Raw genomic sequence first — 70,588 nt, 5'->3', positions numbered from 1 at the left:
AGACCCTTTAATGTTCTGACTGTAAGAAAAGATTTTAAAACAGAAAGGATCTGCTAATACACCAGCAAATTCACATCGGGGAGAGGCCTGCTTTGAGAATATATTCACTGTTATCCCACCTTCTCACATATCATCTTGTTCAGTCTTATAAGAGGCCATTTAAATGTCCTGACTGTGAGAAGACCTTTAGAAACAAAAAAGATCGGCTGAAACAACAATGCACTCACTCCAAGGAACGACCATGCTCCCTCCATGTTGCAAAAAGATTCACAGTCATTGACCTGCTGACACACCAGCAGGTTCACACTGGGTAGAGAACATAAGAAATAGGAGGAGTAGGCTATTCAGCCCTGCTCTCCCATTCAATATGACTATGGCTGTTCTGATTGTGGCCCTAACTCCACTTTCTCCCATCCATCCCCCATAAGCCTTGACTACCTTCTAGATCAAAAATCTGTCTAACTCAGCCCTGAATATATTCAATGACCCAACCTCCACTGCTTTCAGGGGTACAGAATTCCAAACACTGATGACCTTCTAAGAAAATAAATTCTTCCTCATCTCCATCTTAAATAGGAGACCCCTTATTCTGAGACTGTTCTCCCTAGTTCTACATTCCCCCACGAGGGGAAACATCCTCTCAGCATCTACCCCGTCAAGCCCCCTCAGAATCTTACATATTTCAATAAGATCACTGCTCATTCTTCTAAACTCCAATGAGTATAGGCTCAACCATTTCTCATAGGACAACCCCGTCATCCCAGGAATCAACCTAGTGGACCTTCTCTGAACTGCCTCTAATGTGAGTATATCCCTCCTTAAATGAGACTAAAATTGTACACAGTACTCTAAGTGTGGTGTCACCAATGTCCTGTACAGCTGTAGCAAGGCTTCCTTACTTTTATATTCCATCCCCCTTGCATTAAAATGCAACAATTACCTTCCTAATTATTGCCGTACCTGTATGCTAACTTTTGTGATTCATATATGAGGATACCCAGATCCCTCTGTATTGCATCATTCTCAATTTAAATATCTAGCTTTTCTATTCTTTGTACCAAAGTGGATAACCTCACATTTTCCCACATTATACTTCATCTGCCAAAGCTTTGCCCATTCACAACCTATCTATATTACAGGGACACACTCCCTGGTTCCCAGCAGTTACTCTTCTTCAGTAATTTTCTCATCACCCCTGAACTACGCTGCCGACTGTTAATTCTGTTATTTCTTATAGTTTCTCAATTATAGGTATAAACATTGCACATTAAAATCTAATCTATTCTATTGCTCCCTCTGGTTTAAGTTTATATTGTGGTTAATAACAGACAAACCCTGTCCTTTCCCCTGATCGAATTAGAGTTTCCCACCAGCCGATCCTGTTGAATGAAATGTCTCATCAGTGTTTCTGTGGCAACCTGTCTGCAGTGAGGCGCCTGTTTGAGTTACTAACTCGGATTAAACTTCTCTTTCCCATAATACACATTGTATAAGACATTTGATGTCAATGTATTTTAAATATGTTACGTTAAACCCCTAAAAACTACAAGGGGTTCAGAGACACAAACTTTTAAAAGTGGGTGGACATGTTGATAAAATGGTTAAAAAGCACATGGGATCCTAGGTTTTATAATTTGAGTGTACAGTGCAAAAGGACAACAGTCATGTAAACCTGTACAAATCATTGATTAGGCTGCAGTTAAAATATTGAGTCAAGTTTTGGGATCTTGCAGTAGGAAGGATGTCAAGGCCATGGAGAGGGTGCGCAAGAGATTCATTGAGATGATACCAGGGAAGAGAGGCTTTATTATCAGGAGAGATTAGAGAAACTGAGGCTCTTTTCATTAGAACAAAGGGTCATTGAGATCTGAGGGAGGGGTTCAAAATTTAGTCAAGTAAATGAAGAAAACCTATTTCCACCGGTCAGAGTCACTAACTAGAGAGCATCAAATTCAAATCATTACCAAAAGACTCAGACCCAGGGATGAAATATCGAGCAGACTGTACAAAAATGTTCAGGACACTCACTGTCCCTCCAGATCTGTGATTGAGGAAAAACTGATGGGTTTCTCTTATCTTTGAGTGCAATGTTATTCTCATTGAGGTGATGGAGGTCAGGGCTGGAGAATGGGACATTCTGAGCACTGAGTGTCTGCTTGAAGCATTCTCCAGGACAGGTACAGCATGGGTTAGATACAGAGTAAAGCTCCCTCCATACTGTCCCATCAAACACTCCCAGGGCAGGTACAGCATAGCTTAGATACACCCTCTTCCGCGGTTACGTTCGCGCCCGGATGTCCCTGGAGAAGGAGCATGTGGTGTCCGCCGGTACGCTTGAGGCCTTCCGCGACCGGTGGGCACCGCAGGGACTGGAGTGCATTGTCAACGCCGAGAGTCGCATTTTAATTTGAGTTTTTTGTTTATTTATCTGGTTTTAATAAAGTTATTTTAAAAATATAAGTGTGTATATAAAGGGGGCCTGAGGAATAAAGGCCCCCTCGACATATAAAATATATATAATGGGGGCCTGAGGAATAAAGGCCCCCTCGACATATAAAATGTATATAAAGGGGGCCTGAGGAATAAAGGCCCCCTTGACATAAAATATATAAAAGGCGTCTGGGGTATAAAGACCACCTTAAAAAGGGAAAAAATGGCTTAGATACAGAGTAAAGCTCCCTCTACACTGTCCCATCAAACACTCCCAGGACAGGTACAGCACTGGGATTGGCTCCTTTGTGATTGGGAATACTGAGTGCTGAGTGCATCAACGAGGTGCAGCTGACAGTGCTGCAGTCAGTTGCTGGAGGTGCTGCTGGAGAAGGAGTGCTGAGGAGGGAACTGCAAAAACTTTTCAACAACTTTTGCTGCAGAGGAGGAAAGACTTTGAAAAAGGCTGTATTTCGAGGTGGGTGTCGAGCACCAAGCTTTCATTTCATTTGGACTGTTGTGGGAGGTGAAAGAGGCCAGAAGAACAAGGGGTGGGGGCTATACAATTCTGTAGGGAGCTGTGCAGTTGCATTAAAGTTGCAGGGAAGCTCCCTCCCCACCCCAATTGCCCAGCCTGAGTCAGCTGAAGCTGCCTGGCTAATAGAGACATCAGGATCGAACGAGAGCCTGGGCAGCTTTCGGCTGACCCAGGTGAAGACCCCTCCCACAACCAGAAGACCGGAAGACCAGAAGTGTTTACAGTGCTCTGAGTACCACCCTTTAAGGGGAAAAAAAAGCAAAGTCATCGCTTGCAGCCTGTCTTTCCCATTTCCTGTGTACCCTCAGCCTCTCCCCAAACCTCCTAGTTGGTTTCTTTGTTTGTTTGTTTGCTTACCTGCAATTTGGGGGTGGGTTTGGCTCTTGAGCCATGGCAAGCCCATCATCACCGGTGGCGGGGCCTTCTCATACCTACGCAGCTGCAGCTTCTGTGGCTGCCCACGTGGCCCCGTCACCCTTTAAATTATTGACATGCAGCCATGGGGTGAAGAGCTATCCCCACCCCAACATGTCTATTGAGGCCTGCGTTAAGGCAATGGCCGTGGTTGTCGGCCCCTCGGCCATTGTTGCGGCCTCAAAGATGTATGGGAAGGCTGTGTTCTTTTTGAAGACCGAGCGGGCGGTGTCCCTGGCCCTGAGTAAAGGGCTCACTGTGGGGGGGACCTTCCTGCCAGTGGACCCTCTGGGGGCCACTGCGCATCGGATAATGTTGTCCAACGTCCCACCCTTCATTCCCAGTGAGCTCCTCCTCCCCCACCTGCACCATCTGGGGGAGGTGAGGTCGGGGATCACCCCAGTCCGGCTTGGTCTTCGGGAGCACAGCCTCCAACATGTCTACTCCTTCCGCCGCCAGTTATTTATGCAGCTGGCGCGGGAGGAGGACACGGAGGGCCAATTTAATGTGGAGTTCCAGGGGACGGCCTACCGCGTCTTTTGGACCTCGGACGGGGCGCGGTGCCACGTCTGCAAGGGGGTGGGGCATGTTCGGAAGAACTGCCCCAACCTCCCGGCCGCCAGCTCCACCTCGGTGGCCCAGAGTGGTTCCACAGCACCTCCTCCCACTCCCCCCGCACATCCAACAGACACCGCTCAGTCGGTTCCGGAGGCTGTGGTTTTCACAGCCTCTGGCGGGGAGGGGAGCGTCCGTCCGAGCGGAAGGAAGACGCGGGGAAAAAAGAAACATCGTGAGGCGCGTCCCCTGGACACTTTGACTCAACCCGAGCCTGAGCTCAGCCCAAAGCCCATTCCCATGGAATCCACCTGTCCCAGGGCTGGGCTCAGGCCCAGGGTGACTAAAAAAGGAAAAAAGGGTGCGGAGGCGGAGGCCTCTGATGACATGGAGGTCTCTGAGTCTCCGCGCCCAAGTGCGAAAAAGAGGAGAAGGCACCCCTCCACAGAAATAACACAGGGCCCTGAGGTGCAGGGCCCATCTGTTGGAGGGGAGCTGCCTCCTGTTTCTGGTCCTCAGGTGCCCCCTACCGCCACCACCAAGGCTGCAAAGTCCGGGCAGGTGCTCCCTATTCCTCAGGATGGAGGGGAGGGGATGGCCCCGGTACGTGAGGCCCCTCCTGAAGGAGTAAGTGGGGCCCTGCTTGTGGTGGGGGAGCCTGGGGAAACCGTCCATTCCGCCACTGCTACTGGGTCGGGTGCCCTGAATGAAGGGGAGGGCGAGGCCCCAGAGGGTCGGGCCTCCCAGCCGGAGTCCACCACCAACCAGGAGACACCCGACCCAGTTATAACTGAGAATGCTGCCCCATCTGCTGGGCCTGTGGGTGCTGGCGGAGCGGGAGATGGCCTCCTCTCGCCGCCTCCAGTCTCGGCTGCGGCTGGTTTCCCGGAGTCCGGAACTTCTGTCTCCCCTGGACCGCTCATTGGCCTGGGGATGGAGGTGGAGGGGGGTCCTGAACCGCTGGTGCCGACAGGCTCCAGTTTCACAATAGAACCCAGAGAGGACTCCTCCGCCATCGATCCTGGGGGTGGGATCGTGACGGAGGCGGGACCAGCTGGCGCGGCCGGGACGTCCGCCCCACAGTGTGTGGTGGATGTGTTGGCCGCTGGCGGTGACGACCCGGAGGAGGATGGGGATTCGGTGCGGGGCACGGAGGATGATCTTGATTCCATCGCCAGTGAGGTGGTGGAGTCCCTCGTGCCTCCCACCGAATCTCCTCTCATCCCCACGGCGGAACTCCGGGATTTCCTCGCGGCTTGCAGGGGTTGCCGCAATAAAGTTCAGCTGGCCCTCGACCGTTGGTCGAATCTGGCGCTGATCATCCAGTCCGTCCGTGCCGCCCTTAAGATAGCGGGCAAGCGCGCGGACGTGAAACTGGTTGAGAGGCGCCGTTTTAATGTGTTCCTCAATGGGTTGCTGGGGGAGTGGAGGGCCAGGTGCACTTCCACTCCCTCCTCACAGTGAGCTGTTGGTGACGGGTTTTAAGTACCTTTGACATGAAGATAACCATAGCCAGCCTCAACATCAACGGCAGCAGAGGGGCTCACCGCAGATTTCACAATCTCTCAGTCCTTAGGGAAGGGAGATACGCGGTGAGCTTTCTGCAGGAAACCCACACCGTTCCGGGAGACGAAGCCACCTGGCTCCTGGAGTGGCAGGGTGGGGTCTACATGAGTCACCTCACCCCTATTTCTAGTGGGGTGGCTATCTTGTTGGCCCCGACTTTTCAGCCGGAGATCTTGGGGGTCAAGGAGCTAGTGCCGGGCCGCTTGCTCCACCTCGCCGTTCGCCTGGGTAGCGTGCCGCTCCACTTTGTGAATGTGTACGCGCCCAGGCCCGGCGCTTTGCAAGCGCGCTTCTTTGAAGAAGTGTCCGCTCTCTTGAGCTCCATCGATAGCGGCGAGTGCATCATCCTCGGGGGGGATTTTAACTGCACCCTCGAGGTGGGGGATCGCTCCGGTCCCCAGCGCGGCCAAGCGTCGGTGGAGAAGTTGAGGGGACTGATCAGCTCCCTTAACTTGGTGGACGTCTGGCGGAATCTCCATCCCGACTCCAGCGCCTTCACGTGGAGGTCTGGAGGAGGGGGGTCGCGAATCGACCGCCTCTACATTTCGCAGGCGTACGTCTCCCGCGTTTCGGCGGCCTCCATGCGGCTGGTGCCGTGCTCGGACCACCGCCTGGTGTGGGCGGAGTTCACTCCGCTCCGCACGCGGGCGGGGTCCGCGTACTGGCACTTTAACAACCGGCTGCTGGAGGACGTGCGATTTCGGGACTCGTTCTGTCGATTCTGGGCCGACTGGAGAAGGAAGCAGGGGGGCTTCCCCTCCTTGAGGCTATGGTGGGATGTGGGCAAGACTCACATCCGCGTCTTCTGTCAGGAGTACGCGAAGGGGTCGACCAAAAGGCGGGAAGCCGAGATCGGGCGCCTTGAGAGGGAGGTGCTCGACTTGGAATCCCGCCTCGGTCATGCCGTCGCGGACCCGGCCCTGTGGCAGGCGTACAAAGAGAAGAAGGGCGCGCTGAGGAACCTGCAGCTCATAGGGTCCCGAGGCGCGTACGTGAGGTCGCGGATCCAGATCCTGCAAGATTTGGACCGTGCCTCACCCTTCTTCTACTCGCTGGAAAAATGGCGGGGGGTCCGTAAGCAGCTCGTTGAGCTGCTGGCCGACGACGGATCCTCCATCACGGATCCGGAGGGAATGGGCCTCCTGGTCCGGACGTATTACAGTGCGTTGTTCTCTCCGGATCCGTCCAGTGAGGATGCGCGCAGAGTTTTGTGGGAGGACCTGCCGCAGGTCAGCCCGGAGGGCGCTGAAGGATTGGAGGCTCCGCTCACGTTGGCGGAGCTGACTGGCGCCCTCCACCAGCTCTCGAGGGGCAAATCCCCAGGGCTGGATGGGTTGACCGTGGAGTTCCTCAGGGCGTTCTGGGATGTCCTGGGGGACGATTACGCGGGGGTCCTGGGGGAAAGCCTGGCGACCGGGGAGATGCCCCTCTCGTGGCGCAGGGCGGTCATCGTCCTGCTGCCGAAGAGGGGCGATCTCCGCCTGCTTAAAAACTGGCGTCCGGTCTCCCTCCTCAGCACGGATTATAAGATCTTTGCCCGGGCTATGTCTACCCGCCTGGGCTCCGTGCTGGCCCACATGATCCACCCCGACCAGTCCTACACAGTCCCGGGCCGGTCCATCCAGGACAACATCCACCTGGTCCGGGACCTGATCCATCTTTCCCAGAGGACTGGTCAGTCGGTCGCCTTTCTCTCCCTCGATCAGGAGAAGGCGTTCGACAGGGTGGATCACGATTACCTTTTCGGGACTCTGCGCGCTTTCGGACTCGGGCCGCATTTCGTGGCCCGGGTCCGACTTTTATACGCCGCCGCAGAGTGTCTAATCAAGGTTAACGGGTCCTTGACGGCGCCCCTTCGATTTGGGAGAGGAGTGCGTCAGGGGTGCCCCATGTCCGGCCAATTGTATACCATCTGCGTGGAGCCCTTCCTGTGCCTGCTTCGCAGGAGGTTGACGGGATTGGCTCTGCGCGAGCCGGCCATGCGGGTCGTCCTCTCGGCTTACGCCGACGACGTGCTCCTCGCAATCACAGATCCCGTTGACTTGCGGAGGATGCGCGACTGCCAGCAGACCTTTTCTGCCGCGTCCTCCGCGAGGATCAATTGGGAGAAATGTTCCGGACTCCTGGTTGGTCAGTGGCGGGTGGACTCCCTGCCGGAGGAGATGACACCTTTTGCGTGGAGCACCACGCACCTCCTCTATCTGGGAGTCCACCTTAGCCCCGCTGAGGAAGCCTGGCCGGCAAACTGGCAGGAGTTGGAGGCGAAAGTCACCGCTCGGCTGGGGCGCTGGACAGGACTGCTCCGAGTGCTTTCCTACAGGGGCCGAGCGTTGGTCATAAACCAACTGGTGGCCTCCATGCTGTGGTACCGGTTGGTCACTTTGGCCCCGCCCCCTGTATTTGCCACCAAGATCCAGAAGAAACTCGTCGATTTCTTCTGGGGCAAGAGGAAACACTGGGTCTCTGCCGCGGTCCTGAGTCTCCCGATCGAGGAGGGCGGTCAGTCGCTGGTGTGCGTCCGCACCCAGGCTGCGACTCTCCGCCTTCGGACCCTGCAGAGATACCTGTACGTCGAGCGTCCTCCCAGATGGTGTGCGCTGGCGACGTATTTTTTCCGCCAGTGTCACTGCCTTCAAGACGACACGCAGCTCCCGGTGGAGTCCGTTAGCCGCGCCTCTCTGAGGGAGTTGCCTGTCTTTTACCGGGATCTTTTCCGAGTCTGGAACATGGTCGCCTCCAGTCAGGGCGCTCCCCCGCCGGCGGAGGAGAGCGCCTCGGCTGTCCGGGCGGCCGACTCCGGGGACGGTCCGGCGGGCGGAGGAGTAGCCGAAACCCCCGGGGCGCCCCTCACTGCGGGTGGCGAGGGGGCTCGGGAGTGCGGAGCGCACCCGGCCGAGTTGACCCCCGCTCGGCCGGAACTGCTCATCGGACCCAGGCCCCGAATCCCTCCTCGGGAGCCGGTCCCGCACAACCCGAGCCGCCTCTCGGAAATGCCCTCCGTGCCATTCCAATCGGCGCGGAGGGGTTTCCTGTACGGGCTGTTCCTGCACACTCTCCACTTCCTCGCCCTCGTCAGCCGGCCGGACACGCTCTGGCGGTCCGCGTTGCCATCTGGCGGCGAGGGGAAACCCCGATGGAGGTCTCTCTACGCGGGAGTCTTCCCCCTTTACATCGGGGACCTGGGGTGGAGGGTGCTGCACAGAGCAGTCCCGTGCAATAGGCTTTTAAGTAGGTTCACGGACTCCCAGGCCAGCTGTACTTTCTGCGGCCTGGACGAGTCCGTGTTCCACGTTTATACGGAGTGTGCGAGGTTGCAGCCCCTATTTGAGTATCTGAAGGGGCTGCTCCTCAAATTCTGGCTGCACTTCAGTCCCACGCTCCTGATCTTTGGGCACCCGGTGCGGAGGGGCTCGGGCCGGGAGGAGGATCTCCTCGTCGGTCTGCTCCTGGGCCTGGCCAAGGTGGCAATTCACAGGTCCAGGTTGCGGGCCGTCGGGGGGTCCGTCCTCCCCGATTGCCTGCCCCTCTTCCGCGGTTACGTTCGCGCCCGGGTGTCCCTGGAAAAGGAGCATGCGGTATCCGCCGGTACGCTTGAGGCCTTCCGCGACCGGTGGGCACCGCAGGGACTGGAGTGCATCGTCGACGCCGAGAATGGCATTTTAATTTGAGTTTTTTTGTTTATTTATCTGTTTTAATAAAGTTATTTTAAAACTGTAAATATGTACATAAAGGGGGCCTGAGGGATAAAGGCCCCCTCGATGTGAAAAATATAAAAGGGGCCTGGGGTATAAAGGCCACCTTAAAGAAAAGAAAAGGATGGGGGTTGGATACAAAAAAAAAAAAACGGGGTTAGATACAGAGTAAAGCTCTCTCTACACAGAAGAAAGAAAAAAAGGGTTAGATGCAGAGTAAAGCTCCCTCTATACAGTCCCATCAAACACTCCTCGGGTAGGTACAACTTGTACAGGTATATAAAAAGGAAGGGAGTAGCTAAAATAAAAAAAAAATAAAAAAAACGGAGTTAGATACAGAGTAAAGCTCCCTCTACACTGTCCCAATCAAAAAAAAAAATGGGTTAGATACAGAGTAAAGCTCCCTCCATACTGTCCCATCAAACACTCCCAGGGCAGGTACAGCATAGCTTAGATACACCCTCTTCCGCGGTTACGTTCGCGCCCGGATGTCCCTGGAGAAGGAGCATGTGGTGTCCGCCGGTACGCTTGAGGCCTTCCACGACCGGTGGGCACCGCAAGGACTGGAGTGCATCGTCGACGCCGAGAATGGCATTTCAATTTGAGTTTTTTGTTTATTTATCTGATTTTAATAAAGTTATTTTAAACAATGTATATAAAGGGGGCCTGAGGAATAAAGGCCCCCTTGACATAAAATATATAAAAGGCGTCTGGGGTATAAAGACCACCTTAAAAAGGGAAAAAATGGCTTAGATACAGAGTAAAGCTCCCTCTATACTGTCCCATCAAACACTCCCAGGACAGGTACAGCATTGGGGTTGACTGCTGATTGTAGCAACGAGCCTCAGCTGAGAGTGCTGGTGGCAGTTGGAGGTTGCTGAGGTGGAGAGAGGAGCTACACTGAGCAGAGAGAAAGTTTCAACAACAATCACCATTAAAGAGAAGAGAGAGACTTTTTGTTGGAAACAAGGCTTTGTCTGGAGGTGGGTGCTGAACACCAGTAATTTGCTTTGCTTTGGACTGTTGGGGGAGGAACAAGTGGCCAGAACAACAAGGGGTGGCGCTGCTAATTCAGCAGGAATCTGTGCTGCTGCTACAAGCACACAGGGAAGCTCCCTCCCCACCCCAATTGCTCAGCCTGGGTCAGCTGAAGCTGCCCGGCTAAAGAGACGGAAGGGGATAGATGGTGCCTGGACCCAGGTGAAGCCGCCTCCCCCAACCAGAAGACTGGAAGACCAAGCGTGCTGGCAAAGACTGTTTTAAGTGTGCTGTGTGCACCACTTCCAGAAAGCAAGTCATCCCTTACAGCCATTCTTTCCCTCTCCTCTATACCGTCAGCCTCTCCCCTAACCTTTTGTTTGTTGGTTTGTTTTTTTATAGATATTCAATCTCTTCTGTGAATCTTTTGTTATTCGGTTTGCAAGCCTACAATTTGGGGTGGGTTTAGCTCTTAGACCCATGGCAAGCCCTTCATCACCGGTGGCGGGGCCCTCTACTACCTATGCAGCTGCAGCCTCTGTGGCTGCCCACGCGGCCCCGTCATCCTTTAAATTGATAACATCCAGCAGTGGGGTGAAGAGCTAACCCCACCCCAACATGTCTATTGAGGCCTGTGCAAAGGCAATGGCCAAGGTTGTTGGCCCCTCGGCCATTGTGGCAGCCTCAAAGATGTACGGGAAGGCTGTGTTCTTTCTGAAGACCGAGCAGGCGGTGTCCCTGGCCCTGAGTAAAGGGATCACTGTGGGGGGGGACCTTCCTGCCGGTGGACCCTCTGGGGGCCACTGCGCAGCAGATAATGCTATCAAACGTCCCGCCCTTTATTCCCAGTGCATCTGCACCATCTGGGGGACCCCAATCCCGCTCGGTGTTCGGGAGCACAGCCTCCGACATGCCTACTCCTTCCGCCGCCAGCTATTTGTGCAGCTGACGCGGGAGGAGGTCTTGGAGGGCCACTTAACCGTGGCGTTCCAGGGGAAAGCCTACTGCGTCTTCTGGACCTCGGATGGGATGCGGTGCCATGTCTGCAAGGGGGTGGGGCATGTTTGTAAGAACTGCCCCAACCTCCCAGCCGTCAACTCCACCTCGGCGGCCCAGTGCACCTCCTCCCACTCCCCCCACACATCCTACAGACACCGCTCAGTCGGTTCCGGAGGCTGTGGTTTTCAAGGCCTCCAGCGGGGAGGGGAGTGCCCATCTGAGTGGAAAGAAGGCGCGGAGGAAAACACCGAGAGGCGCGTCCCCTGGACACTATGACACAACCCGAGCCTGAGCTCAGCCCAAGGCCCAATCTTGAGGAACCCACTTGCCCCAGGGCTGGGCTCAGGCCCAGGGTGACTAAAAAAAGAGGGTGCGGAGGCTGAGGCCTCTGATGGCATGGAGGTCTCTGAGCCTCCGCGCCCAACTGGGAAAAAGAGAAGTCACCCCTCCACGGAGGTAACACAGGGCCCTGAGGTGCAGGGCTCATCTGTTGGAGGGGAGCTATCTCCTGATTCAGGTCCCCATGTTTCCCCTACCACCACCATCATCAAGGCTGGAAAGTCTGGGCAGGAGCTCCCTGCCCCTCGGGATGGAGGGGAGGGGGAAGCCCCTGTACATGAGGCCCCTCCTGAAGGAGTAAGTGGAGCCCTGCTTGTGGTGGGAGAGCCTGGAGACGACTCCCATTCTGCCACTGGGTCAGGTGCCCGGAGTGGGAGTGGGAGGCCCCAAAGGGTCGGCGCTCCCAGCCAAAATCCACCACCAACCAGGAGACACCTGACCCAGTTATAATTGAAAATTTTGCCCCAATTGCTGGGTCTGTAGGTGCTGGCGGGATGGCCTCCTCTCTCCGCCTCTGGTCCCAGCTCCGGCTGGATTTCCGGAGTCGGGCATTTCCATCTCCCCTGGACCGCTCATTGGTCTGGGGACGGAGGTGGAGGGTTCCTGAGCTGCTGGCGCTCATAGGCTCCACTTCCATTCTAGAACCCAGAGAGGACTCCTCCGCCATCAATCCTGGGGGAGGGATCGTGACGGAGGCGGGACCAGCTGGCGCGGTCGGGACGTCCGCCCCACAGTGAGTGGTGGGTGTGTTGGCCGCTGGCAGTGACAACCCGGAGGAGGATGGGGACTTGGTGTGGGGCATGGAGGACGATCTTGATTCCATCGCCAGTGAGGTGGTGGAGTCCCTCGTGCCTCCCACCCCCACGGCGGAACTCTGGGATTTCCTCGCGACTTGCAGGGGTTGCCGCAATAAAGTTCAGCTAGCCCTCGGCTGTTGGTCGAATATGGCGCTGATCATCCAGTCTGTCCGTGCTGCCCTCAAAAAAGCGGGGAAGGGCGCGAGCGTGAGGCTGGTTGAGAGGCGCTGATTTAATGCGTTCTTCAATGGGTTGCTGGGGGAGTGGAAGGCCAGGTGCACATCCGCATCCTCGTTACAGTGAGGTGGCCCGGGTCCGACTTTATATGCCACCGCAGGGTGTCCAGTCAAAGTTAACAGGTCCTTGACAGTGCCCCTTCGCTTTGGGAGAGGAGTGCGTCAGGGATGCCCCACGTCCAGCCAAGTGTATACCAACTGCGTGGAGCCGATCCTGTGCCTGCTTCGCAAGAGGTTGGCGGGATTGGCTCTGCGCAAGCCAGCCATGCGGGTCGCCCTCTCGGCTTATGCCGATGACGTGCTCCTCGTGGTCACAGATCCCGTTGACTTGGAGAATGCACGACTGCCAGCAAACCTTTTCTGCTGCGTCCTCCGCGAGGATCAATTGGGAGAAATGTTCCAGTCTCCTGGTGGGTCCATGGCGGGTGGACTCCCTGCCGGAGGAGTTGACGCCTTTTGCGTGCAGCACCACGCACCTCCTCTATCTGGGAGTCCACCTTAGCCCCGCTGAGGAAGCCTTGCCGGCAAACTGGCAGGAGTTGGAGGCGAAGGTCACCACTCAGTTGGAGTGCTGGACAGGACTACTCTGAGTGCTTTCCTACAGGGGCAGAGCACTGGTCATAAACCAACTGGTGGCCTCGATGCTGTGATATCGGTTGGTCACTTTGGCCCCGCCCTCTGCATTAGCCACCAAGATCCAGAAGAAACTAGTCAATTTCTTCTGGGGCAAGAGGAAACACTGGGTCTCTTCCGCGGTCCTGAGTCTCCCGATCGAGGAGGGCGGCCAGTCGCTGGTGTGTGTCCGCACCCAGGCTGCGACTCTCCGCCTTCGGACCCTGCAGAGATACCTGTACGTTGAGCGTCCTGCCAGATGGCGTGCGCTGGCGTCGTATTTTTTCCGCCAGTGTCACTGCCTTCAAGACGACACGCAGCTCCCGGCAGAGACCGTTAACCGCACCTTTCTGAGGGAGTTGCCTGTCTTTTAACGGGATCTATTCTGCGTCTGGAACATGGTCTCCTCCAGTCAGGGCGCTTCCCCGCCGGCGGAGGAGAGCGCCTTGACTGTCCAGGCGGCAGGCTCCGGGGACGGACCGACGGGCGGAGGAGTTGCCGAAGCCGCTGGGACGCCCCTCACTGCAGGTGATGAGAGGGCTCAGGAGCGCAGGGCTCTCCCAGGTGAGCTGACCCCCACTCGGCCAGAACTGCTCACCAGACCCAGGCCCCGAAACCTTCCTCGGGAGCCGGTCCCGCACAACCTGAGCCGCCTCTCGGAAATGCTCTCCGTGCCATTCCAATCGGCGTGGAGGGGTTTCTTGTACAGGTTGCTCCTGCACACTCTTCACTTCCTCACCCTCATCAGCCAGCCAGACACGCCCTGGCGTTCCGTCTTGCCATCTGGCAGCGAGGGGAAACCCCGATGGAGGTCTCTCTGTGCAGGAGTCCTTCCCCTTTACATCGGGGACCTGGGGTGGCGGGCGTTGCACAGGGCAGTCCTGTGCAATGGACTTTTAAGCAGATTCACGGACTCCCAGGCCGCCTGTAATTTCTGCGGCCTGGACGAGTCCGTGTTCCATGTATATATGGAGAGTGAGAGGTTGCAGCCCCTCTTGAGTATTTGAAGGGGCTGCTCAAGTTTTGGCTGCACTTCAGTCCCACGCTCCTGATCTGTGGGCACCCGGTGCGGAGGAGTGTGGGCTGGGAGGAGGATCTCCTCGTTGGTCTGCTCCTGGGCCTGGCCAAGGTGGCAATTCACAGGTCCAGGCTGCGGGCCGTCGGGTGGGTCCGACCTCCCTGATTGCCTGCCCCTCTTCCGCGGGTGCATTCGCGCCCGGGTGTCCCTGGAGAAGGAGCATGCCGTGTCTGCTGGTACGCTTGAGGCCTTCCGCGACCGTTGGGCACCGCAGGGACTGGAGTGCATCGTCGACGCTGAGAATGGCATTTTAATTTGAGTTTTTTGTTTATTTATCTGTTTTTAATAGTTATTTTTTTTTAAATGTATATAAAGGGGGCCTGAGGAATAAAGGCCCCCTCGACATATAATATATAAAAGGGGCCTGGGCTATAAAGGCCACCTTTTTAAAAAAAAAACGGGGTTAGATACAGAGTAAAGCTCCCTCTACACTGACCCCATGAAAAAAAAATCAAAACACCAGAAAGAAACAAAAAAACGGGGTTAGATATAGAGTAAAGCTCACTCTGCACTGTCCCTATCAACAACTCTCAGGGCAGGTACAGCTCTGATTGGCTAGGGAGTTTGGACCATTTCCTGTGCACAGTTGGAGGAAGCAGCCGCAACTGCAGAGGAGATTGGAGGGGAAGGGGAGGGGAGAAAAAAAAAGAAAAAAAAATCGGGTTAGATACAGAGTTAAGTTCCCTCTACACCGTCTCACCAAATCCTCCCAGGGCAGGTGCAGCATGGCTTAGATAGAGTTAAGTTCCCTCTACACTTCATTGGCTATAACATGTTGAGACATCCTGGTGTATTTTTGTAGTGCCTTTCGTGACAGGTCTTTCTTTAACAGAGGAGGAAAGGCCCAAAAATGGAACAGTCGACAGCAGGATTTCAATTAGTCTCTGCTTATCCTGGAGAGAAACAAATACTCTATACACTGTGTATTGGAAAAAAAGATGATTTATTTAACATTGATCCAGAATATTAACCCCTATAACTGGGCTGGAGTTTATTAACATCAGCAGTAACAAACTTAGTCAGAATGAACATGGTTCAGTCCTGGATTCAATTAACAGCAGCAATAACAGCAGAATCCAATCTTGCAGTCACTTGTGAACTCGCTGGTGTCTCAGCAGGTTTGATGAATTATTGAACCTGCTCCCACACACAGAGCAGGTGAACGGCCTCTCCCCGGTGTGAACTCGCTGGTGTTGCATCAAGTAGTTTCTGCTTTTAAAGCTCTTCTCACAGTCAGAACATTTAAAAGGTCTGTTATTAGAGTGAACTTGTTGGTGTGACAGCAGGTGAGATAACTGAGTGAATCCCTTCCCACACACTGAGCAGGAGAATGGCCTCTCCCCAGTGTGAATGCGTTGGTGTTTCAGCAGATCACTTCTGCTTTTGAAGCTCTTTTCACAATCAGAACATTTAAAAGGTCTGTTATTAGAGTGAACTTGCTGGTGTGTCAGCAGAGCAGATGATTGGGTGAATCCCTTTCCACACACGGAGCAGGTGAACGGCCTCTCCCCCGTGTGAACTCGCTGGTGTCTCAGCAGGTTAGATGGATTAATGAATCCTTTCCCACAGTCAGAGCAGGTAAACGGCCTCTCCCCAGTGTGAGTGCGCTGGTGTGTCAGAAGGTGAGATGACTGAGTGAATCCCTTCCCACACAAAGAACAGGTGAATGGCCTCTCCCCAGTGTGAGCTCGTTGGTGTTTCAGCAGATCTGTTGTGCTTTTAAAGCTCTTCTCACAGTCAGAACATTTAAATGGTCTCTTGTCACTGTGAACAAGTCGGTGTGCCACCAGAGCAGATGACTGAGCGAATCTCTTTCCACACACGGAGCAGGTGAACGGCCTCTCCCCAGTATGAACCCGCTGGTGTGTCAGAAGATTTCCTGATTGAGTGAATCCCTTTCCGCACACAGAGCAAGTGAACGGCCGCTCCCCAGTGTGAAGGCATTGGTGCGCCAGCAGAGAGGATAACTGAGTGAATCCTTTCCCACACATGGAGCAGGTAAATGGCCTCTCCCCAGTGTGAACTCGCTGGTGTGTCAATAGATCCTTTTTTCTTTTAAATTTTTTCTCACAGTCAGAACACTTAAAAGGTCTCTGTTTGGAGTGAACAAGTTGGTGTCCCAGTAAGTCGGAAGACTGAGTGAATCCTTTTCCACACAAAGAGGTGAATGGCCTTTCCCCGGTGTGACTGCATCGATGCGTTTCCAGCTGGGATGGAGAACAGAATCCCTTCCCATAGTCCCCACATTTCCACGGTTTCTCCATGGTACAGGTGTCCTTGTCTCTCCAGGTTGGATGCTCACTTGAAGCCTTGTCCGTAGACAGAACTTGTGTACAGCTTCTCTTTGTTGTGAATGGTGTGATGTTTTTTCAGTCAGTGCACTGGAACATTCTCACTTGGGTGTGTGCGCCTTGGTGCTTTTCCAGTCGCAATGATGTTTGAAATCTGTCCCCACACACAGAACAGACAAATATTTGATATTCAGGTCTTGATGTATGAAGTGACTCTGTCAAATCCTGATGTGATGATTGGTTTGAATTTCCTGTCTGCAAATCCTCTCCTTCCAATACCCTGTTAAAAAGGTTTACAAAAGCCATTGCTGTACGTACAGGATAGAAATGCATAAGAAACAAACATTTCTCTTGGTTTGATTTTGCAGTGTGTTAATCCTCCCCTTCTAAGCCCCCGTAAAAGGAGTTTACAAAAGCCATCATTGTCAGTCCAGAATAGAAATTCACAACATTCTTTCCTCCTGCTTCCTGGCCCAGGTGCACATTGCCCTCTGTAAAGATAGTTTGTCACCAAGAGATGTCCCACAGCTGCTGCCACTCTCGGTGCAACCATGGGGCCGATAGCTTGTTATTCAGGCTTTGAGACTTACACCGATTTGTAAATCGGATAATGTTCCCCGATTTACATTGGGGCCTGGGCTGTACTCTGTGTGAAGCCTGCATTGCCCAAGGGTTTATTAACCTGCTCCCTCCAGCCTCCTCCTTCCTGTTCCATTCCATTTCTGCTCGCACCCCTTCACTGTCTCTCAGTCGTACAATATGGTTCCATTGTCTTCACCTCCCACCCCACCAGTCTCCATATTCAACACATCATCCTCCAAATAGTGCAAATGTTACTATCCAATCTTTCCTCATAAATGCATTTTTCCAGTCCTGGCAACATCCTTGTCAATCTCCTCTGTACCCTCTCTAGTGCAATTACATCCTTTCTGTAGCAAGGGGACCAGAACTGCACACAGTTGAGGCCTAACCAATGATTATACAGTTCCAGCATAACCTCTCTGCTAGTGTATTTTATACCTAAGCTAATAAAGGAAAGGATTCCATATGCCTTCTTAACCACCTTATCGACCTGTCCTGCTACCTTCAGGGATCTGTGGACATTCACTCCAAGGTCCCTTACTCCCTCTACACTTCTCAGAATTTTCCCATTGTGTGTTCCTTTGCCTTGTTTGACCTCCCCAAATGCATCACCTCACACTTCTCCAAGTTGAATTCCATTTGCCACTTTTCTGCCCATCTGACCAGAACATCAATATTTTCCTGCAGCCTACAGCTATCCTCCTCGTTATCTACCACACAGCCAATCTTTGTGTCATCCGCAAACTTCTTGATCATGCCCCCTACATTTATGTCCAAATCGTCAATATACACCACAAAAAGGGGACCCAGTACTGAGCCCTGCGGAATGCTGCTGGAAACAGCCTCCAGTCGCTAAAACAGCCGTCAACAATTACCCTTTGTTTCCTGCCACTGAGCCAATTTTGTATCAACCTTGCTGCATTTCCCTGGACCCCATGGGATTTTATGTTTTTGAACCAGTCTGCCATGTGGAACCTTGTCAAAAACCTTGCTAAAATCCATGTAGACCACATCAACTCACTACCCTCATCTATCTTCCTTGTTACTTCTTCAAAAAATTTAATCAAGTTGGTCAAACAAGATCTTCCCTTAACAAATCCATGCTGAATACCCTTGATTAACCTGTGCCTAAGTGACAGTTTATCCTGTCTCTCAGAATAAATTTCAATAATTTGCCCACTACTGAGGTTAGACTGACTGGCCTGTAATTATTCGGTCTATCCTTCGCTTCCTTTTTAAACAGAGGTACAACAGTAGCAATTCTCCAATCCTCCACACCTGTCTTCAGTGAAGACTGGAAAATGATAGTCAGACCCTCTGCTATTTCCTCTCTTGCTTCTTTTAACAGCCTCGGATACACTTCATCTGACCCTGGTGATTTATCAACTTTCAAGGATGCTAAACTAAGTCTAAATCTGTGCCCTCTCCTGTTGGACTTGCTACATACTGGTCAAAAAGGTTCTCCTGAATGCACCTCAAGAATTCTGCTCCCTCAATTCCTTTCACACTAAAACTATCCCAGTTTATACTGGGGTAATTAAAATACCCGATTACTGCCCTATTGTTCTTGCACTTCAGAGATTTGCCTACATATCTGCTCTTCTATCTCCCTCTGACTGTTGGGGGTCTATAGTAGACTCCCAGCAGTGCGATTGCCCCTTTTTTGTTCCTTCGTTCAATCCATATGGCCTCATTTGATGAACCAACATATCATCCCTCCTCATAGCTGTCATAGTTTCCTTGACCAAAATTGCCACTCCCCCTCCCTATCGCGTCTGAAAACCAAGTAACCAGGAATGTTGAGCTGCCATTCCTGTCCCTCCTTAAGCCATGTTTCTGTAATAGCCATGATATCATACTGCCACGTCTATCTGTGCCCTCAGCTCATCTGCTTTATATTACTCCTTGCATTGAAATAGATACTCCTGAGCACTGTCAAACCCTTTTTAAAAAAAAATTTCTAACCCTCGTTTCCCATGTCTTCCAGACTCATCCATTAATTTTCCGCCTTCCATTTTCATTTCTGATTTTGTCCCAGCTGAGTCTACCCTCAGGTCCCCATCCCCCTGCCAAAGTAGTTTAAACCCTCCCCAACAGCACTGGCAAAACGTCCCGCAAGGAACAGTCTCAGCTCTGTTCAGGTGCAACCCATCCGGCCTGTACAGGTCCCATCTCCCCCAGAGCCGGTTCCAATCTCCCAGGAATCTGAAGCCCTCCCTCCTGCACCATCTTTCCAGCCACGCATTCATCTGTCTTATCCTTCTCTTTCTGTACTCACTTCCGGAGATTACTACTTTTGAGGTCGAGCTTGCTAATTTCTTACCCAGCTCCCTAAATTCTGACTGCAAGACCACATCCCTCTGTCTACCTATGTCGTTGGTTCCAATGTGGACCATGACTGCTGGCTGTTCACCCTCCCCCTTCAGGATGCTCTGTAGCCGCTCAGTGACATCCTTGACCCTGGCACCAGAGAGGCAACACACCATCCTGGATTCATGCCTGCATCCACAGAAACACAAGTCTGTTCCCATGACTATTGAATCATCTATCACTATGGCTCTTCCAGTCTTCCCTGTACCCCACCTGTGCAGCTGAGCCACCCATAGTGCCATGAACTTGGCTCTGTCTGCACTCCCCAGGTGAAGCATCACTTTCCTCAGTATTCAGAACTGAACCCGGGTTCAATTCTGGGTACTGCCTGTGTGGAGTTTGCAAGTTCTCCCTGTGTCTGCGTGGGTTTCCTCCAGGTGCTCCGGTTTCCTCCCACAGCCAAAAGACTTGCAGGTTGATAGGTAAATTGGCCATTATAAATTGCCCCTAGTATAGGTAGGTGGTAGGGGAATATAGGGACAGGTGAGGATGTGGTAGAAATATGGGATTAGTATAAATGGGTGGTTAATGGTCGGCACAGACTCGGTGGGCCAAAGGGCCTGTTTCAGTGCTGCATCTCTAAATCTAAAAAGAATACCTATTGGAGAGCGAGATGCACTCAGGGGTCTCCTGCACTACCTGCCTAATTCTTTTTGACTGTCTGGTGGTCACCCATTCCCTCCCTCCCTGCATACTCTTAAGCTGTGGGGTGACCACATCTATTAAACGTGCTTTCATCCTCATGAATGCACCGCAGTGTCGCCAGCTGCCTCTCAAATTCCAAAACCCGGAGTTCAAGCTGCTTCAATTGACGACACTTCCTGCATAAATGGTTCTCCAGGATACGGGAAGCATCCTGGAGCTCCCACATAGCACAGGAGGTGCACTCTAGAGGTTGAAACAGCACTGTCATTCCTTTATCTATTAGTTGACCCTTTGCTACTGCTAAAAAAACCTTACCAATACTACAACAGCTTAGAATTATTAATAAAACCTTACTAGTCAATACAGTTCACTAGTTAAAATACTCCTTACTCAAAAAACAAAAACAGCTACTCACTTGTTCTTTATTATTAAGCTATTTGCGCACACACACCATAACAGTAATGTACTAACTCAGCTGTTTAGTGTTATTCCCTAACAGCAGTTACTCACCAACCAATCATCTTGCAGCTTTCCTGTAACGTCACGGCTCACTTTGTTTTCAAACTCCGGTGCACCTGGACTCCTCTCCACTGGTCTCCCGGAAGGCAAGTGCTCTAGGCCGCGATCCTCGGGCTCTATTTATCCGCTCCTCGCTCCATGGTCTTCCCACAGGTCCGCTCTTCTCCGGGAAGATAAGTGCTGTAAGTAGGGGGCATGATCAAGAGGTTTGCAGATGACACAAAAATTGGCCTTGGGTTGATAGCGAGGACGATAGCTGTAGACTGCAGGAAGATATCGATGGACTGGTCAGGTGGGCAAAAACTGGCAAATGGAATTCAACCTGGAGAAGTGTGAGGTGATGCATTTTAGGTGGTCAAACAAGGCAAAGGAATACATGATTAATGGGAGAAGACTGAGAGGTGTAGAGGAAGTGAGGGATCTTGGAATCAACGTCCACAGATTCCTGAGGTGGCAGGACAGGTCAATAAGGTGGTTAAGGCAGCAAGGAATCCTTTCCTTTATTAGCCAAGGTATAGAGTACAAGAGCAGGGAGGTTACGCTGGAACTGTATAATCATTGGTTAGGCCACAACTTGAGTGCTGTGTGTAGTCCTGATCACCTCATTACAGAAAGGATGTAATTTCACTGGGGAAGGTCAAAGGAGATTTACGAGGATGTTGCCAGGACTGGAAAAATGCAGCTACTGGATAGGCTGGGGTTCTTCTCTTTGGAACAGAGAAGGCCAAGGGGAGATTTGATTTGAGATGTACAAAATTGTGAGGGAGCTGGATAGAGTTGATGTGAAGGGTCTATTCACCTTAGCAGAGAGGTCAGTGACTAGGGGGCATAGATTTAAAGTGATTGGTAGAAAGATTAGAGGGGAGATGAGGAAAACTATTTACACCCAGAGAGTGGTAGGGGGTCTGGAACTCACTGCCTGTTAGGGTAGGTAATAGAGGCAGAAACACTCAACACATTTAAAAGGTGCCTGGATGTGCACCTCAACTGTTGTAACCTGCAGGGCCACAGACCAAATGCTGGAAGGATGAATTAGGCTGGATGGCTCGTATTTTGACTGGCGATGACATGATGGACCAAGTGGCCTCTTTCTATGCTATAAACATGCTATGATTCTAACTCCTCCCTTCTCACTGTCCAAGGCCCCAAACACTCCCTCAAGGTGAAACAGCAAATTACTTGTACTTTTTTCAATTTAGTATGCTGTATTCACTGCCCACGATGCAGTCTCCTATACATAAGGGAGACGAAATGCAGATTGGGTGACCACTTTGTGGAATACCTCGTTCAGTTCGCAAGCATGACCCTGAGCTTCTGGTCGTCTGACATCTTAATTGTCTCTTCCCACTCTGCCCTCGGCCTCCTATGCTGTTCTAATGAAGCTCCACAGAAGCTCAAGGAACAGCAGCTCATTTTTCAATTTGGCACTTCAGTCTTCTGGTCTCAACACTGAATTCAACAATTTCAGATCATTTCAGTTACTTACCAGCACCTTCAGGAGAGATGGTGAGAGATGTGCAGAGTGAGAATAAAATATTTGTCTGCAAATTCTCCCCTTCTAATATCCGGTAAAAGGAGTTTACAAAAGCCGTCACTAAGTACAGGACAGAAATTCAGAACAGACAATTCTAGTTCCTATGGAACATTGTTTCCTCTATTGTTCCCCTAAAGCTGTAAATCCCCATCCCACACACTCTCCCTCCCTGTGCTGAAATCCAAACCCATCGCACCATTTCTTTCCTAAATGCCAGTTTTCCCCCTCCCTCTGCTCTGGCTGGGTTCAGTTCCGAAGAAGGGTCACTGACCCGAAACGTTAATTCTGCTTCTCTTTCCACAGATGCTGTTGAGTGGTTCCAGCATTTCTTGTTTTTATTTCAGTTCTCCAGCCCCTATTTACAGAGTGAGAATAAAATCAACGAGTCAATGATTTTCTCTCCAGGTCGCTGGGACCCTCAAGCCCCGCCCACTCCGTGTTGCGTCGCCAAGATGGCCGTACATGCGTTCTGCTGCTTGCTCAACCAAGATGACGGCCGTTGAAGGGGTTTGTTCCCGGGAAAAAGCCCCGGAGCAGCAAACGCGGGACCTGGAGGTCCCTATTCGGGGCTTGCGGAATTCAGCAGGTGTTTCTGAAGTCTCCCTACCCACCCTCCGGCTCTATTCCTCCCCACCAACCCGCTGCAAAAGCGTTACCGACACTCGCACAGCTCCGATCAAAGTGATACTGAACTTACTCCAGATACAGTCCAGCACTGCAATGCGAATAGGGCAGATTCACTTCAATGGGGAATGTTGATTAAATAACCCGCCTTTGAAAGTTTCAAAGGCAGGCTCAGAGATTTCGGCCATCTTTGTAAGGAGAAACGAATGGGTACATGTAAATCAACATTAAAATTCAAATATACCTACATAAATTTCGTCTAAGAAGAACTGCAAATAAGATTACCCTAGCTTACAAAAGATAAATACTTTTTTTTTTACAAAACAAGCAACATTGTGAAATTTCTTTTCCGGCAGTGGCGTCCATCTTCCTATGCGGCTGTGGTGCTTCATTTGGTCTGCCTTAATAGTTAGTGCAGATTTACCTCTAACAAAGATGGCAGCAGCTTTGCTGTTTTCTGCCGTGTGTGACGATTGTCAGAGGCGCGTGGAGGATTTCCTCGCGCGTATATACGTTTGGGCGGGAAATAGTTAACCGTCCTCGGCGTTGTCATGGTTGCGGGGGCAACTTAGTAACGGCGCACGCCGGCACAGGTGGGTCATCGAGCTCGAGGTGAGCGGCCATGAGCAAGGCCACGGAGAGAGCCTGGGGCTCGAGTGGGAGGCGATAGCCGGCAGGCCCCGTGTTTGGAGGTGGGTCACCTAAAACGCTCAAACACGGGTTTTTAATCCCACAGCCTTTGAGGGGAGGGTAATGGGTGTGAGAAAGCTTGGTTGATAATTACTGAGCTTGGATGGGTTTTGGTATCTCCACTGGGTGAGGTTCAGATTTTTTTTTAGAAGGGGAGCATTTGCCGACAGGAAGTTCAAACCAAATAGCACATCAAGATCTGACAGTCACTCAATTCATCGGGACCTGAATATCATCGGCCTTTGAATGTGGGAGCAGAAATGTTTGTCTGTGGGAAAAGATTTCAAACATCAGCATGACTGGAAAAGCACTGGGAGACACACCCGATTGAAAGTGTTCCAGTGCACTGACTGTGGAAAGAGCTTTAACCAGTTACACAGCCTGAAAAAACTTCACACCATTCACAGCAGGAAGAAACTGTACACGTGTTTTGTGTGTGGACGAGCTTCAACTGATCATCCAACCTGGCGAGACACAAGGACACCCTGGAGAAACCGTGAAAATGTGACTGAGGGAAGGGATTCACAGTGCGGCACAGTGGCGCAGTGGTTAGCACCGCAGCCTCACAGCTCCAGAGACCCGGGTTCGATTCTGGGTACTGCCTGTGTGGAGTTTGCAAGTTCTCCCTGTGTCTGCGTGGGTTTCCTCCGGGTGCTCCGGTTTCCTCCCACCTCCAAAAGACTTGCAGATTGATAGGTAAATTGGCCATTGTAAATTGCCCCTAGTGTAGGTAGGTGGTAGGAGAATAGTGGGGATGTGGTAGGGAATATGGGGTTAGTGTAGGGTTAGTATAAATGGGTGGTTGTTGGTCGGCACAGACTCGGTGGGCCGAAGGGCCTGTTTCAGTGCTGTATCTCTAAACTAAACTAAACCTGTCCCATCAAGAAACTCATCAGTGCAACCACACTGGGGAGAGACCATTCACCTGCTCCATGTTTGGGAAGGGATTCACAGTTATCCAGTCTCCACAGGCACATGCGAGTTCACACTGGTGAGAGGCCATTCAGGTGCACCATGTGCAGGAAGGGATTCACAAAGTTATCCCGTCTCCACAGGCACATGCAAGTTCACACTGGGGAGAGGCCCTTCCCCTGTATGTGGGAAGGAATTCACTCAGTCATCCACCCTGCTGAAACACCAGCAAATTCACACTGGGGAGAGACCATTCACCAGCTCAGTTTGTGGGAAGGGATTAACTCCATCATCTAACCTGCTGAGACATCAGAGAGTTCTTCCTGGGGAGAGACCATTCACCTGCTCCATGTGTGGGAAGGGATTCACTCAAAAATCCAGCCTTCTGGCACACCAACGGCTTCGCACTGGGAAGAGGCCGTTTACCTGCTCCATGTGGGGGAAGGGATTCACTCGTTCATCCAACCTGTTGACTCACCGAGTTCACAAGTGACTGCAGGGGTTGGATTCTGCTGTTATTGCTGCTTTCAATCACATCTAGGCTGAACTATGTTCATAATATCAAAGCAAAATACTGCAGATGCTGGAAATCTGAAAAAGAAACAAAGTGCAGGAAATACTCAGGTCAGGCAGCATCTGTGGGGAAAGAGAAGCAGAGTTACCATTTCAGGTCTGTGACCTTTCATCAGAATTCATGAATAAACTATGTTTATTCTGACAGATGTGGTTGTTAGCAGCAGAAAAAACTCCAATAACTGGGCTGGAGTTTAATATTCTGGATAAATGTGAAATAAATCAGCTTTATTTTAAACACATTGTTGTAGATTCGTGTCTTTCCCACCCTAGTGTGCAGCATCACGTGATTGGTTCTCAAAGGACAATCTGGGGGAGGATCATAGGGCAGGAACAGAACTTCAGCCTGGACACAGTCCTTCAGGGTCACACTGAGGGACAAATGGCACTTTGGTCTTTCTATCTCTCTTAATTGACAGGATTAAACCACACTAGGAGATTGCTGAGGCCTGTAAGAAATGTGTCCCAGCTGCTTTCTTCCATGGTTCAGAGCACGGAGGCATGGAACAGAAGGCTCCTTTACAACTCTGTTTAGAGTTGGGAAGAACAACAGTGAATGCTGGAAACATGCTGTCAAACTAGAGATTGGTGTAAAATTGTGATCTGTTCCTGACTGAAAGTGAAACGAAGGTTTAATTTTTCAGTCTGGGACACTTAACGTGTTTGCGTGACAGTTCTGAGTCTACCATTTCAAAGTAGTTATTGTTACGACCGCGGCGGGAACAACGCACAGTTTGATTGGGGGTCAGTCCCATCACTCCACAGGTCGCAACATGTTATCCAAATCGGATAAACAGCCAAATTAAACACTCTAGTATCCCCGAAAAGAAACAGACCAAACCAGGTATCTTTAGACAAAAGCAAATTAAACACATTTATTAAAAAATTTAATCTTAAAACACTTAAGATAAACCTTATAACTTCTCAATTTAATCCAATCCTGCATTCACACCCATGCATTCAAAAGTAACAATTATTATGGCCACTCAGGACAAATCCCCAATCAAAATATATAATTGATTGCGGTGGGAGCAACACACTAGCAATTCTGTCCTGGCGGTCTACAGGTTGCATCATATTTCTTTAAACTTTCCAAATCGAAGAAAGCAGCAGCTGAATTGAAACAATTTAGTAATTCCCAAATGAGGTCAACCAAACCAAGTATCTTTAGATATCAACAAATTAACTATATTAAAAAACTAAGATCTTAAACACTACTAAGATAAACAAATATCCAAAGACTTTATGACTTATTTATAAAAAAATCTAACTCCTGCATTCGCATGCATATACTCAAACTAACAATTTGGTTTTTAATTCATTGCCTAAAAAATAGAAAAAACAATAAAGTCTTTGCAGGTTACACTTCCAGCGAATGGTCTTCTAATGCAACAGTCAAACTCACTTGCAGTCTTCCAAGTTCCGATGAATCCGAAGATCCTTCCAGAGATAGGAATTCAGCAGTTCAGTTCGGCAGTTGTAGTATTAAACACTTTTTTTTCCAGCGATGAACACAGCAGATCAATAATTTGTCAATTTAGAGTGCCCTCATATTTCCTTCACCTGCTGGAACAGTCTGTCAACTGACTAAACAGTTTTTTGCCAGCTAGTTTCAAAGTCAAAACAGATACATTGAAGCTCTGTTCTCATTCTCTATGGTTGTTGCCGGGCAACCAGAATGCACTTTGGCTTATAGTCTCTGGAGCTTGCTGCCTTAAAGAAGTACTGATCTTTTACAGCCTTAAAGCTGCACTGCAATATTTCCCGAGGAGAAAAAAAAACATAGGATCGTGACACCTTCGCCCCTGGTGAAATGAAACGTGATTCCTGTAATGTTTCATTACAATGCAAAAAATAGAAATTGAAAAAAATACTAACCATTTGTTTTCAAATATATATATATATATACACACACACACTTTTTCTAAAATGATAAGACTACAACAAGTTCCATCAAAACATATTTGGCTTTAAATTTTACAAAGGTTGTCCCAGTTATCCCATTTCAACCTTCCAAATATAGTCTCCCAGTTGTTTTATGTTTTCTTTCCAAGTGTCCCTATTGTCCATCACCTCAGCCAGGTGAACTGCACTGCTCAGAGCACTGGCCACAACTATTCTGAGAAGTTTCTCGAGTACCCCTTAACCTGTGTGGCATTACATGATGCTGAAAAATCCTGTCTGGTGGAACAAAAGCTGACTTTTTCTTATCTTGGGGTGTCAAAAGAATTTGACAGTATCCCTCCAATATATCTGTCTCTAAGACGCATGGTGTTGCCCACTCTGTCCATACAGTCCTTTAAATGAGAATTTGGGTAGGAGTCTGCCTTCGTTACTGCGGTGACTTTTCTATAGTCTATGCAAGTTTGAGCCGTCCCACCAGGTTTAGGCATCAGGACCACCTGTGAATTCCAGCTGTCAGCTATCCTAACTAGGTACAACTAAGCTGCCCTTCAGCATGCATTGGACCTCTGCTTCCATTTGGACCTGTCTGACTGGACCTAAACGGCAAGGATGTTGTTTTAAAGGAATGGTTCCCCCTATGCTCACATCATGTACGGCTAAGGTTGTACATCCCGGCTTATCCCTACAAAGTCTTTTAAATGTGGTGAAAAGCCTGGTTAGGTCATCACGCTGTTTTGCCTCTTGAGTGCCAAAGCATGTTGTCTAATTTTCCTAGCCGTTCTGTATTCGCTAATCTGATAGTTGGAGGTTCAATCTGAAAATTTCCTCGGCCCACATCTGCCTCATCCTCACTATCATTTTCTTTCTGAACAGTCCCCATTACCTGACATACCTGTAATAAAAGCAAAATACTGTGGATGCTGGAAATCTGAAATAAAAACAAGAAATGCTGGAACCACTCAGCAGGTTTGGCAGAATCTGTGAAAAGAGAAGCAGAGTTAACGTTTCGGGTCAATGACCCTTCTTCGGAACTGACAAATATTAGAAAAGTCACAGGTTATAACCAAGTGAGGTGGGGGTGGGGCAAGAGGTAACAAAGGAGAAGGTGTAGATTGGACCAGGCCACATAGCTGACCAAAAGGTCATGGAGCAAAGACAAGCAATGTTAATGGTGTGTTGAAAAACAATATTAACATATTGTTTGCCTTTGCTCCATGACCTTTTGGTCAGCTATGTGGCCTGGTCCAATCTACACCTCCTTTGTTATCTCTTGCCCCACCCCCACCTCACTTGCTTATAACCTCTGACTTTTCTAATATTTGTCAGTTCCGAAGAAGGGTCATTGACCCGAAACGTTAACTCTGCTTCTCTTTTCACAGATGCTGCCAGACCTGCTGAGTGGTTCCAGCATTTCTTGTTTTTATACCTGACATACCTGAACCGGCTTACCCTTCTCCCTGCGATAAGATTGCTTTAGCATATTGATATGACACAATTGGTGGTTCTTCCGGCAATTAGGGGTGTCAATCAAGTAATCCACCTTACCCACTCTTGATCACTGAACCATGCTCTATTTATTTTTTTTAAATTTTATTTAGAGATACAGCACTGAAACAGGCCCTTCGGCCCACCGTGTCTGTGCCGACCATCAACCACCCTTTTATACTAATCCTACACTAATCCCATATTCCTACCACATCCCCACCTGTTCCTATATTCTCCTACCACCTACCTATACTAGGGGCAATTTATAATGGCCAATTTACCTATCAACCTGCAAGTCTTTTGGTGGTTCTCTAATGGTTCTCCCTGTAACAGTAACAACACTAATACTTCATCCCCGGTTGCAAATTGCGGGCTTTTGCATTCTTGTCTGCCCATTTTTCCATATTGGCTTGGGATGCTTTAAGGTGTTCCTGAGCTACACCGCAAACTTTCGTGAGCGTTTTAGAGAACCTCTTACTTCATGTCCGTAAACTAATTCGAAAGGACTGAAGCCTGTAGACTCATTCGGTGAGTCTCTGGTGGCAAATAAAAGAAAGTCTAGTCCTTTATCCCAGTCATGTGGATATTTGTGACAGCAAGTTCTAATCATTGTTTTGAGGGTTTGGTGAAATCTCTCCAAAGCTCCCTGTAACTGTGGGTGATATGCGGAAGATTTCAACTGCCTCATCCCTAAATTGCCCATGACTTCTTGAAATATCCTAGACATGAAATTAGAACCTTGATCTGACTGAACTTCAAGTGGTAACCCATATCTCGTAAACAATTGGGTTAACTTTTCTACTACTATTCTAGCAGTAATTTTCCTCAAAGGAATGACCTCCGGAAATTGAGTAGCCATATCCATGATGGTAAGCATGTATTGATGTCCCAGTTTTGTTTTTGGAAAGGGTACACATATATGCTACTAATACCCTTCTAAATGGTTCCTCAATCACTGGTATGTGAACTAGTGGTACCAGTTTTATGGTAGGTTGTAGTTTTCCCACCATTTGACAGGTATGGCATGTTCTACAAAATTGTGTCTCATCCTTTGTAAGACCTGGCCAGTAATAATGTTGGCTTATGCATAATTTGGTCTTCCGAATTCCCCTATGTCCTGCAAAAGGAATGTTGTGTGCTAACCTTAATAATCCATGGTGATATTTAGGTGATACCACTATTTGTTCAACAACTGTCCAGTCTTCGTCTGCAGGTCGATGAGGCAGTCTCCATTTCCTCCTCAAAACTGCGTTTGCCATATAATAGCCTTCTGGAACTCCTTTTGACTCAGCTTCTGTCAGAGCCATCTGTGCTATTCAGTTTATCTCTGAATCAACTTGCTGTGCTACAATGATAGGAGATCTGTTAAACATCTCATTTGGATTATCTCAATCCCCAAATAAGGTTTCAGGTACTTGGCTATCCATTTGTGGTGCCCCTTTTACCTCCAACAATGGATCCTGTTTAGCCATTGCTTGGGTGACTGCACACGCAGGAAATATTTCGGGAACTTGTTCCTGTAAATGCTCCGTTTCCTTAATTTCACTTGGTTTCTCTGTAATTATCGGAGAAACTGATACTTTTGATCCAGCCAAATCATTTCCTAGGAGTAGATCAATTCCCTCTACTGGCAAACTGTGGACGACTCCTACAGTTACTATCCCAGATATTAAGTCACTCTCTAGGTGTACTTTATATAAAGGTACAGGTATATACTCCCCACCAATTCCTTTAACTAAAACATTAGCGTTCAAGGCACTCTCTGGTGGAAACATTATATCTTCCCAGCAAGAGTGTTTGGGTTGCTCCTGTATTCCTGAGTATAATGATGTCTATACTCTGCACTGAGTGTGAAGAAGGGAGTTTGGTAAGTGAGTGAATTTTAAGGGTTAATCTCTCAAGATGTTTTTGTTTTGTTTACATCTAGCAATTAATTGAAATTCCTGTTTCAGTGAAGAGGTAAGTTAGATTTCTTGTAGTTTTAAACAGGGGTTTACCAACAGAGTAGCTGTAGTTAATTAGGTAGCTAGCTTAAACTGGTTTCTGATCTCATTTGGATTATCTAAATCCCCAAATAAGGTTTCAGGTACTTGGCTATCCATTTGTGGTGCCCCTTTTACCTCCAACAATGGATCCTGTTCACACAGAGTGTGAAGAAGGGAGTTTGGTAATTGAGGAAGGTCGGGAAGGAGGGCAACAATAAATTTAGAAGAAAATAAATTTGAGTGCACAGAGTGTAAAGTGGGAGTTTGATGTGTAAGGGAGGGGCTCCTTTCTTTCTTCTACCTTTTTTCAACCTCCAGTAGCTGCTTCTTTCTTTGGTACAGGGGAAAAGTTGATTGCTGAGTAATTGGTACGTTGTTTTACTACTTATTGTAATAAACATTTTTAAAAGTTATCTCAGGTCAGCTCGGCCACCTGGAAAGTATGTCCTGCTGTATGTGGGAAATCATGGACGCACCATGTGTCCCAGACGAACACATCTGCAGGAAGTGATACCGGCTGCAGAAGCTTGAGCTCCGGGTTTCAGACCTTGAGCTGTGGCTGCAGTCACTGTTGTGCATCAACGAGGCAGAGGACTACATGGATAGCACATTTAGGGAGATGGTCATAACGCAGCTTAGGAGCATGCTGGCAGAGAGGGAATAGGTGAACGCTAGGCAGTCTAAGAGAGCCAGGCAGGCAGTGCAGGAGTCCCCTGAGTCGATCTTGCTTGCTAATTGGTTTTCTATTTTGGATACTGGTGAAAGCGATGGTTCCTCAGGGGAGTGCGGCCACAGCAAGCTCCATGGCACCACGGGTGGCTCAGCGGCACAGTGGCGCAGTGGTTAGCACCGCAGCCTCACAGCTCCAGGGACCCGGGTTCGATTCCGGGTACTGCCTGTGTGGAGTTTGCAAGTTCTCCCTGTGTCTGCGTGGGTTTTCTCCGGGTGCTCCGGTTTCCTCCCACAAGCCAAAAGACTTGCAGGTTGATAGGTAAATTGGCCATTATAAATTGTCACTAGTATAGGTAGGTGGTAGGGAAATATAGGGACAGGTGGGGATGTTTGGTAGGAATATGGGATTAGTGTAGGATTAGTATAAATGGGTGGTTGATGTTCGGCACGGACTCGGTGGGCCGAAGGGCCTGTTTCAGTGCTGTATCTCTAATCTAATCTAAAAAAAGAGTGGGAGAGCAATTGTGATAGGGGATTCAATAGTCAGGGGATCAGACAGGCATTTCTGTGGCAGTAAATGTGACTCCAGGATGATGTGTTCCTTCCCTGGTGCCAGGGTCAAGGATAGCAGAGTGGCTGCAGGACATCCTTCTGGAGGAGGGTGAACAGCCAGAGGTTGTGGGCCACATTGGTACCAATGACATGGGTAGGAAGAGGGATGAGGTCCTGAAAGCAGATTTTTAGGGAGTTAGGAAGGAAATTAAAAAGCAGGACCTCCAAAGCAGTAATCTCAGGATTGCTCCCAGTGCCACGTGCTAGTGAGCTTAGAAATAGAAGTATTGGTTGATTGAACGTGTGGCTGGAGAATTGGTGTAGGAGGGAGGGCATCAGATTTCTAAGTCACTGGGACTGGTTCTGGAGAAGGTGGGACCTGTACAAGATGGACAGGTTACACCTTAACAAGACTGGAACTAACATCCTCGCAGGGAGATTGCTAGTGCTGTTGGGGAGGGTTTAAACGAGCTTGTCAGGGGTATGGGAACCTGAGGGGTAGCTCAAACTGGAAGGAGGTAAAGCTGATAACAGGAGGTAGAAAAGTAGCAAGTGACAAGGAGGAGATGTTGGAGGTTTTGAAGCACATTAAGGTGGATAAATCGCCAGGGCCTGACCAGGTGTATGCTAGGATGCTATGGGAAGCAAGGGAGGAGATTGCCAGGGCCCTGGCAGAGATTTATGTATCATCGTTAGCCATGGGTGAGGTACCGGAAGACTGGAAATTGTTAATGTTGTGTCTTTATTTAAGAAGGGCAGCAGGGATAAGCCAGGGAACTACAGGCCGGTGAGCCTTACATCAGTGGCGCAGTGGTTAGCACCGCAGCCTCACAGCTCCAGTGACCCAGGTTCAATTCTGGGTACTGCCTGTGTGGAGTTTGCAAGTTCTCCCTGTGTCTGCGTGGGTTTCCTCCGGGTGCTCCGGTTTCCTCCCACATGCCAAAGACTTGCAGGTTGATAGGTTAATTGGCCATTATAAATTGCCCCTAGTATAGGTAGGTGGTAGGGAAATATAGGGACAGGTGGGGACGTGGTAGGAATATGGAATTATTATAGGATTAGTATAAATGGGTGGTTGATGGTTGGCACAGACTCGGTGGGCTGAATGGCCTGTTTCAGTGCTGTATCTCTAAACTAAAAGTGTTGGGAAAGTTATTGGAAGGGATTCCGAGAGACAGGATTTATATGCATCTGGAAAGGCATGGTCTGATTAGGGATAGTCATCATGGCTTTGTGCGTGGGAAATCATGTCTCATTCGAGGAGGTGACCAAGAGGATTGACGAGGGCAGGACGATGGACGTTGTCTACATGGACTTTCGCAAGGCCATTGACAAGGTCCCGCATGGTAGGCTGGTCCGGAAGGTTCGAACACATGGGATCCAGAGTGAGCTAGCAAATTGGATACAAAATTGGCTTGGTGATAGGAGGCAGAGGGTGGTAGTGGAGGGTTGTTTTTCAGATTGGAGGCCAGTGACCAGTGGTGTGCTGCAGGGATCGGTGCTGGGCCCTCTGTTGTTTGTCATATATATTAATGACTTGGATGTGAATGTAAGGGGCATGATTAGTAAGTTTGCAGGTGACACCAAAATTGGTGGTACAGTGGACAGTGAAGAAGGTTGTCTAAGGTTACAACAGGATATAGATCAACTGGGAAAGTGGGCAAGGGAGTGGCAAATGGAATTTAACGCAGACAAGTGTGAAGTGATGCATTTTGGGAAGTTAAACCAGGACAGGACATATATAGTGAATGGCAGGGCCCTGGGGAGTGTTGTTGAGCAGAGAGACCTTGGGGTGCAAGTACATAGTTCCCTGAAAGTGGCAACACAGGTAGACAGGGTGGTGAAAGCGGCGTATGGCATGCATGCCTTCATTGGCCGAGGCATTGAGTCCAAGAGTTGGGACGTCATGTTACAGTTGTACATAACGTTGGTTAGGCCGCATTTGGAGTACTGTGTGCAGTTTTGGTTGCCGCACTACAGGAAAGATGTGATTAAGCTAGAGAGGGTGCAGAAAAGATTCACAAGGATGTTGCCTGGTTTGGAGGGCTTGAATTATAAAGAGAGATTGGATAGGCTGGGTCTCTTTTCCCTGGAGTGAAGGAAGCTGAGAGGGGACATGATAGAGGTATATAAAATTATGAGAGGCATAGATAGGGTAGATAGCCAGAGTCTGTTTCCCATGGTAGGGGTGACTAAAACTAGAGGGCATAGATTAAAGGTGAGAGGGAGGAGGTTTAAAGGGGATCAAAGGGGTAAATTTTTCACACAAAGAAAGTTGGGTATCTGGAATGAGCTGCCTGAGGTGGTGGAGGCAGGAACAGTAGCAACATTTAAGAGGCATCTGGACAGGTACTTGAATGAGCTAGGCATAGAGGGATATGGAATTAACGCAGGCAGGTGGGATTAGTATAGATAGGCATTATGATCGGCATGGACATGGTGGGCCAAAGGGCCTGTTTCTATGTTGTACGACTATGACATTAGAAGGCAGGTGAAACAAAGGTGAGCATCAACTAGGCATAGAATGCAGAATGTCAAGAAGAAAAGGTTAAGGGCATTCTACCTGAATACATGTTGAATTTGCAACCGCAGGGATCAGTGCTTGGGCCCCAGCTGTTCACAATATATATCAATGATTTGCATGTCGGGACCAAATGTAATATTCCCAAGTTCACGAATGACTCAAAACTAGGTGGGAATGTGTGTTGTGATGAAAATGCAAAGCGGCTTCAAGGGGATATGGACAGACTTGGTAAGTGGGCAAGAACATGGCAGATGGAATATAACGTGGAAAAATGTGAGGTTATCCACTTTGGTAAGAGGAATAGATGTGCAGAGTATTTCTTAAATGGCAAGAGATTAGAAAGTGTAGATGGACAAAGGGACCTGGGTGTCCTTGTCAATAGGTCACTGAAAGCTAACATGCAGGTGCAGCAAGCAATTAAGAAGGCATGGTATGGTAGTCTTTATTGCAAGAGGATTTGAGTACAGGAGTAGTGAAGTCTTGCTTCAATTGTATAGAACCTTGGTTAGACCGCAGCTGGAGTACTGTGTGTAGTTTTGGTCCCCTTACCTTAGGAAGGATATGATTGCCATAGAGAGAGTGCACAAAGGTTCACCAAACATGTTCTCGGGATGGTGGGACTATCCTATGAAGAGAGATTGGGAAATGGGGCTTGTATTCTTTAGAGTTTCGAAGAATGAAAGGTGATCTCATTGAAACTTATAAAATACTTAAAGGGATAAACAAGGTAGATGCAGCTAAGATGCTTCCCCTAGCTGGGGAATCTAGAACCAACGGACACAATTTCAAAATAAGGGCGAATCCATTTAGGATAGAGATGAGGAGAAATTTCTTTACTTAAAGAGTAGTGAATCTTTGGAATTCTCTGCTGCAGAGGGCTGTGGAAGCTCAGTCATTGAGTATGTTTAAAGCAGAGATTGACAGATTTCTAAATACAAATGACATGAGGGTATATGAGGATAGTGTGGGAAAAAGGCATTGAAATGGATGATCAGCTGTGATAGTATTGAATGGTGGAGCAGGCTCAATGGGCTGAATGGCCTACTCCTGTTCCTATGTTCATATGTTTTCCTGCCTCAGTTACAGGATATGGAGTTACTTTCCCCTTTGACAAAAATTCATTATAACTTTTGGGTATTTTATTCTTAACCACGACACTCCTTTTAGTTTTAGTATCTGGTTTTATAGCTGTTAAAGCTATAGCCTGGTCTGCAATACACTCAGTCAGAGTCTTTTCCTCTGCACTAGCTTTGCATACCCCAATTTCCTTTACTCTGAACGAAGATGACCCGTTTTGTGGCAATGATGACACTTTGGCTTGCGAACCTCACTCCTACCCTCAGCACCTTCCTTTCTGGCCTGAGGAGGTGATCCTGGGGCGTTCCCAGCTGTTCATTCTTGTCCCCGGCTACTTGCCTTCCTTTCACTCTCCCACTCTCTATCCTTGTCGGGGTTATGGGGGTGATAGACAAAAGAGGTTAGCTTATTCACTTGCTCAAAATCATCAATTTCCGCTGCTTGCCTAGCTTTCAAAACTTTCAGGTTATCTACATGGGTTCTCACTACTGAAGGAATTGAATTTTTAAACTCTTCCAAGAGAATCAATTCTCAATGATTCTCATATGTGGTTTCCATATTTAAAGCCTGTATCCAGCGGTCAAAATTAATTTGTTTCATCCTCTCAAATTCTACATCTGTCTGCCCAGCCAATCTCCGCAAGTTCCGAAATTTCTGACGGTAAACTTCAGAGACTACCTCATACGCAGCTAGAATAGCCTTTTTTGCCATCTCATAATCTGCAGAAGTCAATTTAGAGTGCTCTCCTATTCCCTTCATGTGCTGGAACAGTTGTCAACTGACCAAACAGTTTTTTGCCACCTAGTTTCAAAGTCAAAACAGATACATTGAAGCTCTGTTCTCACTCACTATGAGTGTTGCCTGGCAGCCAGAATGCACTTTGGCTTACAGTCTCTGGAGCTTGCTGCCTTAAAGAAGTACTGATCTTTTACAGCCTTAAAGCTGCACTACAATATTTCCTGAGGAGAAAAAAAAACACAGAAGCATGACACAATTGTTTTTAAAAAATTTAATTTATAAGATTGGCTGTGTTAAGAATAAATAAAAAATGAGAGTCTTTGCATTTTACATTCCTGGTGAATTAAGTCTTCTAAGGTGAAGATAATCAAAGTTCACTTGAAGTCTTTATCTGGATTTGATGAAAATACTCTGTTCTTGATCAGCAAGCAGTTTGGCTGCAGTAGCATTAAACAGTTCTTTCAACGGTGAGCACAGCAATACAAATACTTTGTTGAAAAAGAAAAGCTTTTCTTCCTTACTCAGGCCATTACCTTAGCTTGTAGCTTTGTAGAATTTTTCCTGAGAGAATAAAACATCTTTTCTCTTCAGTTCCTCGCTGGCAAGTCTCTCAGAACCAACTGATTCAAACCAGTTTCTGCCAGTTCCACAAATAGTTAAAAGGGACACATGATACCATGTGACCTGCTGTTGCTCAGGGTAACAAAATGCAGCTATGGTAAATTGTCTCCAGAATGTTCTCCCTGAAATGTGCACTGTTTTTTTTAACAGCCTTAAAGGCACACACACACAGCTGAATTTTACCAACCTCTCGATGCTACAGGTCACGGCGCCGAGGCTGGTAAAATCTGCGGGGAGAGGTCTACCTCAGCCCGCGACACCGAGAAGGGCCTGCCGCATATTACCTGCGGCAGGCCCTTCATCAGTGTGAGAAACGTAGCCCACTTGATAATTTACACCAAGTCAAACTCTGAAGAAGTAAGTTTATTTAACGTTCTTGCAAGATCGGGTGTCCTACAAGCAGGCACACCGATCAACATATTCAGTTCATGTTTATACAATACAAATCCATTTGTCCACGCCTTTATTTTACATTATTGGTTATAACGTATTATGACACTAACCTATCCTATGGTTGCTACAGTCTCCTCCTCTGTTTACGTATCCCCCTACTCTAACTTTCTAGCCCCTGACTCTTGTTTTTGTTTTACCTTATTTGGCTCTCCATTCTCTTGCAAGCCTCCTGTGTGTGTGTTAACTTGCAGCTGTCAGTTACTCATTCACTACATTCTTTGTTCTAACTCTTGCTGTTTTTCTTTTCTCTGCATAAGCACAATTTTTAACTGCCGTACTGTCTCAAGGTCTTTACTCACATCCCCTTATCAGTTCCCTTGTTCAGTGATTTCATTATGTTGTGTAGAAATTACTTCTTGGTAATTTTCCACAAGCTGTAGAAACAACATTTCAGTATTTTTTATTCTCACAATCAGCGTATGCAAAGTAACATTAATCATATGTAAATAAACTTACCTGCAGGAGGTGGCCGTCCCACGCTGCAGATCATGCTCTGCATGGAGTTCCGAGGCGAGAACCTGGTGGGGAGGGGGAGGAATAAAATTTACAGTGTGGGAGGGGTGGAGGAGCAGGGAAAACAATTGTTATTGATTGTATGAATGGTGGGAAGGGTTTTTTTTTCTGACATTAAGTGCCACTTACATGACCATGGGGTGGGGTGGGGTGGGGGGGGGGGGTGGTTGGGGAAGGGCCTCCATCACCAGATTTCTTATACAATTTTTCAATGCTACAACTTTAAATATTAAAATTGTACTGAAGGGCTTAAAGCCCTTTCAAAATGGCGGTGAATGGCATTGCCGAGGACACAGTGGCCGCCCCTTATGTCTTCGGGGGCAACCACTCTGGTCCCTCTATTTAAATGAGCCCCCGTGCATAATATCACGATGGCCACTGAATGCGGGTGCGCCGCTGTGTTCAAAGGGCGCCACCGCAGAGCGCGAGCCCGAATAAAATTCAGGCCACAGTTTTTTTTAATCCAAGGAGAAAAAATAATGCAAGTCCATGACAGTATTAACTTATTTTAAATAAATAAAGTCTGTATTAAAATAGCAGAGGAGTTCACAGGAGCCTGTTAACTCTGTATACAATTATACAAGTCATTTGATCGGCAGATAAAGAAGGACCTGCAGCATGTTTTCAGCAATTCCTTGTTTTTTTGATGTGTATGTGTATTAGATACCAGGCTAACTAAAAATACACGACCCTGAACATCCTTGAGGGTGTGATCCCGAAAGTTACTCTGGGATCACTCCCATTGTAGAACTCCACACTGACCCTGCCTAAGGTTGTAGGTTCAGGAAGTGGGGCCTCCAGGGGTGGACTGTAAGAAAGTTGGGTTTCAGTATCCTGAGAAATATATGGTGAGGAATCCTTAATAAGGAACCAAATGGGGTTTTACCTGTGAGTGTAGGTCTCGGGCTGAATAATGCCTGACTCCCTGAACTCAGTCCCAGTTTGGAGCAAGATGAATTCAGTTTCCAGGAGAATAGGGATAAATATCACCCACAATTGTGGGAGACAAAAGCAGCCATTAGAGTAGCTAAGAGATCTTTCGAAAAGAAGATGGTGCACAATTGTGGTAATAATAGCCTCCTCTATTCCAAAGAAAACAACCCAAGCCTGTCCAATCTTTCCTCATAGCTGTCATTCTCCAGTCCTGGCAAAATCCTCATAAATCTCTTCTGTACCCTTTCTCATGATCACATCCTTCCTGTAATGCAGTGACCAGAACTGTATACAGTACTGCAGCAGTGATGTTTTGTACAGTTCTAGCATAACCACTCTCTCACCTTTCATTGACTTCAAAGTAATGGAAACTGACATTTGGAACCTGTCAGTAATTTTGAAAGACATGTACAAACAATTTGAGGGTTTCTTTCTCTATTCTGTCCACTCAAGGTATTAGATAACAAACTTTCCCCTAATATTGAGCTGGAGTATTGGGTGGTGCTGTGTTTCCTTGTTCATCTTGTTGACTCTAAATATTCAATCTTGTGGTTTCAGCCACCAAATAATCAAGCTCACGATAACAGATTGTCTCTTTACTGCCTTTATTAACAGCACTGCAATAATACAGACAGAGTATAGTCACCCGATCCGGAGAGCAGAGATAATACAGTGGATTCAGAATTCTCCTCTCCCCAGGTCTGATCTAACAAGTTGCAGCTACAATGACGATATTTATATTTAACTTCTTAACTACATTAATGATCTGGCCCTGCTCAAACCATAACCACAAGGATATGTGCATTGCTCTGACTGTGGGCACTAGGCTGTGTCATTATCACACACAGATGCTGTTTCCTTATTTCACATCTCCATACAAAGACCATCTCTTTACATATCCCCTTTCTACACAATTGCAGCAGACATGAGCAAGGATGTGCGGCTCATTAATCTACACCCACATTTCATAACAGCAAAGGTTACACTGGGACAAAGGTTCAGTCATTTTCCATTGCAAGCAAAATGCAGAGCAGTAGGAACATAGGAGCAGCCCATCGAGCCTGCTCTGCCATTCAATATGATCATGGCTGATCATCCATTTCAATGCCTTTTTCCCGCTTATGTCATTTGTATTTAGAATCTGTCAATCTCTGCTTTAAACATACTCAATGACTGAGCTTCCACAGCCCTCTGGGGTAGAGAATTCCAAAGATTCACAACCCTCTGAGTAAAGAAATTTCTCCTTATCTCTGTCCTAAGTGGCTTCCCCCTTATTTTGAAATTGTGTCCCCTGGTTCTAGACTCCCCAACCAGGGGAAACATCTTAGCTGCATCTACCCAGTCTATCTCTTTAAATATTTTGTAAGTTTCAATGAAACTCTAGAGAATACAGGCCTAGATTCCCAATCTCTCTTCATAGGACAGTCCCACCATCCCGGGAACAAGTTTGGAGAACCTTCGTTGCACTCCCTCTGTGGCAATAATATCCTTCCTAAGGTAAGGGGACCAAAACTGCACATAGCATTCCAAGTGCGGTCTAACCAAGGTTCTATACAATTGAAGCAAGACTTCACTGCTCCTGTACTCAAATCCTCTTGCGATAAAGGCTAATATACTATTAGCCTTCCTAATTGTTGCTGCACCTGCACGTTAGCTTTCAGTGACTTATTGACAAGGACACCCAGGTCCCATTGTACATCTACTCTTTCTAATCTCAGCAGCACACTGGCAGCTTAACAGAGTCTCATCAGCCTTCAAGCTCCTGTTAAATGTATTTCCTGAGTGAAATTAAATTTAAACCTGGTTTGCAGGCATGATGCTCTATTCACACATCAGAGGTGAGAGAGATGCTGTGAGACACATACTAAGTCCAGTAGCTGAAAGTGACTTACAGAATGGGTTTTGTCTTTACTGATCCCGTGTATGTTACCAATACCTTCCCCGGATACCAAGGCCAGGAGAGGCACTCTGAAAGTTTTGTGGAGCTAGGACTTGTCTATTAGAGTAACTGAAGGTATGAGAACTGAAATAATCTAGAGTTAGAAAGGAAAATTGTCCCAAAAAAGGAGTAGTCGGTAACAGGACATCAATTAGTCTCCTCTTAAAGTGGAGAAATATAGAACACAATACACCATATTTACACCACAATTGATTTATTTGACAGAGATCCAGAATATTGAACTCCAGCACAGTTATAGGGGTTATTAACAGAAACAAACAAAGGGTGTGATTAACTACAGAATCCAAACCCTGCCCTCACATTTGAACTCCATGGTTTGTCAGCAAGTGAGATGATCGAGCAAATCCTTTCCCACACACAGAGCAGGTGAATGGCTTCACCCCAGTGTGAACTTGCTGGTGTGTCAGCAGGTTGGATGACTGAGAAAATCCCTTCCCACACACGAAACAGGTGAATATCTTCTCCCCAGTGTGGACTCACTGGTGTGTCAGCAGATTGGATGAAGTGAATCCTTTCCCACACTTGGAGCAGGTAAGTGGTCTCTCCCCACTGTGAAATTGCTGATGTTGAATGAAGTGAGATGACTGTCTGAACCTCTTCTTACAGTGAGAGCAAATGAACGGTTTCTCGTCACTGTGAACACGCTGTTATTTAATTAGATCTGGTGAGATTTTAAAGCGGTTCCCACAGTCAGAGCAATTAAAAGGCCTCTCATTAGTGTGAACTGACTGGTGCAACTGGAGGCTAGCTGACGGAGCGAATCCCTTCCCACACATGGAGCAGGTGAATGGCTCTCCCCTGTGGGTGACTGGTGACTGCACCTATGAGTTTCCAGCTGGGATGAACAACTGAATCCCTTCCCACAGATCCACATTTCCATGGTTTCTCCGTGGTGCAAGTGTCCTTGTTTCTCTCTAGGTTGGACAACCAGTTGAAGCCGTTTGTCCAGGCTGTGTAACTGGTTAAAGCTCTATCCACAGTCAGTGCACTGGGACACTCGGGTGTGTGTGTCACGGTGCTTTTCCAATCACACTGATGTTTGAAATCGTCTTCCACAGACAGAAGAGACAAACGTTTCTCCTTTCACATTCAAAGACCAATGATATTCAGGTTCGGATGAATTGAGTGACTCTGTTAGATCCTAACGTGATGTTTTGGTTTGGTTTTCCCCATCTGCCAATCTCTGCTTCTCATGCCCTGTAAAAGGAGTTTACAAAAGTCATCACTAAGTACAGGATAGAAATTCATAACAGACAATTCTAGTTTCTATGTAACATTCTTTCATCTCTCATTGTAAATCCCTGACATAGCACATTCCCTCCTCCCTGTGCTGAAATCCAAACCTATCTCACCAAGTCCAACATTTTTCTTTTCAGACAACTTCTCTCCTCCCCTGAAGGTGCTGACTCTGGCTGGGTGTATGTGCTCTCTCCCCCTCCTCCAACACTCTGGCCTTCCCTGTCCATTGTAATCTCTCCCAGATTTGGTGATGATCTCTCCCTGACCTCTCAGCATTTCTCCTTCTTATACAGATGCTGCCTCACCATTTCGTGTATCATACATCACAGAAGGAGGCCATTCAGTCCATCGTGCCTGTGTTGGCTCTCTGAAAGAGCAATCCAATTAGTCCCATTCCCTTACTCTTTCTCCGTAGCTTTGGAATATTTTCCCTTTGAAGATTTTATCTAATTCCCTTTGAAAGCTTTTATTGAATCTGCTTCCTCTGCCCTTTCAGGCAGTGCATTCCAGATCAGAACAACTCCCTGCTTAAAAACATTTCTCCTTACCTTTATTTATTTTAGTTTAGTTTAGTTTAGTTAATTTAGAGATACAGCACTGAAACAGGCCCTTCGGCCCACCAAGTCTGTGCCGACCATCAACCACCCATTTATACTAATCCTACACTAATTCCATATTCCTACCACATCCCCACCTGTCCCTATATTTCCCTACCACCTACCTATACTAGGGGCAATTGCTAATGGCCAATTTACCTATCAACCTGCAAGTCTTTTGGCATGTGGGAGGAAACCGGAATACCCGGAGGAAACCCACGCAGACACAGGGAGAACTTGCAAACTCCACACAGGCAGTACCCAGAATTGAACCCGGGTCGCTGGAGCGGTGAGGCTGCGGTGCTAACTACTGTAAATCTGTGTCCTCTGACTACTGACCCTCCTGCTGGTGCAAACAGTTTCTCCCTGTCTACTCAATGAAAACCCCTCAGAATTTCGAACAGCTCTATTAAATTTCCCATTAACCTTCTCTGCTGTCAAGGGAACAATCCCAGCTTCTCCAGAGAACTGAAATCCCTCATCCCTGGTATCATTCTAGTAAATCTCCTCTGCACCCTCTGCAAGGCCTTGATGTCCTTTCTAAAGTCTGGCACCCAGAACTGGACACATTACTCTAGCTGAGATCTAACTAGTGATTTATAAAGGTTTACCTTTGCAATGTAACTATTGCCTTTGTACTCTCTGCTTCTATTAATAAAGACAAGGATCGGATCTGCTTTTTAAACAGCTTTATCACTTTGTCCTGTCGCCTTCAAAGATTTGTGTACATACACCTCCAAGTCTCTCTGATCCCACAGTCCATTTAAAATTGTACCATTTAGTATATTTTTGTCTCTCCTCAATCTTCCTCCCAAAATGCATCTTGGTTTTATTAACCCACTAGCTGGAACCGCACTCTCTGCCTCAGCCCCGACATGCCGCGCATGCTCAGGTTACACTGCCCGCCTGGGGCCTCAGGGCCAATAGGAAGAGTGGGGGTGGGCCTGGAGGATCCTGTGGGTGATGTGTCCTCCAACCGGTCAGAGCGACTGAGGGATGGGGTTCGCGACTCTAAGTGAGCGAGTCCCTCATCAGAAACAAAAACAAAAAGTGCTGGAAATACTCAGCAGGTCTGGCAGCATCTGTGGAAAGAGAAGCAAAGTTAACGTTTCAGGTCAGTGACCTTTCATCAGAACTGGAAAAGATTAGAAAAGAATTAGGTTTTAAGCAAGTGAAGGGAAGGGGGTGGGGGAGAGAACGAAGGGGAAGGGAGCAAACAGCAGCTGTTTGGAAGGAGAGATTAAATAACAAAGCTGTCCTGGGACAAAGGCATGAGTGTGTGATAATGCTTACAGTGAAAGACAAAACATTAGTCCAGAGAGACTGTTAATTGCAGCACAGTGGCACAGTGGTTAGCCCTGCAGCTCCAGGGACCCGGGTTCGATTCTGGGTACTGCCTGTGTGGAATTTGCGAGTTCTCCCTGTGACTGTGTGGGTTTTTGCCGGGTGCTCCGGTTTCCTCCCACAGCCAAAGACTTGCAGGTGATAGGCAAATTGGCCATTGTAAATTGCCCCTAGTGTAGGTAGGTGGTAGGGAATATGGGATTACTGTATTTTTAGTATAAATGGGTGGTTGTTGGTCGGCACAGACTCGGTGGGCCGAAGGGCCTGTTTCAGTGCTGTATCTCAAAATAAATAAATAAATGAGCAGCTTTGACGACATGAAAAGCAGACACATGGTTTTCAATGATTTTCAATAGCAGCTTCTTCCCATTCTGTCTCCCTCTCCACACACTGCCTGAGAATGGCCTCTCCCTTCCCCCACTCACTCCATGTTCCTGCTCCATCCCACCTCTTACAAACAGCCCCCGGCTCTCCTGAACTTGGACCAGACTCAATCTGAGTCCATCTGTGGACCTGCTGCCAAAGCGATGTTGCTGCTGGAAGGAGGCTGCTGTTTGCTCCCTTCCCTTGGGATCTCTCCAGTCACGGCTGTTTTAAACCATCTACTTCTCCTCACAGGCAGTGCTGGGGGAGGGGAGCACAGGCGCAGATTTCTGCAACCAGTCAAAAAACATATATCATTGGGAACTTTCCCTAATTGACCTTTATTAGATTCTGAGCAAAACTTCTGGAACTGGTGGGAAAGTTCAGAGAATGCTGAAAACACACTCATGCCTTTGTCCCAGGATAGCTTTGTTATTTAATCTCTCCTGCCCTCTGCCCTATTAAACACTACCCTATTGTTCTCTCCCCTCCACCCCGCCCCCCCCCCCCCCCCCTTCATATACTTAAAACCTAATTCTTTTCTAACCTTTGCCGGTTCTGATGAAAGGTCACAGACCGGAAACGTTAACTTTGCTTCTCTCTCCACAGATGCTGCCAGAGCTGCTGAGTATTTCCAGCACTTTTTGTTTTTATTTCAGATTTCCAGCATCTGCAGTATTTTGCTTTTATTATTATGTTGAAAACTGAGGGCTCTCCCCTTTAAGAAATTCAATTTGGGATCATTCTGTTCATGAGCCCAGCTTTACAAAGCAATCCTACAGAAACATATGTGGAACCAGTCAGTTGGTGTGTTTGTGGGACCATGCAGGAGTGAATATTTCATAGTAACAGTCCCAGATTAATTTAATCAGAGTGAAACACTCGCTCACTGAATGGTGGTGGATAATTAAACAACTATCAGGAGGAGGTGGCTCTACAAAAATTCCCATCCTCAGAGCGAAGAGGGGACATGAAAAAACACTGGCGGGCAAGATAAAGGAAAATCCTAAGGCATTTTAAAAGCATATTAAGGGCAAGAGGATAACCAGGGAAAGAGTAGGGCCCATTAGGGACCAAAGTGGCAATCTGTGTGTGGAGCCCTAGGACATAGGTGAGGTTTTAAATGATTACTTTTCATCTGTGTTCACTATGGAGAAGGACAATGTAGGTGTAAAGATCAGGGAGGGGGATTGTGATATACTTGAACATATTAGCATTGAAAGGGAGGAAGTATTAGCTGTTTTAGCAGGCTTAAAAGTGGCTAAATCCCCTGGTCCAGATCAGATGTATCCCAGGCTGTTATGTGAGGCAAGGAAGGAGATTGCAGTGGCTCTGACACAAATTTTCAAACCTTCCCTGGCCACATGAAAGGTACCAGAAGATTGGACGACAGTGAATGTGGTACCATTATTTAAGAAGGGTAGCATGGATAAACCAGGTAATTACAGGCCGGTGAGTCTAACATCAGTGGTTGGGAAACTATTGGAAAAAGTTCTGAGGGACTGGATTAATCTCCACTTCCCTATCAGCCAATCAGGTCACAGCTTTCCTGTGACGTTACTTTTTCAGTTTTTTCCCCACCCGAGGTAACTTACTGTTCCGGAACTCCGCCCTCCGAGTCTGCTCCGAGAATCTCCGAGGTAAGTTTTTTATACTTACCGCTCTGGAACTCCGCCCTCCGAGTCTGCTCCAAGAATCCCCGAGGTAAGTTTTTTTTTATATATTCACCGCTCTGGAACTCCGCCCTCCGAGTCTGTAGTGTACATTAATGATGTAGATGTGAGTATAGGAGGTATGATCAGTAAGTTCGCAGATGACACGAAAGTTGATGGTGTCGTAAATAGTGAGGAGGAAAGCCTTAGATTACAGGACGATATAGATGGGCTGGTAAGATGGGCGGAGCTGTGGCAAATGGAATTTAATCCTGAGAAGTGTGAGGTGATGCATTTTGGGAGGACTCGCGAGATCAAACCTCCACCTCTTTGCTGCGACACTTTTTGTCGAATGGACATTGCCCCAGAGAGAATGGTTATCTATGTAGCATTCCACAGGAAAACTTTTCTCCAATTGCCCCTTATATAAGAGTTCCTTTAAAATACTCAATATACCCATATCTATCACTTCTATCAGTGCAAGTGTGTCGGCAACTAAGGTGCTTTTAACTATCCTCCTTATTTTCGTTGATTCCAAGGCTAACGGACAACATTTATCATTTCTTCCCACCAAAAATATAATGAACCCTGCTGCGCTCGAATAACCATTATCATTGTCCTGTAGTTTTTTTCCTCTGGGGAATATGCAGTTTGTCTTTAAGGCTGGAAAAGGAGCCGTACTGCTTTAAGAACCAGCAGGCCTCCAGAGTTACCGAAAAGGTGTATTTTCATTGCCTTGAATACAGCCATTTGGAGACTGCGATTCAAAGGGTGCATTCTCGTTACCATGGATACAGTCACTTGGATTAAGCATCAAGGGATACATTTGTTACAATTCAATTTTGAACTGGCTTTTGAGTTGAAGACAGTCTGTTCTATCAGAACACAAACAGCTGGTGTTAGCACCTGAAAAAAAAGCTCTTAGCCATTTAAGCTGAAGGAAGGAATTTTAGTCTGTTTAGTTATTATCTCTCAAAATTCCAAAAATAGTCAAGCTGAAACAGAGATCTCTGATAATTTAAACTGAAGGAAGGGAAGTTAGACTGTGAAAAGCTTTTATCCCTCAAAAACTCAAGTCAAATTGATTCATTTAAAAAGTGTTTGCGAGTCGTTAATTGTTGAAATTCGCTGACGGAAGGAAAGCATCACTTACTGCTGGAATTAGACTACAGATTGTTCTACTGTGGAAGAACCTTACATCAGTGGTGGAAAAGTTATTGGAAGGGATTCTGAGAGACAGGATTTATATGCATCTGGAAAGGCATGGTCTGATTAGGGATAGTCAGCAGTGGGAAATCATGTCTCACGAATTTGAGTTTTTTGAGGAGATGACCAAGAGGATTGACGAGGGCAGGGCATTGGACGTTGTCTACATGGACTTAAGCAAGGCGTGTGACAAGGTCCCGCATGGTAGGTTGGTCCGGAAGGTTCGAACACATGGGATCCAAGGTGAGCTAGCCAATTGGATACAAAATTGGCTGGTGATAGGAAGCAGAGGGTGGTAGTGGAGGGTTGTTTTTCAGATTGGAGGCCGGTGACCAGTGGTGTGCCGCAGAGATCAATGCTGGGCCCTCTGTTGTTTGTCATATATATTAATGACTTGGATGTGAATAGGGGGCATGATTAGTAAGTTTGCAGATGACACCAAAATTGGTGGTATAGTGGACAGCGAAGAAGGTTGTCTAAGGTTACAAAAGGATATAGATCAACTGGGAAAGTGGGCAAGGGATTGGCAAATGGAATTTAACACAGACAAGTGTGAAGTGATGCATTTTGGGAAGTTAAACCAGGGCAGGACATATACAGTGAATGGCAGGGCCCTGGGGAGTGTTGTTGAGCAGAGAGACCTTGGGGTGCAAGTACATAGTTCCCTGAAAGTGGCAACACAGGTAGACAGGGTGGTGAAAGCGGCGTATGGCATGCATGCCTTCATTGGCCGAGGCATTGAGTCCAAGAGTTGGGACGTCATGTTACAGTTGTACATAACGTTGGTTAGGCCGCACTTGGAGCAGTGTGTGCAGTTCTGGTCGCCGCACTACAGGAAAGATGTGATTAAGCCAGAGAGGGTGCAGAAAAGATTCACAAGGATGTTGCCTGCTTTGGAGGGCTTGAGTTATAAAGAGAGATTGGATAGGCTGGGTCTGTTTTCCCTGGAGCAAAGGAGGCTGAGAGGGGACATGATAGACGTATATAAAATTATGAGAGGCATAGATAGGGTAGATAGCCAGAGTCTGTTTCCCATGGTTGGGGTGACTAAAACTAGAGGGAATAGATTTAAAGTGAGAGGGAGGAGGTTTAAAGGGGATCAAAGGGGTACATTTTTCACACAAAGAATAATGGGTACCTGGAATGAGCTGCCAGAGGAGATGGTGGAGGCAGGAACAGTAGCAACATTTAAGAAGCATCTGGACAGGTACTTGAATGAGCAAGGCGGAGAGGGATATGGAATTAATGCAGGCAGGTGTGATTAGTGTAGATAGGCATTATGGTCGGCATGGACGTGGTGGGCCGAGGGACCTGTTTCTATGCTGTATGACGACTCTAAAATGGTTTACCCCTGCTAATTTACACGGAATTACCACTCTTTTTAGTGATTTCAACGTGTTGTCATCCCCAAACCTGAAACAGGTAGAGCTATCGTATTTTTGACCTTATTTTGGTCTTCCTTACTTAAAGAATTCATATAACACCTTAACCAGTCCACTCCACATACTGTGGACGTACACCACTGTCTAGTACTGCACAATTGAACGCATCTGCGACTAGGATACTTATTACTGGACTGAAGCTTCTTGTGACCAGTACAATTCCTTTTGATTGATCAGTAGTGTCATCCTCGCCTTCCACGTCATGTATCATCTCAAAGAACCTGTTATCCTTTTTGGACAATGCAATGCATAGTGATACTTTGAGTCACATCGGAAACACCTGTTGATCACCCCTTGGAATACCTGGGGTTCATCCTTCTGTCATAATTGCCCAATTTCTGCCGTCTGTTATAGCTGCCAAAAGGGCCTCGATCCTCATTTGTTTTGTGTGTATTTCTCCTTTCGTACTATCGCTTGGGCCCCATACTTGAACGGCCTTGAAATGCTGCCAGCCTCCACTTTCGGTGTCACTGCTAAAGAGCCCATCTGCGCCATGAAAGCAGCCAGAAAGGAATGTTTTCCTAGAACTTTTTTTTAGGGCATCAGACATCTGATCAAATAGCGTATCTTTTTCTTTGAATCTAACTCCGGTAAATACCAAATGTCTATCCACGTTCGATACCCTTGCACAATCCAACAATTTGAAGGCAAGCTGTATTTGGAATTTTTTTTGAAGAAAGATGACTGAAACCAAGTGTAAGGGGTCGGAATATGATTTTCCACCGCTGTTTTGTGAAGCTGAACCTTATGATCAATGGAAGAATGAAGTTGATATATGGACACGGGATAATGGAGTGGTTCCAGCATTTCTTGTTTCTCTTTTCACAGATGCTGCCAGACCTGCTGAGTGGTTCCAGCAGTTCTTGTTTTTATTTAATTTGAAGGCAAGTACTGATCTAGGAATTTCCAAGCCAAATCGCTGCAACCTTGCATATAGTTGGTTAAATTCCATAATATATTCTTCTATGGACGATCCATTTTTCTAAATTTATCAAAGTCTGACCATGCCTCATAGCACTCAATAAATCATCTTTCATGTAAATTTTATGCATAAATTTCAAGAGTATGTCCAAACCTTCCTCATCGTTCAAATGGTGAACCGCCATCTCCGAGAACACTTTGCCCGTCTTGCTTCTGGCGGGAAGAGAAAATGCAAAGGCCATTCCTTGCTTCCTTTTAGGTAAAGATGTAACCCGTGTCCATATATCAACTTCATTCTTCCATTGATCGTAAGGTTCAGCTTCACAAAACAGCGGTGGAAAATCATATCCCGACCCCTTACACTTGGTTTCAGTCATCTTTCTTCAAAGAAAATTCCAAATACAGCTTTCTCAAAAAAACCCTCCAATTCTAATCTCTTGTCTGAAAACAAGTCTTAATTTCCAATCTTCACTTTCAAGCAACCAGTCTTTGCTACCAATGTTACAGAAATATCCAAGCCTGTTTGTGAAGAAGACACTGAGACTAGGATGCTTTGGTGGAGATTTTTTATTGCTTGTCACAGAGCTTACTTCTGCTCTCCAAACACCACCACCAACCAGTGCTGGCTGGCTCTTCTTTATATGTATACACTTGAATACAATTAACTGGTTAACACCCAACACCTGTTCGCCCTATATCTTAAACTACCAGGTATTTATCATCCATTAACAGAACTTCAGACCCTAACATTGAACACGCCCAATCAATCTTTCCCCACTCTGTAACCGATTTGTGTGTATAAACCTCTAGTGTGTGTGTGAAAGTTGGCGCGTTATTATTTTTGGCCAGTACATCCACTTCAAGAAAGAATTAAACCTGTTGTGGTCTAACAAGGAGGGAAAAGAGGGAAGCCCTTCTTCCCCTTCTCACTTAACCATAACAACAGACTTTAATCTGTTTATTTTAAATAAGCTAACGTCTGCTTTAAAATGGTAGAGTCAGGACTCTCACACAAATACATTAAATCTTCATAGAATAATTACCAGTCATTCTCAGACTGGAAACTTAAACCTATTATTTCACTTTCAGTCAGGAACAGATCACAGTTTTTCATCAATCTCTGATTTGACAACATGTTTCCAGCATTCACCATTGTTCTTCCTGACTTGAAACGCAGTTGTAAGGGAGCCTCCTGCTCTATGCCTAGGAGCTCTGAACCATGGAAAGGAGCAGCGGAGACATATTTCTTGCAGGCCTTGGGATTAGCCCACGTGCAGACTTTGCTGTCTGTTTGAGAGATGAGAAAGAACAAGTGCTGTTTGTCCCTCTCAGCGTGTCCCTGAAGGAATGCGTTCAGGCTGAAGTTCTGTTTCTGCCGTACGATCCTCCCCCCCTCAGATTGTCCTTTCTGTGCTCCAGCCAGGTAATGTTAAACACGCAGGTGGGAAAGAGAAAAACTACAACAATGTGTTTAAAACAAGGCTGATTTATTTCAAAACTATCCAGAAATAAAACTTCATCCTTGTTAGAGGGGTTATCATCAGCAGAGACAAACTTCCATTATCAAAACGGAAACATGGAAAATTTATAGCACAGGAGGCCATTCAGCCCATCACTTCTGTATCGGCTGAAAAAGAGCTATCCAGCCTCATCCCACTTTCCAGCTCTGGGCTCTAGCCCTGTAGGTTACGGCACTTCAAGTTCATATCCAATTTTTATTTTAAATATGAGATTTTCTGCCTCTACCACCCTTTCAGACAGTGAGTTCCAGATCCCCCCCAGCTCTCTCTGGCTGAAATGATTTCTCCATTCCCCTCTAATCCTTCTGATGGCTATTAACCCCTCGGTTAAGGGAAACAGGTCTTTCCTATCCACTCTTGTCTAGGCCCCTCATAATTTTTTCACCTCAATTAAATCTCCCCTCAGCCTCCTCTGTTCCAAAGAAAGCAACCCCAGCCTATCCAATCTTACATCATAGTCAAAATTCTCCAGTCTTGCCAACATCCTCATAAATCTCCTCTGCACCCTCTCTGTTGCAATCACATCTTTCCTACAATGCAATGACCAGAACTGTACGTAGTACTCTAGCTATGGTCTATCTAGTATTTTATTCAGGTCTTGCATAACCTCCCTGCTCTTATAATAAAAACAGAAAATGCTGGAAATAGCACATCTGGCAGCATCTGTGGGGGCAGAGTTAATATTTGAGGTCTGTGATGCTTCATCAACAGAAAGTGCTAGAAATACTCGCTGCTCATATATTCTATGCCTTGGCTAATATAGAAAAGTATCAGGTAAGCATTCTTAACCACCTTATCCACCTGTCCCGCTATCTTCAGGATCAGTGGACATGTACTCCAAGGTCTCTCCGTCCTTTACACTTCTCAGTATTCTACCAGTAATATTGTATTCCCTTGCCTAGTTAGCTTTCCACCAATGCATTACCTCACACGTCTCCGGATTGAACTCCATTTGCCTCTTTTCTGATTACTTGACCAGTCCATTGTTATCTTCCTGCAGTCTATAGCTTTCTTTCTCACTATCAGCCACAAGGCTGCAAACATCTTAATCATGCCCCCTATGTTAAAGTCTAAATCATTGATATATACTGACATTGATATAGTATTGAGCCATGCGGAAGCCCACTGGAAACAGCCTTCCAGTCGCAAAAACACCTTTCAACTAGTATCCCATATGCCTGTACTCCAAAGTCCTTCTGTTCCTCTACACTTTGCAGGATCCTACCATTCACTGTGCATTCCCTTGCCTTGTTTGTCCTCCCCAAATGCATTACCCCATACTTCTCTGGGTTGAATTCCATTTGCCAATTTTCTGCCCACCTGACCAGTCTACTGATATCTTCATGGAGTCTACAGCTTTCTTTCTCACTGTCAACCGCACAACTAATTTTTGTATCATTTTCTATCAGTTTTTGCTTCCTGCTGCTCCAGCTGACAACACTTCCTACACATGTGGTTGTCCAGGACACAAGAAGTGTCTTTGAGTTCCCACATGGAACAGGATGTACACTCCATTGGACTAAGATGCCCTATCACACCTTTATTTATTAGACTATTAATTGACTTAACCAGAATAAACTTAAGATTTATATAAAGATTCATCAGCTACTCACCAGTCAGCTGCTTCCTTTGTGCGGGTGTAACTTCATTTTATAGGAAGTTAAATTTTTACTTAACTTTTATTATCTGCATATTTCAAATTTTAATTTACTGAAAAATTCAGAACCCTTTATTGTCACTAACCCTTCTTAATTAACTTTATCCCCTAGATCTGATTAATAGATCTGCTAGGTAAATTGGCCATTAGTAATTGCCCCTAGTATAGGTAGGTGGTAGGGAAATATAGGGACAGGTGGGGATGTGGTAGGAATATGGAATTAGTGTAGGATTAATATAAATGGGTGGTTGATGGTCGGCACAGACTCGGTGGGCCGAAGGGCCTGTTTCAGTGCTGTATCTCTAAACTAAACTAAACTAAATTGAACACTGACTGTAATTATATGTTAAATCAAATTGGCTTTAGTGTTATGCTAATTAAATATTAATTGATCGAGTCTTACTCTATAGTTGATTAATGTGGAGACCAGAACTGTACGCAGTTCTCTAGCTGTGGGGTGGGGGGGGCGGGTGCGGGGAGCTGAAGCTAACTAGTGTTTATACAGTTCTAGCATAATCTCCCTGCTGTAATGCTAATAAAGAAAAGTATCCTTGTTTGTCCTCCCCAAATGCATTACCCCACACTTCTCTGGATTGAATTCCATTTGCCAGTTTTCTGCCCATCTGACCAGTCTACTGATATCTTCCTGGAGTCTACAGCTTTCTTTCTCACTGTCAACCACACAACCAATTTTTGTCTCAAACTTCTTGATCATGGCCCCCCACACTTAAGTCTAAATTATTGATATATACCACGAAAAGCAAGCAGCCTAGTACTGAGCACTGCAGAAACCCAACTGGAAACAGGATTCCAGTCTGAATTCAGCAGCAACAACTGCAGAATGCAATCCCTGCAGTCACTTGTGAACTTGCTGGTGTCTCAGAAGTTTGTTCGAATTAGCAAATCCCTTCCCACACACAGAGCAAGTGAATGGCCTCTCCCCGGTGTGAACTCGCTGGTGTGTCAAAAGATTGCTTTTACTTTTAAATCTCTTCTCACAGTCAGAACACTTAAAAGGTCTCTTATCAGTGTGAACAAGTTGATGTTCAGTGAGGTGGGATGTCACTGCGAATCCCTTTCCACACACGGAGCAGATGAATGGTCTCTCCCCTGTGTGAACTCGCTGGTGTATCAGAAGGTTGGATAATCGAGTGAATTCCTTCCCACACTCAGTGCAGGTGAACTGCCTCTCCCCTGTGTGAACCCGCTGGTGTATCAGAAGGTTGGATAATCGAGTGAATTCCTTCCCACACTCAGAGCAGGTGAACGACCTCTCCCCAGTGTGAGTACGTTGGTGTTGCAGCAACTCATTTTTACTTTTAAATCTCTTCTCACAGTCAGAACATTCAAAAGGTCTCTATCTGTGTGAACAAGTTGGTGTCTCAGGAGGTGGGACGACTGAGTGAATCCCTTTCCACACACGGAGCAGGTGAACGGCTTCTCCCCAGTGTGAACTCGCTGGTGTATCAACAGGGTGGATGGGTTAGTGAATCCCTTCGCACAAATGGAGCAGGTGAATGGCCTCTCCCCAGTGTGAGTACGTTGGTGTTGTTGCAGCTCATTTTTACTTTTAAATCTTTTCTCACAGTCAGAACACTGAAAGGGCCTCTTATCTGTATGAACAAGTTGGTGTGTCAGGAGGTGGGTTGGCTGAGTGAATCCCTTCCCACACATGGAGCAGGTGAACGGCCTCTCCCCAGTATGACTGCGCTGATGAGTTTCCAGCTGGGACGGGTAATTGAATCCCTTCCCGCAGTCCCCACATTTCCACGGTTTCTCCATGTTGCAGGTGTCCTTGTGTCTCCACGGTTTGGACAATCAGTTGAAGCCTTGGCTACACACAACACGTGTATGGTTCTCCCTGCTGCAAATGGTGTGATTTTTTTTCAGGCTGTGAAACTGGTTAAAGCTCTTTCCACAGTCAGTGCACTGGAACACTCTCACTCGGGTGTGTGTGTCTCGGTGTTTTTCCAGTCACACTGATGTTTGTAATCTTTTCCCACAGACAGAACAGACAAACATTTCTCCTTCCGCATTCAAAGGCTGATGATATTCAGGTCCGGATGAATTGAGTGGCTCTGTCAGATCTTGATGTGATGTTTGGATTGAGTTTCCCCTGTGCAAATCCTCCCCTTCTAATCCCCTGTAAATGTAGATTACATAGAATGACATTGAATACACAGTACACAAACAGGCCATTCAGTCCAACTAGTCTGTACAGGTGCTGATACAAACATACGAACTAGGAACAGGAGTAGGCCGTTCAACCCCTCGAACCTGCTCCACCATTCAATACGATCATGGCTGATCTGTTTGTGGACTCAACTCCAGTTTCCTGCTTAAAATAAAAGCAAAAGACTGAGGATGCTGGAAATCTGAAACAAAAACAAAAAGTGCTGGAAATACTCAGCAGGTCTGGCAGCATCTGTGGAGAGAAGCAGAATTAAAGTTTCAGGTCTGTGACCTTTCATCAGAACTGGCAAAGGTTAGAAAAGAATTAGGTTTTAGGCAAGTGAAGGGGAGCGGGGTGGGGGAGAGAACAAAGGGGAAGGGGTGTGATAGGGCAGGAGAGATTAAATAGCAAAGCTGTCCTGGGACAAAGGCAAAGTGTGTGTTAATGCTTGTGGTGAAAGACAAAGCATTAGTACAGAGAGAGTGTTAATCGCAGAATAATAAGCAGCTCTGACTACATGAAAAGCAGGCACATGGTTAAAAAAATTTTTTTTTTAAAGAGGCCAGTCGAGCTCTGAAGTTATTGAACTCCATGTTCAGTCTGCAAGGTGTTTAATCTAAAGATCAGGTGCTGCTCCTCGAGCTTGCGTTGATGTTCACAGACCTGAAATGTTAACTTTGCTTCTCTCTCCACAGATGCTGCCAGACCTGCTGAGTATTTCCAGCACTTTTTGTTTTTATTCCAGTTTCCTGCTTACCTCCCCCCCACCCCACCCGATACCCTTTGACTCCCTTGTCTGTCAAGAATCTGTCTATTTCTACCTTAAAAACTCAAATTCAATGACTCTGCCTCCACCTCTCTCCAGGGGAAGAGAGTTCCACAGACTCACGACCCTCAGAGAAAAAAAATTCTCCTCATCTCTGCCTTAAATTGAAGACCCCTTATTTTTAAATTGTGCCCCCGAGTTTTAGTCTGTCCCATAAGGGGAAACATACTTTCAACCTCCACTCTGTCAAGTCCCCTCAGGATCTTATATGTTTCAAGCAGATCACTTCTCATTCTTCTAAACGCCAATGAATACAGATCCAACCTGTCCAACCTTTCCTCATAAAATAACCCACTCAGCCCAGGAATCAGTCAAGTGAACCTTCTCTGAACTGCTTCCAATGCAATCATATCCTTTCTTAAGTAAGGAGACCAAAACTGTACACGATACTCCAGATGTGGTCTCACCAATGCCCTGTGCAACTATAACAAAGTATCGCTACTTTTATATTCTATTCCCCTCATGTCTCTGCTCCCATTCACCTCATCTCAACCTTTCAGCAGACCTTTTTATTCCTTTTGCTTTCATGTTTTCATTTTTTCTTTTTGAAAGCATCTCAACTTTTTTGCCTGAATCACTTCCACATTCTACCCACTCTGAGTAAATAAATCTCTCCTTATTCCCCTTTTGCATTTCTTAGTAACTGTATTCATGGCCACTAGATTTGGATTCACTTACATTCCTGTCTACCCTGTCCAACGCATTGATAATTTTAAAGAGCTCTATCACGTCAATGCTAACTCTCCTGTTTTCTGAATAAAAAAGCTCCAACCTGTTCAATCTTTCCCAATAGCTGGAATCTCAGTTAACAGAAGCCATCACTGTCCCTCACCAAGACTTGTACAGGATGGCGCTCCCCAGGCCTGTCACCGCAAAGTAAACCCAGGGCTTATGACCTCTTTTCGGGGTTTTAAGCCTACCCCAGGTGTTTATGAAGCTTCCCAGCCTACCCACGCCTCCAATTCATCCCCGCAATCTCCTGCCGCCTCGCCTATTCCGCCTCAGTCCGACTCTCACCCACCGCAAAAGCGCCTCCAACACTCGTCCAAATCCTATTAAAATAACACTGCGCATGCTTCAGATAGTCCAGCACTGCGCCTGCGCGCTGGTCTCCTGGCTTGTGAGTAATAGAAGCAAAATACTGCGGATGCTGGAAATCTGAAATAAAAACAATACTCAGCAGGTCTGGCAGCATCTGTGGAGAGAGAAGCAGAGTTAACGTTTCGGGTCAGTGACCCTTCGGAAGGTTGGGCAATAGCCCCACAGTTGACAGTCCCAATGACAGGCTGAGATATCGGCTAACTTTGTAATGGGAGACAAATGGGTACAAGTAAACCAACGTTAGAATTAAAATATACCTGAATAATATTTTGCGGTGAAGAACGGCAAATAAGGTATAGTTTTGGTGTGATGTTCATCTTTCTATGGGGCAGTGGTGCTTCATTTTGCTTGGCTGACTGGCGTTGGAGGACTTTTGCCCCTAACAAATATGGCGACGATGACGTCTAACGTCACTGTCCGGAACGCAGCTGCTGCGCGTGCGCGACCTGCGATTGTCGAAGGATTTTCTTTTCGCAGCGAGAAGTTGGCAGGAACCGGTTAACGGTCACTGGTGTTGCGATGGCTGCGGGAGTGGGGTTTGTAACGACGTGCGCCGGTATAGTTGGACCGTCGAGCTCGAGGTGAGCAATAGCAGGTGAGTGACTAGGAGTAAGGCCGCGGAGAGAGCCTGGGGCTCGAGTGGGAGGCGGCAGCCGGCAGCCGGTTAGGCTCCGCTCTGACTGGGACCACCCAGACGCTGAAACATGGGGGGTTTTAGTGTCACAGAGTTTGAGGGGGAGCCAGTGGATGCGAGAAAACCTGTAGATAATTGCTGTAAAAAGGCAGGAAGGTAACAGTTCGAGACAGACTGTGAGTTTGGGAATTAAGTGTGGGTGTTTTAAGAGTTAATCTTTTTCTAAAAGCTAGTCAATTCTGCATATAGTATTTGACTGCAATTTACTGTTAAAGTTAAGTTTCTTTCAGTATTGGTGATAAGAAAGCTTCCTGTTGGATAGGCGACTGAGTTAGTTAATGAGGTTGCAGGTTAGAACTGGATTCTTCAGCCAGCAATGCATGACTCAGCTCGGTAGCACAGGGTAGTCCAACATACGGCCCGCGGACCAGAATCAGGCCCATCGAATGTTTCCATCCGGCCCGGGAATGTAAACTGTTCCTGGGGTAGTTCCTCATCCTGACCGTGACTGGGGATGAGAAATTTCCCTTTGTTAGAACCGGCTTTTAAACTATTGAGCTGCCAGTTTCACAGGTTGCAGAGAGTGGAACGCTCTTTGAAAGTTTTTTTTAGAATTAGAACATTACAGCGCAGTACAGGTCCTTCGTCCCTCGATGTTGCTGTGAAACCATCTGACCTACACTAATCCATTTTCATCCATATGTCTATCCAATGACCACTTAAATGCCCTTAAAGTTGGCGAATCTACTACTGCTGCAGGCAGGGCGTTCCATGCCCTTAATACTCTCTGAGTAAAGAAACTACCTCTCACATCTGTCCTATATCTATCACCCCTCAACTTGAAGCTATGTCCCCTCGTGTTTGCCATTACCATCCGAGGAAAAAGACGCTCACTATCCACCCTATCTAACCCTCTGATTATCTTATATGTCTCTATTAAGTCACCTCTCCTCCTCCTTCTCTCCAACGAAAACAACCTCAAGTCCCTCAGCCTTTCCTCGCAAGACCTTCCCTCCATACCAGGCAACATCCTGGTAAATCTCCTCTGCACCCTTTCCATAGCTTCCACATCCTTCCTATAATGCGATGACCAGAACTGCACGCAATACTCCAGGTGCGGTCTCACCAGAGTTTTGTACAGCTGCAGCATGACCTCGTGGCTCCGAAACTCGATCCCCCTACTAATAAAAGCTAACACACCATATGCCTTCTTAACAGCCCTATTAACCTGGGTAGCCACCTTCATGGATTTATGCACCTGGACAGCAAGATCTCTCTGTTCATCTACACTACCAAGAATCTTCCCATTAGCCCAGTACTCTGCATTCCTGGTACTCCTTCCAAAGTGAATCACCTCGCACTTTTCCGCATTAAACTCCATTTGCCATCTCTCAGCCCAGCTCTGCAGCCTATCTATGTCCCTCTGTAACCTGCAACATCCTTCGGTACTATCCACAACTCCACCGACCTTCGTGTCATCTGCAAATTTACTAACCCACCCTTCTACACCCTCTTCTAGGTCATTTATAAAAATGACAAACAGCAGTGGCCCCAAAACAGATCCTTGCGGTACACCACTAGTAACTAAACTCCAGGATGAACATTTGCCATCAACCACCACCCTCTGTCTTCTTTCAGCTAGCCAATTTCTGATCCAAAGCTCTAAATCACCTTCAACCCCATACTTCCGTATTTTCTGCAATAGCCTACCGTGGGGAACCTTATCAAACGCCTTATTGAAATCCATATACACCACATCCACTGCTTTACCCTCATCCACCTGTTTGGTTACCTTCTCGAAAAACTCAATAAGGTTTGTGAGGCACGACCTACCCGTCACAAAACCATGCTGACTATCGCTAATGAACTTATTCTTTTCAAGATGATTATAACTCCTGTCTCTTATACCCTTTTCCAACATATTACCCACAACCGAAGTAAGGCTCACAGGTCTATAATTACCAGGGCTGTCTCTACTCCCCTTCTTGAACAAGGGGACAACATTTGCTATCCTCCAGTCTTCCGGCACTATTCCTGTCGACAATGACGACATAAAAATCAAGGACAAAGGCTCTGCAATCTCCTCCCTAGCTTCCCAGAGAATCCTAGGGTAAATCCCATCTGGCCCAGGGGACTTATCTATTTTCACACTTTCCAAAATTGCTAACACCTCCTCCTTGTGAACCTCAATCCCATCTAGCCTAGTAGCCAGAATCTCAGTATTCTCCTCAACAGCATTTTCTTTCTCTACTGTAAATACTGATGCAAAATATTCATTTAACACTTCCCCTATCTCCTCTGATTCCACACACAACTTCCCACTACTATCCTTGATTGGCCCTAATCTAACTCTAGTCATTCTTTTATTCCTGATATACCTATAGAAAGCCTTAGGATTTTCCCTGATCCTATCCGCCAATGACTTCTCGTGTCCTCTCCTTACACTTCTTAGCTCTCCCTTTAAATCCTTCCTGGCTAGCTTGTAGCTCTCAAGCGCTCTAACTGAGCCTTCACGTCTCATCCTAACATAAGCCGCCTTCTTCCTCTTGACAAGCGCTTCAACTTCTTTAGTAAACCACGGCTCCCTCGCTCGACAACTTCCTCCCTGCCTCACAGGTACATACTTTTAAATAGTTAGTTTCACAGGTGAAAGCCGCTGACATCGGTAACGGCCGTTTCCCAACAGACACAGGGTTTTCCGGCGGGTTCTGACTTTTTTCTAAAGCCGGCCGGAAAACCCCGAGCCTTTTGCAATCGGCTGTTCCTGATGTCAGTAGATGTCACCTGTGAATCTGAGAACGATCTTTTTTTAAAAGAACTGACTTTAAAAAGAGCGTTCCACTCTCTGCAACTGTGTGTGGGGGGGGAAACAGACATGGCGAGAGAGGGGTTGGTGAGCGGGGACGGCGAGAGAGTGGGGTCGGTGAGCGGGGACGGCGAGAGAGTGGGGTCGGTGAGCGGGGACGGCGAGAGAGTGGGGTCGGTGAGCGGGGACGGCGAGAGAGTGGGGTCGGTGAGCGGGGACGGCGAGAGAGTGGGGTCGGTGAGCGGGGACGGCGAGAGAGTGGGGTCGGTGAGCGGGGACGGCGAGAGAGTGGGGTCGGTGAGCGGGGACGGCGAGAGAGTGGGGTCGGTGAGCGGGGACGGCGAGAGAGTGGGGTCGGTGAGCGGGGACGGCGAGAGAGTGGGGTCGGTGAGCGGGGACGGCGAGAGAGTGGGGTCGGTGAGCGGGGACGGCGAGAGAGTGGGGTCGGTGAGCGGGGACGGCGAGAGAGTGGGGTCGGTGAGCGGGGACGGCGAGAGAGTGGGGTCGGTGAGCGGGGACGGCGAGAGAGTGGGGTCGGTGAGCGGGGACGGCGAGAGAGTGGGGTCGGTGAGCGGGGACGGCGAGAGAGTGGGGTCGGTGAGCGGGGACGGCGAGAGAGTGGGGTCGGTGAGCGGGGACGGCGAGAGAGTGGGGTCGGTGAGCGGGGACGGCGAGAGAGTGGGGTCGGTGAGCGGGGACGGCGAGAGAGTGGGGTCGGTGAGCGGGGACGGCGAGAGAGTGGGGTCGGTGAGCGGGGACGGCGAGAGAGTGGGGTCGGTGAGCGGGGACGGCGAGAGAGTGGGGTCGGTGAGCGGGGACGGCGAGAGAGTGGGGTCGGTGAGCGGGGACGGCGAGAGAGTGGGGTCGGTGAGCGGGGACGGCGAGAGAGTGGGGTCGGTGAGCGGGGACGGCGAGAGAGTGGGGTCGGTGAGCGGGGACGGCGAGAGAGTGGGGTCGGTGAGCGGGGACGGCGAGAGAGTGGGGTCGGTGAGCGGGGACGGCGAGAGAGTGGGGTCGGTGAGCGGGGACGGCGAGAGAGTGGGGTCGGTGAGCGGGGTCGGTGAGCGGGGACGGCGAGAGAGTGGGGTCGGTGAGCGGGGACGGCGAGAGATTGGGGTCGGTGAGCGGGGACGGCGAGAGAGTGGGGTCGGTGAGCGGGGACGGCGAGAGAGTGGGGTCGGTGAGCGGGGACGGCGAGAGAGTGGGGTCGGTGAGCGGGGACGGCGAGAGAGTGGGGTCGGTGAGCGGGGAGAGAGACGGGGAGAGAGTGGGGGGGGGTGGGGAGAGAGACGGGGAGAGTGGGGGGGGGGGTGGGGAGAGAGACGGGGGGAGAGTGGGGGGGGGGGTGGGGAGAGAGACGGGGGGAGAGTGGGGGGGGGTGGGGAGAGAGACGGGGGGAGGGTGGGGGGGGGTGGGGAGAGAGTGGGGGGGGGTGGGGAGAGAGACGGGGGGAGAGTGGGGGGGGGTGGGGAGAGAGTGGGGGGGGGGTGGGGAGAGAGACGGGGGGAGAGTGGGGGGGGGTGGGGAGAGAGACGGGGGGAGAGTGGGGGGGGGGTGGGGAGAGAGACGGGGGGAGAGTGGGGGGGGGGGTGGGGAGAGAGACGGGGGGAGAGTGGGGGGGGGGTGGGGAGAGAGACGGGGGGAGAGTGGGGGGGGGTGGGGAGAGAGACGGGGGGAGAGTGGGGGGGGGTGGGGAGAGAGACGGGGGGAGAGTGGGGGGGGGTGGGGAGAGAGACGGGGGGAGAGTGGGGGGGGGTGGGGAGAGAGACGGGGGGAGAGTGGGGGGGGTGGGGAGAGAGACGGGGGGAGAGTGGGGGGGGGTGGGGAGAGAGACGGGGGGAGAGTGGGGGGGGGTGGGGAGAGAGACGGGGGGAGAGTGGGGGGGGGTGGGGAGAGAGACGGGGGGAGAGTGGGGGGGGGTGGGGAGAGAGACGGGGGGAGAGTGGGGGGGGGTGGGGAGAGAGACGGGGGGAGAGTGGGGGGGGTGGGGAGAGAGACGGGGGGAGAGTGGGGGGGGTGGGGAGAGAGACGGGGGGAGAGTGGGGGGGGTGGGGAGAGAGACGGGGGGAGAGTGGGGGGGGTGGGGAGAGAGACGGGGGGAGAGTGGGGGGGGGTGGGGAGAGAGACGGGGGGAGAGTGGGGGGGGGTGGGGAGAGAGACGGGGGGAGAGTGGGGGGGGTGGGGAGAGAGACGGGGGGAGAGTGGGGGGGGTGGGGAGAGAGACGGGGGGAGAGTGGGGGGGGTGGGGAGAGAGACGGGGGGAGAGTGGGGGGGGTGGGGAGAGAGACGGGGGGAGAGTGGGGGGGGTGGGGAGAGAGACGGGGCGAGAGTGGGGGGGGGTGGGGAGAGAGACGGGGGGAGAGTGGGGGGGGTGGGGAGAGAGACGGGGGGAGAGTGTGGGGGGGTGGGGAGAGAGACGGGGAGAGAGTGGGGGGGGGGACGGGGAGAGAGACGGGGGGGGTGGTGGGGAGAGAGACGGGGGGGGTGGTGGGGAGAGAGACGGGGGGGTGGTGGGGGGGGGTGGGGAGAGAGTGGGGGGGGTGGGGAGAGAGACGGGGAGAGAGTGGGGGGGGTGGGGAGAGAGTGGGGGGTGGGGAGAGAGTGGGGGGGGTGGGGAGAGAGACGGGGAGAGAGTGCGGGGGGGTGGGGAGAGAGTGGGGGGTGGGGTGGGGAGGGGGTGGGGTGGGGAGAGAGACGGGGAGAGAGTGGGGGGGGGGGTGGGGAGAGAGAGTGGGGGGGGGTGGGGAGAGAGTGGGGGGGGTGGGGAGAGAGTGGGGGGGGTGGGGAGAGAGTGGGGGGGGGTGGGGAGAGAGACGGGGAGAGAGTGGGGGGGGGTGGGGAGAGAGACGGGGAGAGAGTGGGGGGGGGGTGGGGAGAGAGACGGGGAGAGAGTGGGGTGGGGGGTGGGGAGAGAGACGGGGAGAGAGTGGGGTGGGGGGTGGGGAGAGAGACGGGGAGAGAGTGGGGGGGGGGTGGGGAGAGAGACGGGGAGAGAGTGGGGGGGGGTGGGGAGAGAGACGGGGAGAGAGTGGGGGGGGCGGTGGGGAGAGAGTGGGGGGGGGGTGGGGAGAGAGACGGGGAGAGAGTGGGGGGGGTGGGGAGAGAGACGGGGAGAGAGAGTGGGGGGAGACGGGGAGAGAGAGTGGGGGGAGACGGGGAGAGAGAGTGGGGGGAGACGGGGAGAGAGAGTGGGGGGAGACGGGGAGAGAGTGGGGGGGAGTGGGGGGGGGTGGGGAGAGAGTGGGGGGGGGGTGGGGAGAGAGTGGGGGGGGGGGTGGGGAGAGAGTGGGGGGGGGAGGGGAGAGAGACGGGGAGAGAGTGGGGGGGGGAGGGGAGAGAGACGGGGAGAGAGTGGGGGGGGGAGGGGAGAGAGACGGGGAGAGAGTGGGGGGGGGGAGGGGAGAGAGACGGGGAGAGAGTGGGGGGGGGGAGGGGAGAGAGACGGGGAGAGAGTGGGGGGGGGGGAAGGGGAGAGAGACGGGGAGAGAGTGGGGGGGGGGACGGGGAGAGAGTGGGGGGGGGGAGGGGAGAGAGACGGGGAGAGAGTGGGGGGGGGAGGGGAGAGAGACGGGGAGAGAGTGGGGGGGGGAGGGGAGAGAGACGGGGAGAGAGTGGGGGGGGAGGGGAGAGAGACGGGGAGAGAGTGGGGGGGGAGGGGAGAGAGACGGGGAGAGAGTGGGGCGGGAGGGGAGAGAGACGGGGAGAGAGTGGGGGGGGGAGGGGAGAGAGACGGGGAGAGAGTGGGGGGGGGGTGGGGAGAGAGACGGGGAGAGCGTGGGGGGGGTGGGGAGGGGACGGGGAGAGCGTGGGGGGGGGGTGGGGAGGGGGTGGGGAGAGAGTGGGGGGGGGGAGGGGAGAGAGACGGGGAGAGAGTGGGGGGGGGAGGGGAGAGAGACGGGGAGAGAGTGGGGGGGGGAGGGGGGAGAGAGTGGGGGGGGGAGGGGAGAGAGACGGGGAGAGAGTGGGGGGGGAGGGGAGAGAGACGGGGAGAGAGTGGGGGGGGGTGGGGAGAGAGACGGGGAGAGAGTGGGGGGGGGTGGGGAGAGAGACGGGGAGAGCGTGGGGGGGGGTGGGGAGGGGACGGGGAGAGCGTGGGGGGGGGGGGGTGGGGAGGGGACGGGGAGAGCGTGGGGGGGGGGTGGGGAGGGGGTGGGGAGAGAGTGGGGGGGGTGGTGGGGAGAGAGACGGGGAGAGAGTGGGGGGGGTGGGGAGAGAGACGGGGAGAGAGTGGGGGGGGGTGGGGAGAGAGACGGGGAGAGAGTGGGGGGGGGTGGGGAGAGAGACGGGGAGAGAGTGGGGGGGGGGTGGGTGGGGAGAGAGACGGGGAGAGAGTGGGGGGGGGGTGGGGAGAGAGACGGGGGGAGAGTGGGGGGGGGGGTGGGGAGAGAGACGGGGAGAGAGTGGGGGGGGGTGGGGAGAGAGACGGGGAGAGAGTGGTGGGGGGTGGGGAGAGAGACGGGGAGAGAGTGGGGGGGGTGGGGAGAGAGACGGGGAGTGAGTGGGGGGGGGTGGGGAGAGGTGGGGGGAGGGGGGGAGAGAGTGGGGTGTGGGGGGGGGTGAGAGTGGGGGGGGGTGGGGAGAGAGGGGGGGGTGAGAGTGGGGGGGGGTGGGGAGAGAGGGGGGGAGAGAGTGGGGGGGGGTGGGGAGAGAGACGGGGAGAGTGGGGGGTGGGGGGAGAGAGGGGGGGAAGAGAGTGGGGGGGGGGGGGAAGAGAGTGGGGGGGGGGTGGGGAGAGAGTGGGGGGGGGTGGGGAGAGAGTGGGGGGGGTGGGGAGAGAGACGGGGAGAGAGTGGGGGGGGGTGGGGAGAGAGACGGGGAGAGAGTGGGGGGGGGGTGGGGAGAGAGACGGGGAGAGAGTGGGGGGGGGGTGGGGAGAGAGACGGGGAGAGAGTGGGGGGGGTGGGGAGAGAGACGGGGAGAGAGTGGGGGGGGGGGTGGGGAGAGAGACGGGGAGAGAGTGGGGGGGGGGTGGGGAGAGAGACGGGGAGAGAGTGGGGGGGGTGGGGAGAGAGACGGGGAGAGAGTGGGGGGGGGTGGGGAGAAAGACGGGGGGAGAGTGGGGGGGGGTGGGGAGAGAGACGGGGGGAGAGTGGGGGGGGGGTGGGGAGAGACGGGGGGAGAGTGGGGGGGGGGTGGGGAGAGACGGGGGGAGAGTGGGGGGGGGGTGGGGAGAGACGGGGGGAGAGTGGGGGGGGGTGGGGAGAGACGGGGGGAGAGTGGGGGGGGGTGGGGAGAGAGACGGGGGGAGAGTGGGGGGGGTGGGGAGAGAGACGGGGAGAGTGGGGGGTGGGGGGAGAGAGACGGGGAGAGAGTGGGGGGGGTGGGGAGAGAGTGGGGGGGGTGGGGAGAGAGTGGGGGGGGGTGGGGAGAGAGACGGGGAGAGAGTGGGGGGGGAGGGGAGAGAGACGGGGAGAGAGTGGGGGGGGGGAGGGGAGAGAGACGGGGAGAGAGTGGGGGGGGGGAGGGGAGAGAGACGGGGAGAGAGTGGGGGGGGGGAGGGGAGAGAGACGGGGAGAGAGTGGGGGGGGGGAGGGGAGAGAGACGGGGAGAGAGTGGGGGGGGGGGAGGGGAGAGAGACGGGAGAGAGTGGGGGGGGGTGGGGAGAGAGTGGGGGGGGTGGGGAGAGAGTGGGGGGGGGTGGGGAGAGAGACGGGGAGAGAGTGGGGGGGGGAGGGGAGAGAGACGGGGAGAGAGTGGGGGGGGGGGAGGGGAGAGAGACGGGGAGAGAGTGGGGGGGGGGAGGGGAGAGAGACGGGGAGAGAGTGGGGGGGGGGGAGGGGAGAGAGACGGGGAGAGAGTGGGGGGGGGGACGGGGAGAGAGTGGGGGGGGGAGGGGAGAGAGACGGGGAGAGAGTGGGGGGGGGGAGGGGAGAGAGACGGGGAGAGAGTGGGGGGGGGAGGGGAGAGAGACGGGGAGAGAGTGGGGGGGGAGGGGAGAGAGACGGGGAGAGAGTGGGGGGGGAGGGGAGAGAGACGGGGAGAGAGTGGGGGGGGGTGGGGAGAGAGACGGGGAGAGAGTGGGGGGGGGGGTGGGGAGAGAGACGGGGAGAGCGTGGGGGGGGTGGGGAGGGGACGGGGAGAGCGTGGGGGGGGGGTGGGGAGGGGGTGGGGAGAGAGTGGGGGGGGGGAGGGGAGAGAGACGGGGAGAGTGGGGGGGGGAGGGGAGAGAGACGGGGAGAGAGTGGGGGGGGGAGGGGAGAGAGACGGGGAGAGAGTGGGGGGGGGAGGGGAGAGAGACGGGGAGAGAGTGGGGGGGGAGGGGAGAGAGACGGGGAGAGAGTGGGGGGGGTGGGGAGAGAGACGGGGAGAGAGTGGGGGGGGGTGGGGAGAGAGACGGGGAGAGAGTGGGGGGGGGTGGGGAGAGAGACGGGGAGAGAGTGGGGGGGGGTGGGGAGAGAGACGGGGAGAGCGTGGGGGGGGTGGGGAGGGGACGGGGAGAGCGTGGGGGGGGGGTGGGGAGGGGACGGGGAGAGCGTGGGGGGGGGTGGGGAGGGGGTGGGGAGAGAGTGGGGGGGGTGGGGAGAGAGTGGGGGGGTGGGGAGAGAGTGGGGGGGGGTGGGGAGAGAGACGGGGAGAGAGTGGGGGGGGGTGGGGAGAGAGTGGGGGGGGGTGGGGAGAGAGACGGGGAGAGAGTGGGGGGGGGTGGGGAGAGAGACGGGGGAGAGTGGGGGGGGGTGGGGAGAGAGACGGGGAGAGAGTGGGGGGGGGGTGGGGAGAGAGACGGGGAGAGAGTGGGGGGGGGTGGGGAGAGAGTGGGGGGGGTGGGGAGAGAGACGGGGAGAGAGTGGGGGGGGTGGGGAGAGGTGGGGGGAGGGGGGGAGAGAGTGGGGTGTGGGGGGGGGTGAGAGTGGGGGGGGGTGGGGAGAGAGGGGGGGGTGAGAGTGGGGGGGGGTGGGGAGAGAGGGGGGGAGAGAGTGGGGGGGGGGTGGGGAGAGAGACGGGGAGAGTGGGGGGTGGGGGGAGAGAGGGGGGGAAGAGAGTGGGGGGGGGGAAGAGAGTGGGGGGGGGTGGGGAGAGAGTGGGGGGGGTGGGGAGAGAGACGGGGAGAGAGTGGGGGGGGGGTGGGGAGAGAGTGGGGGGGGTGGGGAGAGAGACGGGGAGAGAGTGGGGGAGGGTGGGGAGAGAGACGGGGAGAGAGTGGGGGGGGGGTGGGGAGAGAGACGGGGAGAGAGTGGGGGGGGGGTGGGGAGAGAGTGGGGGGGGGGTGGGGAGAGAGACGGGGAGAGAGTGGGGGGGGTGGGGAGAGAGACGGGGAGAGAGTGGGGGGGGTGGGGAGAGAGACGGGGAGAGAGTGGGGGGGGGGTGGGAAGAAAGACGGGGGGAGAGTGGGGGGGGTGGGGAGAGAGACGGGGGGAGAGTGGGGGGGGGGGTGGGGAGAGAGTGGGGGGGGGGTGGGGAGAGACGGGGGGAGAGTGGGGGGGGGGTGGGGAGAGACGGGGGGAGAGTGGGGGGGGGTGGGGAGAGAGACGGGGGGAGAGTGGGGGGGTGGGGAGAGAGACGGGGAGAGAGTGGGGGGGGGGGAAGAGAGTGGGGGGGGGTGGGGGGGGGTGGGGAGAGAGACGGGGAGAGAGTGGGGGGGGGGGTGGGGAGAGAGACGGGGAGAGAGTGGTGGGGGGGGGGTGGGGAGAGAGACGGGGAGAGAGTGGGGGGGGTGGGGAGAGAGACGGGGAGAGAGTGGGGGGGGGTGGGGAGAGAGACGGGGAGAGAGTGGGGGGGGGGTGGGGAGAGAGACGGGGAGAGAGTGGGGGTGGGTGGGGAGAGAGACGGGGGTGGGGGTGGGGGGAGGGGGGGAGAGAGTGGGGAGTGGGGGGGGGTGAGAGTGGGGGGGGGTGGGGAGAGAGGGGGGGGGAGAGAGACGGGGGGGGTGGGGGGAGAGAGACGGGGAGAGAGTGGGGGGGGGGGAAGAGAGTGGGGGGGGAGAGAGACGGGGAGAGAGTGGGGGGGGGGGAGAGAAACGGGGAGAGAGTGGGGGGGGTTGGGAGAGAGTGGGGGGGGGGGAGAGAAACGGGGAGAGAGTGGGGGGGGTGGGGAGAGAGTGGGGGGGGTGGGAGAGAGTGGGGGGTGGGGAGAGAGTGGGGGGGGTGGGGAGAGAGTGGGGGGGGGTGGGGAGAGAGACGGGGAGAGAGTGGGGGGGGGGTGGGGAGAGAGACGGGGAGAGAGTGGGGGGTGGGGGGGAGCGAGTGGGGGGTGGGGGGAGCGAGTGGGGGGGGCAGAGAGTGGGGGGGTGGGGAGAGAGGGGGGGGTGGGGAGAGAGACGGGGAGAGTGGGGGGGGGAGAGAGAGAGTGCGGGGGGATGGGGAGAGAGTGTGGGGGGGAGAGAGAGACGGGGAGAGTGGGGGGGGGGGAGAGAGACGGGGAGAGAGTGGGGGGAGGGGGGGAGAGAGTGGGGGGAGGGGGGGAGAGAGTGGGGGGAGAGAGTGGGGGGGGGTGGGGAGAGACGGGGAGAGACGGGGAGAGAGTAGGGGGGGGTGGGAGAGAGTGTGGGGGGGGGAAGAGTGTGGGGGGGGGGAAGAGAGTGGGGGGGGGGGAAGAGAGTGGGGGGGGGGGAAGAGAGTGGGGGGGGGGAAGAGAGTGGGGGGGGGGAAGAGAGTGGGGGGGGGTGGGAGAGAGTGGGGGGGAAGAGAGTGGGGGGGGGAAGAGAGTGGGGGGGGGTGGGGAGAGAGACGGGGAGAGAGTGGGGGGGGTGGGGAGAGAGACGGGGAGAGAGTGGGGGGGGTGGGGAGAGAGTGGGGGGGGTGGGGAGAGAGTGGGGGGGGTGGGGAGAGAGTGGGGGGGGGGTGGGGAGAGAGTGGGGGGGGTGGGGAGAGAGTGGGGGGGGTGGGGAGAGAGTGGGGGGGGGTGGGGAGAGAGTGGGGGGGGGTGGGGAGAGAGTGGGGGGGGGTGGGGAGAGAGTGGGGGGGGGGGTGGGGAGAGAGTGGGGGGGGGGTGGGGAGAGAGTGGGGGGGGGTAAGAGAGTGGGGGGGGGGTGGGGAGAGAGTGGGGGGGGGGTGGGGAGAGAGTGGGGGGGGGTGGGGAGAGAGTGGGGGGGGGAGAGAAACGGGGAGAGAGTGGGGGGGGTGGGGAGAGAGTGGGGGGGGTGGGGAGAGAGTGGGGGGGGTGGGGAGAGAGTGGGGGGGGTGGGGAGAGAGTGGGGGGGGTGGGGAGAGTGGGGGGGGTGGGGAGAGTGGGGGGGACGGGGAGAGAGTGGGGGGGGGTGGGGAGAGAGACGGGGAGAGAGTGGGGGGGGGTTGGGAGAGAGACGGGGAGAGAGTGGGGGGGGGTGGGGAGAGAGACGGGGAGAGAGTGGGGGGGGTGGGGAGAGAGACGGGGAGAGAGTGGGGGGGGTGGGGAGAGAGACGGGGAGAGAGTGGGGGGGGTGGGGAGAGAGACGGGGAGAGAGTGGGGGGGGTGGGGGGGGTGGGGAGAGAGTGGGGGGGGGGAAGAGAGTGGGGGGGGGGGGGGGAGAGAGTGGGGGGGAAGAGAGTGGGGGGGGGTGGGGAGAGAGACGGGGAGAGAGTGGGGGGGGGTGGGGGAGAGAGACGGGGAGAGAGTGGGGGGGGGTGGGGAGAGAGTGGGGGGGGTGGGGAGAGAGTGGGGGGGGGGTGGGGAGAGAGTGGGGGGGGGGTGGGGAGAGAGTGGGGGGGGGTGGGGAGAGAGTGGGGGGGGGGGTGGGGAGAGAGTGGGGGGGGGGTGGGAGAGTGGGGGGGGTAAGAGAGTGGGGGGGGTGGGGAGAGAGTGGGGGGGGGTGGGGAGAGAGTGGGGGGGGGAGAGAAACGGGGAGAGAGTGGGGGGGGTGGGGAGAGAGTGGGGGGGGGTGGGGAGAGTGGGGGGGGGTGGGGAGAGTGGGGGGGGTGGGGAGAGAGACGGGGAGAGAGTGGGGGGGGGTGGGGAGAGAGACGGGGAGAGAGTGGGGGGGGTGGGGAGAGAGACGGGGAGAGAGTGGGGGGGGTGGGGAGAGAGACGGGGAGAGAGTGGGGGGGGGTGGGGAGAGAGACGGGGAGAGAGTGGGGGGGGGTAGGGAGAGAGACGGGGAGAGAGTGGGGGGGGTGGGGAGAGAGACGGGGAGAGAGTGGGGGGGGTGGGGAGAGAGACGGGGAGAGAGTGGGGGGGGGTGGGGAGAGAGTGGGGGGGGTGGGGAGAGAGACGGGGAGCGAGTGGGGGGTGGGGGGGAGCGAGTGGGGGGTGGGGGGAGCGAGTGGGGGGGGCAGAGAGTGGGGGGGGTGGGGAGAGGGGGGGGTGGGGAGAGAGACGGGGAGAGTGGGGGGGGGGAGAGAGAGTGCGGGGGGATGGGGAGAGAGACGGGGAGAGAGTGGGGGGGGGAGAGAGAGACGGGGAGAGTGGGGGGGGGGAGAGAGACGGGGAGAGAGTGGGGCGAGGGGGGGAGAGAGTGGGGGGAGCGGGGGAGAGAGTGGGGGGGGTGGGGAGAGACGGGGAGAGAGTGGGGGGGGTGGGAGAGAGTGGGGGGGAAGAGAGTGGGGGGGGTGGGAGAGAGTGGGGGGGAAGAGAGTGGGGGGGGGAAAGAGAGTGGGGGGGGTGGGGAGAGAGACGGGGAGAGAGTGGGGGGGGGGTGGGGAGAGAGTGGGGGGGGGGTGGGGAGAGAGTGGGGGGGGGTTGGGGAGAGAGTGGGGGGGGTTGGGGAGAGAGTGGGGGGGGGTGGGGAGAGAGTGGGGGGGGGTGGGGAGAGAGTGGGGGGGGGTGGGAGAGTGGGGGGGTTAAGAGAGTGGGGGGGGTGGGGAG

The 70,588-nt window shown here is 51.3% G+C and overlaps 1 protein-coding gene and 1 long non-coding RNA gene across 20 annotated transcripts; both read right to left on the bottom strand.

Annotated features, from left to right (window-relative positions):
* Nucleotides 1-15,183: 15,183 nt before the first annotated feature.
* LOC137351828 (zinc finger protein 271-like) lies at nucleotides 15,184-37,510 on the bottom strand. 19 transcript variants are annotated; one of them, XM_068016709.1, is made up of 5 exons: nucleotides 37,443-37,510; nucleotides 24,880-25,037; nucleotides 22,873-22,987; nucleotides 20,633-20,821; nucleotides 15,184-16,805 (listed from the first exon to the last, which is right to left on the bottom strand). In XM_068016709.1, exon 5 carries the CDS (start codon nucleotides 16,496-16,498, stop codon nucleotides 15,323-15,325), a length of 1,176 nt encoding a protein of 391 aa, XP_067872810.1. In that variant the 5' UTR covers nucleotides 16,499-16,805; nucleotides 20,633-20,821; nucleotides 22,873-22,987; nucleotides 24,880-25,037; nucleotides 37,443-37,510; the 3' UTR covers nucleotides 15,184-15,322. The 19 variants fall into 19 exon arrangements, with proteins under 19 accessions (XP_067872810.1, XP_067872816.1, XP_067872825.1 ...); XM_068016715.1 differs by lacking the exon at nucleotides 22,873-22,987; XM_068016724.1 differs by lacking the exon at nucleotides 22,873-22,987 and having other exon boundaries at nucleotides 20,633-20,801.
* A 1,622-nt stretch (nucleotides 37,511-39,132) lies between these two features.
* On the bottom strand, nucleotides 39,133-56,385 carry LOC137351836 (uncharacterized). Its single transcript, XR_010969584.1, has 3 exons — nucleotides 56,353-56,385; nucleotides 45,530-45,687; nucleotides 39,133-41,589 (listed from the first exon to the last, which is right to left on the bottom strand). It is a non-coding gene; the product is annotated as an uncharacterized lncRNA (long non-coding RNA).
* Nucleotides 56,386-70,588: the final 14,203 nt, after the last annotated feature.

Source organism: Heterodontus francisci, chromosome 36 (genome assembly GCF_036365525.1).
Source record: "Heterodontus francisci isolate sHetFra1 chromosome 36, sHetFra1.hap1, whole genome shotgun sequence".
Lineage (NCBI taxonomy): Eukaryota > Metazoa > Chordata > Chondrichthyes > Heterodontiformes > Heterodontidae > Heterodontus > Heterodontus francisci.
This window is presented reverse-complemented; position numbering and strand designations above follow the sequence as displayed.

What these genes read in the sequence shown, in the direction of transcription:
- LOC137351828 (XM_068016709.1), bottom strand. Translation starts at nt 16,498, where the DNA reads ATGGAGAAACCGTGGAAATGTGGGGACTATGGGAAGGGATTCTGTTCT.